This window comes from Mesoplodon densirostris, chromosome 13 (genome assembly GCF_025265405.1).
Source record: "Mesoplodon densirostris isolate mMesDen1 chromosome 13, mMesDen1 primary haplotype, whole genome shotgun sequence".
Lineage (NCBI taxonomy): Eukaryota > Metazoa > Chordata > Mammalia > Artiodactyla > Ziphiidae > Mesoplodon > Mesoplodon densirostris.
In genome coordinates this window covers 60,499,702-60,565,182 of record NC_082673.1, presented here as the reverse complement: position 1 = coordinate 60,565,182, position 65,481 = coordinate 60,499,702, and the positions used below count along the sequence as shown (strand labels likewise).

The 65,481-nt window shown below is 40.5% G+C and overlaps 1 protein-coding gene across 2 annotated transcripts; it reads right to left on the bottom strand.

Moving 5' to 3' along the window:
- Positions 1–13,705: 13,705 nt before the first annotated feature.
- On the bottom strand, positions 13,706–52,140 carry ATP6V1C1 (ATPase H+ transporting V1 subunit C1). 2 transcript variants are annotated; one of them, XM_060116104.1, is made up of 14 exons: positions 51,976–52,140; positions 50,906–51,081; positions 36,850–37,020; positions 35,498–35,565; positions 30,300–30,385; positions 27,893–27,987; positions 26,256–26,347; positions 24,756–24,854; positions 22,810–22,878; positions 19,738–19,830; positions 19,331–19,424; positions 17,600–17,697; positions 16,268–16,394; positions 13,706–14,334 (listed from the first exon to the last, which is right to left on the bottom strand). In XM_060116104.1, the coding sequence occupies exons 3-14, from the start codon at positions 36,979–36,981 to the stop codon at positions 14,239–14,241; spliced, it is 1,149 nt and encodes a 382-aa protein (XP_059972087.1). In that variant the 5' UTR covers positions 36,982–37,020; positions 50,906–51,081; positions 51,976–52,140; the 3' UTR covers positions 13,706–14,238. The 2 variants fall into 2 exon arrangements, with proteins under 2 accessions (XP_059972087.1, XP_059972086.1); XM_060116103.1 differs by lacking the exon at positions 50,906–51,081.
- Positions 52,141–65,481: the final 13,341 nt, after the last annotated feature.

The following is a 65,481-nucleotide window of genomic DNA, read 5'->3' as shown; positions in this document are numbered from 1 at the left end:
AGTAAATGATACTGTTTTCTTTCCTTCTTCTATCTGCCTCATCCTCTCCACCATCACCATCACCTTCCCCCACCCCACCCCTGCCCTCCACTACAACATATACATCCTCCTGGATGTTTCCCCACTTAAGCATCTAGACTATTTTGTAAATTGAAAAATACCATGATGGAAGGAGAAAAAAAAAGAGTCTGTTTTTAGTTTTAAAAGCCTAGGCCCTGAGAAAATTCAGAGCACAGAAAAATCATGAGTGTGGGCCAGATATTTATACCCTCAGACCAGAAAAAGATTGTCCAGGCTACTGGGGGCAGAGACTAGGAGGACAACAGGAATGAGGGGGGAAATGGAGAGGTCAGCAGAGCCCGAGACAAGGGGCCCTTATACATGAAAGGGTCTCTGGTTGAGGAGCTAAGTCAGCATCCTCAGCCTCCATCCAACCCTTTTGGTTGCAAGCAACATTATCTGCCTAAAGATAGCTTAACAACGGAGACACTTAGTCATCTTATATGAAGTCGTTATTTTTCTGGCTGCGCCGCGTGACACGTGGGATCTTAGTTCCCTGACTAGGGATCAAACCCGCATCCCCTGCAGTGGAAGTGCAGAGTCTTAACCACTGGACTGCCGAGGAAGTCCCTGAAGTCTTAAGAAAGAATTCTTAAGGTTGGTTTGGCAGCTTAATGTCATCAAGGACCCAGGCTCTCTTCTGCTATCTCAGAGGATTGGGGTTTTTCTTAGGATTGTCAACTCGTGGAGGCAATATGGCTGCCATGGCTCCAGGCATTACATCCTCATATAACTGCATCCAAAGAAGAATGAAAGGAGATGGGAGAGAAGAGTTCGTCTTGTGTGTATTTCTTTAGCAGGGAGGAAAATCTTTCCCAGACACTTTTCAGCAGTCTTCTCTTCACATCTTATTGATGAGGACTGGGTCACCTGCCCTCCCCAAGCTGCAGTGGAGGCTGGGAATGTCTGGCATATTCAGTCTCCATTGTAGGAGGTGAGTTCTTCCAACAGGGTATGAAGGGAAAAGGACTTTGAACAACTCTATAGAGAGACAACCAACAACGTAAGCCACAACCTTCCTGATACCAGGTTGTCTGTCATCCACCAGCCATCCTCCACCCCACCATTAGACAGGGGGCACCTGTCTGTGTCCAAGACTTGGTCCTTTTCTCACTTACACTTTAATGTCCCAGGACAGGCATAAAGCCTCTTCAAGGAGAGGAGGTCCCTAGACACTTGTCAAGGTGACGGAATTGGAGGAGGGAACTGTTCCACATTTGTACCTGGAGGCTAATGGGAGTACTTGCTCAGGATCCAACTCCTTGCTACCCCTTCAAGCCAGGACACAAAGGTCTCCCCGGCCCAGATCACACTAGAACATGGAAGACTCTCAGCCACTTCCGGCCCTGCTATCAGAATGATCACTAGCAAAATACCATGAGAAGAGTGAATCCAAAATTGAATGTTTTTATTTTGCAACTGGTAGTTTATACCTCTTAATCTCCCTCACCTACTTCTCCTCCCCCCTCCCTCCTCCCCTCTGGCAACCACCTGTTTTCTGTATCTATGACTGTTTACATTTTGTTATGTTTTTTGATTCATTTTGTTATTTAGATTCCACATGTAAGTGAAATCATACAGTATTTATCTTTCTCTGTCTGACTTATTTCAGTTAGGTCCATCCACCTTATCACAAATGGCAACATTGCATTCTTTTTATGGCTGGGGTGAGGCCAACAACCTGTGGTCTAACAAGCCTCCATAATTGTGTGAGCCAATTCATTATAATAAATCTCTTCATAGAGTATCTATGTGAGTATCCTATTGGCTCTGTTTCTCTGGAGAATCCCCACTACTCTACTGCCTCACTGCATGATTTTACCATTCATCCGCCTCAGCTTCAGAGAGGATCTGAAATGGCCACTTATTATCATGAAGTTTCAGGCAAGTAAGCCTTTCAACTTGCAAACTGCAGTCCTTACAGGAGAATAAAGCAGGTTCATTGGAAAGGGGTACTGAAATGGAGAAAAAAGGAAGACAATAAAAAACAGAAGAATCGGGCTTCCCTGGTGGCGCAGTGGTTGAGAATCTGCCTGCTAATGCAGGGGACACGGGTTGGAGCCCTGGTCTGGGAGGATCCCACATGCCGCGGAGCAACTAGGCCCGTGAGCCACAACGACTGAGCCTGCGCGTCTGGAGCCTGTGCTCCGCAACAAGAGAGGCCGCGATAGTGAGAGGCCCGCGCACCGCAATGAAGAGTGGCCCCCGCTTGCCACAACTAGAGAAAGCCCTTGCACAGAAACGAAGACCCAACACAGCAAAAAATAAATTAATTAATAAAGTCCTAAAAAAAAAAAAAACAGAAGAATCACCAAGGTGAAACAATCAAAAGGGATCCAGAATGTTGAAAGACTGTGACCAAACAAAATAAGACATGAAAGACAAGCAAAGGCATCAAAGAAGGGAAAAAAAAGGAAAAAAGGAGAAGTCTAATAAACGTTACTGTGCCCTTACAATTTCAATGTGGGATTTGAGGAGTTGTGGGAGACTGATTGAACAGGAGAGTTAACTTCCCCAGATAGGAGGAACTGAAGCTGTGTGCCTGAGTGTAAAGATAAGACATTTCCAAATCACTTATTTCAGAAAAGAAATTCTGACACAAGGGGCAAGCAGCCCATTAAAATCTGTAAAGCTTTGTGGAAAACTTGACACTTCCTTTCAACTTGAGTACCTAATTAGACAGGCTCCATTCCAGAACTAACACTAGCCCTTCTCAAGCAATCAATTCATATATCCCAATGGTCACACCTCTCCAAAGTTACAGTACTGCTCCTGAAAGAATGTTAGGAATTCGATAATAGCTGAGCCAAATGAAGACCTTAACTGACTTAAGAGGCAGAGGCAAGAGAGAAGTGAGAGTAGCAACAATCTATATGATAGATTTATCTAATAAATTAATGAGCGGTGATCATAGCTTCTTGTCTCCCAGCAAAAGGCCGTAACAGCTTGAAGCAAAAGGACAACCTTCCCCCGTCATGAATGTCGAAATGAGCCATACAGACATACTGGGGAAATGAGAAGAAAATCAGAGGGCCTCCCACCCCCCTCAAGACCCCTGTTGTCATCTATTGGCTATTGTCAAAGGGCTGCAGAGTGTGCTCCTTATGTATCAAATAGGATTTAAACTGCCAACTAATTTTATAAACACATGATGACTAGGATTTTGAAGAAATCAGGGCAGCTGTGAGAGACATTAGTCATAAAGTTTACAAATTACTAAATTCTGCCTGGATCTTCGTGGACTTTTGCAGGGGAGCGCCGAGTCTCTTTACTGAGCACTCTTAAAGAGTGACGGGGTGGACAGCTTTGGGGTGCACAGTCTGGCATACTTGCTGGCATAGAATGTTCTCAATAAATGCACGCGCTGGATGAACCGAGGGCTGAAGATCAATGTGCCAAACACGACGTAAGAAATGGAGGTCACAAACACAAGAGTAAGAACACTGCTGGGAGATTCTTGAGAAATTTAAGTCAGACCCCACAGCGGGTTCCCTCTGTTATTAGAACCAAATCTAAGTTCTCCACCATGGTCTGTAAGACCCTGCCTGGCTTACAATGGTGGACAGCCCCTCACTCGCTAAGCTCTTGGTCAGAAGCTGCACTGACCTTCTGCTACTCAAACCCTCTGCGCTAGTTCCCTGTAGGGGCCTTTGCACCTGCTGTTTCTTCAGCCTGGGATAGTCTTTCCCTAGTTCTTCGGGTGCCTGGCGTCTTCTAGGGAAGGTCACCACCCCCATCCAAAGCAGCTCTCCTCACCCCCTCCCAGCCCAGGTCACTATCACCTCACAAGGTCAGAGGTGAGAGATCATACTTGTTTATGATGGGTTTATTGCCTTTCCACCAGAGCAGGTCAGAGCAGGTCAGCTCCAGGTGGGGAGGGTCCTTCTTCTCATCCAACCTCTTTGCCCCAGCCATGTATTCACACCGAATAAACATTCCGACCTCAAGGAACTTGTAATGGGTGCCCTCAGTGAATGGTTGCAGAGTGAATGAATGAACTAAGGATACTCTTATCTAGAAGAGTTGTCAGTGACTTATATACTAAACCAACAGAGAGAGATCATCAGATCAGTCAAGTCTCACAGTCTATCTTCTCCTCAGAGACTGCTGGGAAGGAGTGCTGACTGTGGTCCTGACAACAGGTGATATCAGAGTTCCCTGAAACAGATGTGTGACAGCCCCAGAAATGGAGGGGGGGTCTGCTGCCTGCTGCAGCTAAGTGCAACTGGGATGATGAGTGGAACAAAGGAAAGCACAAAAGATAAAGACACTGACCTCAGAATAAATAGCAAGAGTACTGAGAGGAATAAAACCCTGAAGTGCAAAACTCCACGTCTTTCATTAAGCGGAATTCAAAGTAAGTTTTTAAACTACATTGATATAAACATATGAGCAGACAATTCAAAGAATTTGTAGAAAATTTAAGAAATCCTAGCAGGTTTTTTAAATTGAGAAATAATACCTATATCAAAAAATGTACCCTTTTAAAATGTATAATTCAGTGGGGTTTGGTATATTCACCAAGCTGTGCAACCATCACCATTATCTAATCCAGAAAAGAAATCCAAACAAAGAAACCCTATACCCGATAGCAGACAGTCCCAAACCCCTCCCTAACCCTAAACCCTAACCCCTCCCTCTCCCTAGTCCTTGCCAACCATCAATCTTTCTGTACCTTTGGCTTTGCCTATTCCTGACATTTCATATGAATGGAATCATACAACATATGACCTTTTGTGTCTGCCTTCTTTCACTTAGCATAATGTTTTCAAGTTTCATCCATGTTATGGCTTTTTGTTCCTTTTTATGGCTGAGTAATATTCCATTGGGTGGATATACGACAATTTGTTTATCCACTCATCCATCATAAGTTGAGGGGCACTTGGGTTGTGTCCACTTTCTGGCTGTTATAAATAATGCTGCTATGGACCTTCGTGTACAGGTTTTTGTGAGGATGTATGTTTTCAGTGCTCTGGGGATTGTACCTTGGAGTAGAATTGCCAGTCACATGACCCTGGTGGGTTTTTAATGGGGGAATTTGCTTCAAAATAGATGTAACAGGCTTCCCTGGTGGCGCAGTGGTTAAGAATCCGCCTGCCAATGCAGAGGACACGGGTTCGAGCCCTTATCTGGGAAGATCCCACGTGCCACAGAGCAACTAAGCCCATGTGCCACAACTACTGAGCCTGCGCTCCAGAGCTCACAAGGCACAACTACTGAGCCTGTGTGCCACAACTACTGAGCCCGCGTGCCACAACTACTGAAGCCTGCACGCCTAGAGCCCATGCTCCGCAACAAGAGAAGCCACAATGAGAAGCCCACGCACTGCAACGAAGAGTAGGCCCCGTGCACCGCAACTAGAGAAAGCCCGCATGCAGCAACAAAGACCCAACACAGCCAAAAATAAATATATAAAATAAATTTTAAAAAACATAAAAAAGAGCAATGTACTTTAAAAATAAATAGATGTAGCTAAAGAGAAACTGGCTTCAATTCACATTAGAAGAAACAAAAAGGAAACAAACATCAAATATTATTTTTTTTAAAAAAAGGATAATACTGACAATAAAAAGAGCAGTTAACTTGTTGCCATGCGCCCTCCTCTGTGCCATGTATCTCGCTAGGAAACTGGTACATACCATGAGGTTTAATCCTCACACTAAACCTACAGTGTTATAATTATCTCTCTTCTACAGATGCAGAAATGGGTTCAGACCCCAGGATGTCAGTCTCCCCAACATCACGCAAGAAGAGAGCACAGATCTGAACGTGGCAGGTGTGTCTGGCTCCGAGGGGCCAGCAGAGACAGCAGAACACTGGAACATTCCTCACCAGCAGCTGTGGTCTAAATTCCCCATCAAAGAGACTCCAGTCAAATTAAAAAACAAACACTAAATAATATTCTGCTTTTGGAAAACACGTAGAGGAGCTAAATTACAAAGAAGGAAAACATCCAATTTGCACAAAGGGACATTATTCTGTGGGTATGTGAGCTCTTCAGATCTGTGAGCGGTGAGTGGACATTCCTCTGGCAGCGGTGCTCAGGTGGACTGAGGGTGAGCAGGGCTGGGGACAAGGCCAGTTAGGAGGCTGTCAAAGCAGGCTGGGGAAAGGGAGGGCTGGGAGTGGAGGAGGAAGAGGAACTTTGAGAATGCTGCAGTGCCTGGATGCAAAGGAGGGAGAGACAAGGAGCAGAGAGTAGAGGTGTGCGCACGAGGCTGGGGCAGGGAGGAGCTTGGCTCTGGGTGTCCCCCCTACCTCCTGCGGCCAGCGGTCCTGCCACTGGGCTCAAGAATGAGGCAAGCCAAGATCCTTGCCAACACATCACTGATGAAAACCACCCACGCACAGGGTGCCCTCCCGTTCGTACACAACTTGTCTCATTCCAAGGCTGCTCTGTAAAGTGCTAGACTTCTCGCTGGAGACCTGAACTGTTCACTATTTTATGAACCTCTTAAATTCCTAAAAGAGTCAACAGAGACAGAAAGTGTCATTCAAGAACATGTACTGATCGTCCCCTTGAAGTCTCCCTGCAGAGTGTGGCATGGCGACTGCCCTGCACACAATGAACGCTAAGTGAGCACTGACTGACAGAAGAAATTACTTTCCCATTAGAGCCGCACAGCTGTGTTTTCAATTCCGCTGATTCAATATTTCCCATCAGAAACAGCTTGTGGTGTTTCAATATTGCAACTGGTTTACCCTCGTGCACATAAAGGCACAAAGTATATGTAGTTGTCTTTTGTGATCAAAGAGAAAGCTGTCTGTGCAGCAATCTGAGGCCCATCAACAATGATTCAGAAAGCAATCCTTTCCTCTCCTGGGAAATTCAATCTGGCAATCAAAGTGAAAAGAAGCTAGGCTGGCTCTGCCAGTTAAGAAACAAGGAGAGCCAAAGGATATGCGGCATACTGGAAACTCAAGGGCAGAACAGTTCATGACTCCAATGTGTCCAACCGGACACGCGCTGTCCAGTGTGGTAACCACTAGCCACCTGTAGCTATCCACATTAATCAATGTTAAGTAAGATTAAAAATGCAACCCCTTACACCAGCCACATTTCAAGTGATCTATGGCCACATGTGGCAGAGGCTACACTGGGTGGCAGAGATACAGAATATCCATCACCATAGAAAAATCTCTCAGACAGTGCTGAGCCAGACCAGCCATGTGGTCAGATCTGAAAAAAACATGGCTCTATTCTGTACCCACTGACTGATATTATAGGTTGACTTTTCTGGACAGATATCCTTAAGTATGTTTTCAGACTTTGGATTTGACAGATCAGTAAAATACTTTTTCTCATTTGGGCTTGCCAAGTTAACATTTTGTCAAGTAAGGCTGCCACCAGATTACTAGCCTGTAAGGCCCATCACGGCACACATCATGCCTTTTTACTGCCCAGCATCATATCCCCTGTACCTAAAACAATGCCTGGTTCATAGTATGTGCTCAACAATTATTTGTTAGATGAGTGATTATACATGCACACATAGACAGACATACTTATTTTTTTCATTTTATTTTTGGTGAAACTTTGTCACTGACTGGTACCAGTCACCTGAAAGGTGTTTGGGTTCTACAAACACACAACACACACACACACACACACACACACACACACACGAGGCTGGATTAAGTTAATAAACACTTGTAACAAAATATTACAAATCACAATGGGCTTCTCTAAATCGTGTATTTCATAACCAACCATGGGTGGAGTGAGGGGAAGAAACTGTTTGCTTTTCAAAGGCACCAGAGTGCCCTCTTGTGGTAAAAGAAAGTACCTGTGTGGTCACAATTTTTATTTTAAAAAACAAGTTACTGGGCATGCCACGGAGCAACTAAGCCCGTGCGCCACAACTAGTGAGCCTGCGCTCTAGAGACCGTGCGCCACAACTAGCGAGCCCCCGTGCTCCGCAACAAGAGAAGCCACCACAATGAGAAGCCCCCGCACCGCAGGTAGAGAAAAGCCCCGCGGAGCAACAAAGACCCAACACAGCCAAAAAAAAAAAAAAAAACAAGTTACTGAGGCTTCCCTGGTGGCGCAGTGGTTGAGAGTCCGCCTGCCAATGCAGGGGACACGGGTTCGTTCCCTGGTCCAGGAAGATCCCACATGCCACGGAGCGGCTGGGCCTGTGAGCCATGGCTGCTGAGCCTGCGCGTCTGGAGCCTGTGCTCTGCAACAGGAGAGGCCACAACAGTGAGAGGCCCGCGTACCGCAAAAAGAAAAAAAAAAAAAAAAAAAGTTACTTTACATTTCTAGTAACACATTAAAACCTGTATTGACCTGTAATTACTCTGAGAATCAGCCCAAGTATGTATGCCAATAGTTAACTGTAAAATCTGGCAAGTTGTGTTTGTGAAAAAGATAATTAAGAATGATTTATCACAGAACTATCCAACGGGGTCATCCACATACCTAGGAAATAGTGTCATAAGAACTGCTCTTTGGATTTTACATTCTGGAGTTTCTATTTATCCTCTGGTTTTAGAAAAACCCTACTTTCAAGTTCAAGGCAGTGTTGTACATACAGCTTATTCCTCTTTTGGCCTAACATCAACAATAATCTTTGCCACATCCAACTTATTTTCCACTTTTATATTAATATCCTTCTTCTGTTGTTTCCTCATACAAACCATTCTTTAAAACTCCGTGTTGGACAAAGGATTAATCTCCAAAATATATAAACAGCTCATGCAGCTCAATATCAAAAAAAGAAACAACCCAATCAAAAAATGGGCAGAAGACCTAAATAGATATTTCTCCAAAGAAGACATACAGATTGCCAACAAACACAGGAAAGAATGCTCAACATCACTAATCATTAGAGAAATGCAAATCAAAACTACAATGAGATATCATCTCACACCAGTCAGAATGGCCATCATCAAAAAATCTACAAACAATAAATGCTGGAGAGGGTGTGGAGAAAAGGGAACCCTCTTGCACTGTTGGTGGGAGTAAACTGATACAGCCACTATGGAGAACAGTACGGAAGTTCTTTAAAAAACTAAAAATAGAATTACCATTTGACCCAGTAATCCCACTACTGGGCATATACCCAGAGAAAACCATAATTCCAAAAGACACATGCATCCCAATGTTCATTGCAGCACTACTTACAATAGCCAGGTCATGGAAGCAACCTAAATGCCCATCGACAGATGAATGGATAAAGAAGATGTGGTACATATATACAATGGAATATTACTCAGCCATAAAAAGGAACGAAATTGGGTCATTTGTAGAGACATGGATGGACCTAGAGACTGTCATACAGAGTGAAGTAAGTCAGAAACAGAAAAACAAATACCATATATTAACACATATATGTGGAATCTAGAAAAATGGTACAGATGAACCGGTTTGCAAGGCAGAAATAGAGACACAGATGTAAGGAACAAACGTATGGACACCAAGGGAGGAAAGCGGGGGGAGGGGTGGGGGTGGGGGGATGAACTGGGAGATTGGGATTGACGTGTATACACTAATATACATAAAACAGATAATAAAAACCTGAAGAAAAAAAACCAACTCTGTGTTATGGTTGTGCCTTTACACTTTATAGGCAGTGATAAATCACACCCAAAGTGGGTTTTCAATTAAAAGATAAAAATGTGACTTTGATCATTTTAGATGGCTTTTGCAAATTTCAACTTGATATTCTATGGCCTTGCAGGGGTAAAGGACACCTACATTGGTCAGTTCCAGCCAAGGCAGAACTTTCTGGTTCTACTGATCAATGATGTAGGATGCTTCTTTCGGTGACAGGGGAGGAAAAACCGACTTATCCATGATGATCCTATTAAGTGTGGTCCGTGTGAAACAGAGAAGAATCACTATCTAAATAAGACCTCAAGATGCTCACAAATTCTAAGTCAGCAACCCCATATGGGGGCAGGAAATAGGAAGAAGGATCTTTAAAAGGCAGTCTCAGATTGCAATTGGCTGACACTAACATCTGAGCCTCCTGGGTGTTTGTTCTTATACAGTATTCCTCAGATGTACTCAAGAATGTAAACCACAGCTCTATACAGTTTAGCAATGAATTTGCATTTTTCTTAAATTCTGCAAGTAAAGAACTACTGTGGATATAACCAATTTCAATACTGAGCAACTGTCAGGAAATGTCCTGTTTGTGTTTGCTGACTGCCTTTTGCTTCAAGCAAACACAAACAGGACTTGTAAACTTTTTTCGTCTTCCATTATTTTGACCATTCTTGGTATGAAGCGTGTTGTCCTATTTCTCCTCAGTTTCATTTTCTTCTCTAGCTAAACAATCCCAGGGGGTATTCTCTACTGCTAATCACTTCCATGGTTTTATTCTGTTTCCTTTTTCTCTCACAGGTCATTGGGCTCGGATCTAAGAATATTCTAAGGATAATCCGCCAGTAAATAAAATAGTTCTGATGTGTCATATTACTTTTAAAAAAAGCTAGAATTACATTCATATATTAATCTAAAGCTATTTATGCTAGAAAAATAAAGACCATAAATAAGTTTATATTACAGAAATGGGTAAACTTCAATTTAGAGACAAGAACTAAATTAGGAAAGTTTTCAACATGTTTCCTCTAGAACATAATACTATTACAGACTTTCTAGGACAAACCATCTCTTACTGATGTTAACAGGAAACAATAACCACATTTTTTTCTAAAGGTCAGCAAGGTTTTCATTATAAGCTGTTTCATAATATTTGTGTATATGGTTTTTAACCTTGTGCATGTTACCTTAATTTCGTCTTTTTTTTTAAGAGGCAGCCAAAAATGAAGGAGAATAAGTTCGTATCTAGATCAATTTCTTTTATTTCCAACACTTGGGACTATTTAATTTTAAAATGAGAGCAAGGAAAAGTTCACATCTGCCGAGCGTTCGTTACATACAGAGTATTACTTTAAAGGTACTACTTGATATGTGCTCATTCAAAAAGCTGTATGGAGTGTGCTCTACCCAGAACACACAATGCCTGTTTAAGAGCAACTCCAGCATGTAGGAAAATCTTCCAGGTTGAATAACGTAGTCTATAGAAACTAGCACAGAATACCTGGACACATCGTCACCGCTCACTAACAAAATGTTCTGGGCCAAACGCTGACACAATTCGGTATCTGATGACCCACACCCCATGCCTTTTCTACATCACTGTCTGTCTTGGACTAAGGTTAAGGAATGTGTTTGCCTCACTTGTTCAGCGCCTAGTAAAGATGGGAGGCACAACAGGAAGGAAAGAGCCCAGCAATCGGAAATCTTAGGTTCAAATTCTGACTCCAACTCAAAATTTGTGAGTTTTAATGAAGAAATCACTTAAACTTCTTTGACCCTAAGCCTCTCCTGGTACCACGGGGACTGCTGGTCCTCCCAGCACCAACACCACGGGGAAGGGAGGAGGTAATGGGTGTGAGAGCACCAGCAGAATGGTCTCTGTCAGACACTCGATAAATGTTTAATGACTCTCAGAGTTACCTGAGCTCCATCCTAGAGGAGAACCAGCAGACTCCAGAGCAAACAAAGCAAGGCAACAACAGGAGCAGGCCCTCCCAGAAATGACAGCTGCCATCAACACGGACTGCAGCTCAGAGACTCTCAAACTGCTTTAACACTGCGCTACAGACAGACTGTATTCCTTATCCCACCACACACACACACGCACACACACACACACGCACACACACATCACTACTTCTAACCTTCAGACTCCACAATGACTCACGCCTTGAAATTCCCAGGTTAAATACAAGTGGAAAAGGAGCTACTGGCCCTCTTCTAGGACTGTCCGCCCATGAACCAAGCTCTCCTCATGCACCACTCCAAGCACTGGATGGGCCGCTGGATACTCAACCCGACAGACTACGAGGTGGGCACTCTAGCTAACCCATTCTACCAAGGAGGGCGCGAGCGCTGAGACCACAGGGCTAACTGGTAGCAGAGCTGGGGTCTGGCTGCAGAGCTACTCACGCAGCTGCTCTGCGTCCCAGAGAGAAATGATAATCAAAGTCCCATAGTTCCAAACATATGCTGGAATTTTAAACCTGAGACAATCCCCACTTACTCCTATCACAATAATACTAAAGTCTAAGAAAAACCTTCAAGTCATCGTGTGGGCCTAACAATCTTTTAATCATCAAAACACATCCCCCCATGATAGAGATTATACCTGTTTTACAAACACTAAGACTCAAAGAACACTTGCAAAAGAAGACAGAACCAGAATTTGTTGACATCAAAACCAAAACTTTTCAGCTTCCTCTTAGCCAAAGAAAAATTGAAAATAAAACTGCATTCCAATCACGTCTTGAACTGAGAATTCTGACGATATCTTGGCAGTTATGTCAAAACTTTATATATATATACCCTATGACCTACCAACCCTACTTCCAGGATCTTTCTTACAGAAATACTACTACGAATAAACAAAGACATGTATACAAGGATGCTTACCCCATCATCGCTTGTAAGAGCAAAACCAAAAACAAGGTGAATATCTCTCCAGTTAGCTACACTGTGACACAAATACATGACAGAAAACCACTGTAGCCAGTTAAAAGAATGAGGTAGCTCTAGACACACTGACAAGATGCCCTGGCTACACTAGTAAAAGCAAAAAAAGCAAGTGACAGATATGTGTGCTATGGTCCTATTTTTATTTAAAAATAAACTGTGTGTGGATACATATGTCGTAGAGATACAGCAGAAGGCCTGAAAAACTGTGTAACTTCCTTGCGAAGAAAAAACTTAGGGGGTAAGAGGGCTCGTCTCTCACGTTTTACTTCATATAAGTCTGGATTTGTTTGAAGTTAACCATTACTTTTGACATAACAGTATACAATTTTGAAATAAAACGGATTTGAGAGGCTAATTTTCTAGATGGAATACGGTAGTTTAGAAATGCCCTTAAAACGTAAATTTCTTTCTCCCATTTACAAGCCTGGGAGGGCACAGGAAAGGGAGCACTGCCACAAAATCCTCTTTTAAAAGTTCACTCAGGAATAAAGACACAGACCTACTTGAGAATGGACTTGAGGATATGGGGAGGGGGAAGGGTAAGCTGTGACAAAGCGAAAGAGCGGCATGGACATATTACACTACCAAACGTAAGGTAGATAGCTAGTGGGAAGCAGCCGCAGAGCACAGGGAGATCAGCTCGATCAGCTCGGTGCTTTGTGACCGCCTGGAGGGGTGGGATGGGGAGAGTGGGAGGGAGGGAGACGCAGGAGGGAAGGGATGTGGGAACAGATGTATATGTATGACGGATTCACTTTGTTATAAAGCAGAAACTAATAAAATAAATAAATAAATAAAATAAAATAAAATAAAAGTTCCCTCAGGATGCTAATCTAAGTTTCATTTCCGAGATTTTGTAAGGTTAGCACTGCCTCTTTTCAGACTACATCAGAAATGACATCAATGTCAAGATGAAGGCAAAATTAACAATCTTAAAAAGGAAACATGTAAAATACTTAGACAAAACAAATGACTAAAACTGCAGAGTTCTACTACACTCTATTCAAAACTTGGCCCTACCTCCTAATTGAGAGACCTGAAAGTCTAGTGTCCAAATATAAGTACCCATCACGTGTTCAAAAATAATCTTCAAACTTGAACCGTAATCTTTGGAAGTTACACACACCACAATCCACCTTTGCACAGGTAATTTTATTCTCTCCTGTGGGTGTCAAGTGCTCACAGATTGTAATTTGAAACATTCAGAAAGCACATACCTGAATATTGTCACATTTCTTTACATCATGATTCAATAACTATTAAACAATTATGTCTACTAAATACAGTGAACAAAATGGTATAACTGTTTACACCATTCCCTTGTACACAAGGCTTCTGTCACAACAGCAACAAATGGAATTAATGCATACCACAATATCGATGAAGTAAGACCTTCTTTTTAAATAAACTATTCTGTTTATAAATAAACTCTGATTTTTTTTTTTTAGTACACATTTACAGACCTGATCAATAAAAAGAAACAAGACATATAGTTTCCTTTTAAAAACAAAATGTTGACAAATGGACCACTACAAGAGAACGCGAATAGGAAAGGGGGTGAGAAGCAAGCAAGGGGTAAGAGAGAGTTAAAAGTACAGCCATACTACAACCTATGTCTGTTAGCAAACACCGACACCGACATGAGGGCAGGGCTATCTGGGGGGCTCATTTTACTTGAATTCCAGCAAGTTGCAATCGATCTTGTAGTACACATAGGGGTAATATTCCTGTTGACTCAGGTTTAAGCCTGGAATATCCATAGGAGCCTATTGAAAAATCAGATGATTATTCAACTAAGTACTTAAAGAAATTAAACAAGAAAAAAAGTATTACCATTCATAGGCATACCTTGGAGATATTGCAGGTTCTGTTCCAGACCACCACAGTAAAACGAGTGGTTTCCCAGTGCATATAAAAGTTATGTTTACACTATACTACAGTCTATTAAGTGTGCAACAGCATTATGTCTTGAAAAACAATGTACATACACCTTAATTCAAAAATACTTTATTGCTAAAAAATGCAAATCATCATCTGACAATGCAGGGTTGCCACAAACCTTCAATTTGTAAATTGAAAAGTGCATTATCTGCAAAGTTCAATAAAGAGAAGCATAGCAAAACAAGGTATGCCTGTACCTTCTTAATGAACATCTACTCTGGGCTAAGTTTATACATTTTTTGCTAATTTAATCTGAGTTTGGCATTGCTAACTCCATTTTGCAAATGAGAAAACAATCTCTGAAAGACTGACTTGAGACCTCCCTGGTGGTCCAGTGGTAAAGAATCCACCTTACAATGCAGAGGATGCAGGTTCGATCCTTGGTCAGGGAACTAAGATCCCACATGCCACGGAGCAACTAAGCCCGTGTGTCACAACTACTGAGTGCAAGGGCCCTGGAGCCTTCGCGCCACAACTAGAGAAGAAAAAATGCGTGCGCCGCAACAAAAGATCCTGTATGCCTCAAGGAAGATCCCACGTGCCACAACTAAGACCTGACGCGGCCAAAAATAATTTTTTTTTTTTTTTTTTTTGCGGTATGTGGGCCTCTCACTGCTGCGGCCTCTCCCATTGCGGAGCACAGGCTCTGGACGCGCAGGCTCAGCGGCCATGGCTCACGGGGCCAGCCACTCCGAGGCATGTGGGATCTTCCCGGACCGGGGCACGAACCCGTGTCCCCTGCATCGGCAGGCGGACTCTCAACCACTGCGCCACCAGGGAAGCCCCAAAAATAAATTTTAAAAAATTAATAAATAATAAATAAATCTTTAAAAATAAATAAATAAATAAAGGCTGACCTGAGTGAGTAGTAAAGCCAGATTGAAGCACTCTCTGCCCTCAAAGCCTGTGTGTGTTTAACCATCACCCCACCATCCTTTCTTATGCATACTGTATAAAATTACTTCCTTAATCTCAGGCTTGGTGTACTGAGTTTAGGAGACACATGGCTTACAAAATGCTGGATAAAAATAAACCAAGTGTGATTTTTAGAGATACCACTTATTACATATGCATGTTATAAGAATTTACTGGTAGGAAATTATGTATCAAACTGTTAGACTTCACATATTATCAACTCTACAAAATGCAGAGTCATTTCCTGCATTTTCTTCTATCAAAAAACCCTGATTTTTTTCATGGGTTCTAACTAATGCACATGTGAAATACTGCCATCCGAAACTAAAGAGAAAAAAAATCAGCAAGATATTTGAAATCAAAAAAAGCCTATTACAATTTTAAACAACAGCAACAACGAAAAGCACACATACTGTTTGTATCTTTCTGTTTAAAAAGAACACATAAACACATACCATTTTAGAGAAATGATAGTTCCCTTTAAAATGCTCATCTACTGACTCCACTACTTCTACCAAATAAAGTTACAATAACTACTTATTTTCTTGCTCTCTGCAATTTATAACTTTTGTAAACAACTAGTATCACTGGTTGTGTATTTCTGCAGCTATAAACATCGGATCTACAGCAAGATAACTGGCTTTTAGAAATACCAAGAAGCAACTAGTAAAATGGGGTAAACAAGGTAAATTATTTGCTAAGCTATCAGGTAAATTAATTACTAACAAATTGAGAATCTTAAAGCAACTTTCAAAAGGTTAAATAACCTCTTATCTTCTTCCAATAATTTTTTCTGAAATTCATCCAGTTCCTCTTCTACCAGGTTGTCTAATAAATACTTACATCAATAATAGCTGCTGCACTGCTATCTAGATGTTTATACAATTCATATAATACTTCTCTTAGTTTCTTCATTGTTTTCTTATTGGGCTGAAGGAGCATTGCTTGGAAGTTCACTGGCAAGCCATACCTTATAAATAAGCAGAAATACAGGATGTAACACAAGCAAACATATGCAGAGATTTTCTTTTTAAAGCAAATACTCTCACATTCTTCTTTAATCACAGTTAATGGGGAAAGGGTACCTCACTTTAATGACCATGTTTACAAGTTCAACTAATATACACAGAAACTCAAACCTTCTCTGGTCCTCAATGACCATTAGAAATCTTTCTTTAGGATGAGAGCCAACTGTCTACTAGGAATTACTTTTAATTACTCTTCAATTTTTAAGGTAATCTATGAATACCCTCAGCAGACAGGGGTAATATGTAAACTTAGTACAGTGTCTCTAGGTATCTGCAGGGAATTGGCTCCAGGACCCCTGTGGATACCAAAATCCACGGATGCTCAAGTCCCTTAAATAAAATGGTGTAGTGTTGCATATAACCTACACATATCCTCCAGTATACTTTAAAATCATCTCTAGATTACTTATAATACAATGTAAATGCTATGTAATTAGTTGTAAGTAAAATGCAAATGCTACGTAAATCGTTGCTAGTGCTCAGTAAATTCAAGTTTTGCCTTTTGGAACTTTCTGGAGTTTCTTTTTCGAATATTTTCAATCTGCAGTTGGTTGAATCCATGGATTCGTAACCCAAGAACATGGAGGGCTTTCATGATAATAAACAACATGAGATTACTACCCACATCTACTATGAAAATTCAAAGAAATTTACAAATAGTGAGCACGACTGCAGATAAGCATTTTGAAATATTTCTAATATGAGCAACATGTACAGAGGATCACAAGATGATTGAGATTTTAAGTACCTCAAAATAAAAAAAATTTTAGGTTAACTGAAATGAGGACTTCAAATAAGGCAGCATTAGGTATACTGCATACCAAACTGCATATAAAAATATTTGAATGATCTTCTTTTAAACAAACACTGGCTAATATTTCATAATCTACATTTAACTTAAGTACATAATAAGAAAAGAATCAGAGAGCACAGCAGCGTGATCTCTTCCTTCAAACCCGGTATTAAGGGACAAGACCAACATACACGTAATAAGCAGTATGACACTGACAATCTCTCCCTCACGACTGGCCCTTTGGTTTCTCCAAATCAATTTCCTATTAGTAGACTGTGTGTTTTAATAAAGAGGTCCAATGTAAAGGGATCTATAAATTCTTTAGTTCCAAGTTTCTCAATTAACTTCCTTTACCTCAAAACAGACTCAACAAAAACCCTCAACGCTTTTACATGAATCCACGCAATAAACGCCTCACTGAAATTCACTTTCAGCCACCGTACAAGTGGTCCCTAGAGAAAGAAAGAAAAAAAAAAATCACCAAAAATTTGCTCCTGAAAATGGCAGTTAGAAATTAGATAAATCAAATATTTTTAAAGGAGCAACTATCCAGTAAGAATCTTTAGGAGCATTAAATCACATTATAATTCACTTTAAAAATGTTTCATTATTCTCATTATCTTGGATACTTTACCTTAAATTAGATGAAAAGATTAAGCCATTACTCTGTAACCTCAGTAGATACAAAAATCCATTGAATCTATTCACTACACAGAAAAAGGTATATATATATATTTTTTTTTCTTTTTTTTGGCCACACCACGTGGCTTGTGGGATCTTAGTTCCCTGACCAGGGATTGAACCCATGCCCCTTGCAGTGGAAGTACAGAGTCCTAACCACTGGAGCACCAGGGAAATCCCAAAAAGGCCTATGTTTTAATGAAAGTTATTTAAAGTGACACAGAATATAGAAGTGTCCTTCTACAGGTTTGAAAACCAAAATATAAAAATCTAAATTTACTATCCAATACTCTTAAACATTTTATACATTTAAAATAGAATTCAATTACACACAACTTCTCAGGAATAACAAAAAATAGCTATGTAGTAAGTCACTTAATACCCCTAGGTGTTAGTTTTCTCATCTGTAAAATCAGGGGGTTGATCTAGATCCCTAAAACCTGTTCATCATGTTCTAAAATTTTAATGGTTCTATTAGGTAGTATATATTCTTTCTGAATTTAGTTATTCAGTACTTCTAAATAAAAACACTTCTTTAAAGAAACAAATGACAAATAACTTATTACCACCTCTCCATACTTAAAAGACACACATGATCAGTTCAGCTAATAGTTATTTAGATAACATTACTAGGCTCATTTGGATGTAACAATCCATTTACGCAAAAAGGATAATACAACAAAGTGAAAGTCTTTGGTTAAAGTATCTGTTCTTTAAAAGGGATCTGGAACTCCCCAACAAGTTGGTTTTATTTGACATTACTTGGTTAGGGTTAGTTTTCTCCCAACTGAGATGTAATGGTTTATAAAGTACTTGGAAATAATTTTAAATGGAATATGCTTTTATTTCCTCTTGCATTACAAGAGAAATACATTTTCACTCATCATGTTTCCCCTTCCATACAAGCTTCAGTCTTCACAATAATCCTGCACTTGAGATGGCAAGAAAGTCAACACCATCTTTCACTCACAATTCCATCCCTGTTCTCCATTGTGCCTAGAACATACTAACTCACCAATGGTTTAAATACAAATTCCTCCAATAAAAGACTGCATGCAGCATTAAAAAAATCTGCCTCAAAAAATGAAATTTCTTAGTGAAGAGAGAGAACTACTACTTAACTAAAATAACCCCTCACTATATGGGTATTAATCAAAACTCTGCATTTAAAATTAATTTCTGATATGGACTTAAGGGGGGTTAATTTTAAGATAATATATTTTAAGATAAGGATTCACAGATCTCAGCTTGCTTAGAGAAAACTTATTTTGATTATTTAGTAGAAAAAACAGCTAGAATCAAAAGCAAAATCAGAAAAGTTTTGTTTTCCTTTAAATTAAAGAAAAGCAGTACCACTTTTTCTTCTGCTTAACACTGATAATACTAAGTATTAAAAACACATACAAATTGCTTTTTCTTGTCGGTAGAAAGCCTGTTCATTTCTTCTTTGTCTGCTTTCATCTCCTCTTCATTATACTGGAAGTCACGAACGATGAATCTAAATTGGGGGGCGGAAAAAACCAAAATTGTCCACACCATGTTTAGGTGATCTAACAAATTAAAAAGTAAAAAATAGGGCCTCCCTGGTGGCGCAGTGGTTGAGAGTCCGCCTGCCGATGCAGGGGATACGGGTTCGTGCCCCGATCTGGGAGGATCCCATATGCCGCGGAGCGGCTGGGCCCGTGAGCCATGGCCGCTGGGCCTGCGCATCCGGAGCCTGTGCTCCGCAACGGGAGAGGCCACAACAGTGAGAGGCCCGCATACCGCAAAAAGAAAAAAAAAAAAAAAAAAGTAAAAAATAATAATCTTACTTGTTTTCCCTGGCTTTGTGTCTGAAGTCATCAACTGCCTTCCTAAACAAGGTGACATTACACAGGTAACTGTCTTGGTCCTCTGAGAGAACACTAGAGAAAGAAAGACCAAGTCCATTTAAAGCTTTATACTTATTGCTCACATTCATATTGAGGGCAGAATTCAGAAACAGGGGGAGGAAGAGGAGGAACAGACAGTGGGGTACGGCAGCCCTTCCCAAACCACTTCAGTGCTTTTCATCTGTACTGCCTCCACACTGAAGACACTCAGTGTTTATGATGTTTCTATTCACGGTGCCTTAACAGCCCCCTAGTGCATTTCTTCCTAACCAACAAAATTAAACATTAAATCAAGTAAAGCATCCAAACTCAAGAATCACGCTTTTCAATCTGTATCAGCACTAGGCCAGCCAAGGAAAAATTGTCCAGCACCTGGCTGGTTTCCAGAATCTCCTTACTTCCTTGCTAAACACCCTCTTCTCTTCTGGTGACTGAATTCTCTCTTCCTCTCTCCAGCCCAGCCCTGACCCATGAGTCCCGGCCCACCCCTTTTAACTTGTGCCCTCTCAAAACTATTATCCTGCGTTCTTGTTCCCAGTGCCCAAAGTGGACAGAACTCGATAAAAAACCTTTAATGATCCTCAGGTTTGCCAGAATTGACAGTAATGTGAACAGTAATGTGACAGTAATGTGAACTCTTTCTGAACAGTTTTTCCAACAGAAAGAAGCAGAACAGCAGCTCAGCCTCTCAGCTTCTTTGGCCTTTAACTCTGACTTGGCATTTATACACACCTCTGCACTTAACCACCCAATGGTGGCAATATTTCACATGGTCCAACCTTTCAAGATTTATGTAGAATATTTTGCAAATAGCTAGGTTTTGTGTGTTTTTTAGGTGAAATTATTTCTTTCAGGTTTAAAGATGGTTTTTTTTCAATCTATTCTTCTTCCTCAAAAGTCCACTTTCATCTTCACTGCTTCCAAGAGTAACCACTCAGGTATTGTGCCAAAAAGCAACAAGTGACAGTATTACTATTTATAATTCATTTTAAAATAAAGCACTTAGAACAATGACCAGCACATAGTAATCACTCAAAAATGTTAGTTACTATGATAAGTGAAGAATCCAACATCAAGTCATAGAGATCTTTCCTAAACAGAAGTACAAAATTCCAGACTAACCCACTACAACCTGTCTGCCCCACATGAACTAAGCATCCTCTTCAGGTGCTGGCTGAGCTACTGCATTGTTCTCAATGACTAAATTTAAATAACTTTTCAAGTCAATGATTCCAAAAGTCTTCAGACTGATAAATAGTTGAACAGATGTTTTCACTGAGTGAGGAAGGGCTGGGGACTCTCAAGGGGTCGGTGAGCACTCAGGGGTCATTCAGAAGACAGGTATTGCCTATACTGAACTGTTGGCATCTGAAATTTTTTTTCCTTTTAACTACTAAAGTGATTTTTCAAAAGATGTAAGTCTGAAGTAATATTTCTAAAGTCCTTCTTTCCAAATAAACCTGGGCCTACACACCACTCCCCTGGACTAGGCTCACACACCACAGGGTGGGAGGACATTCTGTGTGCACTGGGTCCTTGCTCTCCTCCTCTCCCTGCCCCCAAATGTAAAGACAACCTCTGTGACTTTTACAGTCTCCAGAGCACAAAGGTCTAAGAAGGTGTCATCTGTCAGGATAAACAGCTTCGGAGGAAAACCAGCATTAAGACACAACCTCAATCTTCAGTTTACCATCTGAAGGGCCAGTGTGAATGGGAAGTATTCCCCCCAAATGGGAAAAAAATTCACAATGAGCACAGGTTTGTGGTTTCATTCTCAAAAAAATCAACATCTGTGAAACTATAATAATCATATTACCTTCTACTTTATTATCTTATCAAGCCTTAAAAGAACCTCATAATGTGTACAGGGAAGGTGCGATGCTCATTTTACAAAGAAAATGAGGCCCAGAGAAGTTAAAAGACTTACCGCAGGTCACATAGCAAGTTGGTAGCAGAACCAGCAATAGAACTCAGATCCCTGGGTCCAGGACTCTTTCCATTATACTAAGCTACCTCCCATATGACACAATGAAACTGGAAAAGAAAATATTTCATGGGCCTGGCCTTACTAACACCACTTCTTTACTACCTCCCTAGACCTTTCTTTCACCATGCTGAGGGTATATATATATACACGCTGCGGGATATATATGTATACACAAAACAATTCTTTGGGGGTGCATATACACTGTACTTAATATTTTCTTGAAGAATATCTTGTGTAGAATGGCAGAATGCAGGAAAAAATGACATGCTATGTAGTGTCAAGAGTGCAGGACTTGTGGGAGTTAAAAGACCTGAGTTTTAGCCCTAACTTTGCCACTGCACACTAATACAGCCATATACGCTTTAGGCAATGACTTAACTCGTCTGCATTTTTATTTCTTCATCTATGAGAAAAAGTATAACTGCCAAAACTACTTCATGGAATTTCTGTACATATCAAATTAGACAGTGAATATTAATCCATAAGTTTAAAATTGCTTAATAAAAGATTTTTTTTTTTAAAGGAAAGGACAGATTCAGTAGAATCTATGCTTACTGGAAAGTGATGGTAAATATCTGCAGATCAAAAGAGTACCCTAGTAGCCATTTTGGTACACTTCCTTTGCAAGATAAATGAGGAAATATAGACACATAGTAGGTATACAATAAATATTGAAGGAAGAATTTTGAGAGGGTAGCACATAGAAAAAGTACCACACCAGAGATCTGGGTTCTAGTTACAGCTCTGTCACTAATGAGATGTGTGACTCTGGGCAAACCACGTCACCTCTGTGGCCTCAAACTTCTACATCTATAAACATGAGTGGGTTGATCAGACTGTACAAAGACCCTTCCAGGTCTACAGTAGCTAGAGTTAATATAACTCACTTATTTTTAAAGTGAAAATGATGGCTCCAAAACTGTAAAATTTACCACAAAGGAAAGATAAAGATATTTCCTATTCCAACATCCAAACTACCAAAGGAATTCTACGAAAGAACAGGCTTTACAAAGACTACTACTTACTTGCTAGACCTTGGAACTACCATTTCAGCTAATGTTTCATACTGCTTAATCCAGTCATTGTGGTTTAACCTGCAGAAAAGATACAATTAAGTTACTGGAAGAGAAAAACAAGCCCTACCTTCCTGCCAAGCCCAGAAAGAGAAAAAATTATGAGACAAATAGGAAATCCAACTATAATAGGTATACCTCAAATCTATTTAACAACAACAACAAAAAATCATGTTTTCTACAGAGAATGAATTTCAAATACACTGAGTGGTAAAACAGGAAATACAGCTCACCATCTCTTATATCCAGTAACTATTGCAAAAGAGGCACATTCTAGAACTAAGTTTGGAAAGGAAGCAAAGCAAAATACAGATTCTAAATTACTTTCAAACTTCAGGGTTGATATACATTATTATCTCACTAAAAAAAGAAAAAAAGGAAAGAAAGAGAGAGAGAGAGAGAAGCCATGCTGAAATCACTAACATTTCTATTCAGCGGCCATTATGAAGAGCTGGGTAAAACCACATTTACCAAAAGCACAGAGTACCAGGAAGTGCTGAGTAAACAAAGTGACAGTAAACCAAGCTGCCACAGATCACCGTGCAACAACCTTTCTAGAGACCACTGGCTTTTGTGGGTGTGGCGAGAGATGATTATATATGCAGAAATAAAGAATTGTAGTATCTATAGCCAGGATAGTGAATAATCCATTATACAAGGTATCCTAGGTCCTATCCGAGGTTTCAAGTACAGTGCACAGAAAACTATGAAAACTTCTGGTCTTAAACACAAATTTTAAATAAAGGTTGCATGAGACAAATCTTTTATCTGGACAAAGGTTATTTTCCTGCATAGTATAAAAACACAAAGACATAGAAATTTTTTAGAAATAGTGTTCTAGTATTCTGCAGTAAGGGGGAAAAAGCAGAAGTCAGGTAATACTGTAGACACTGAAATTCAATGGAGGTCCTTTCCCACCCCTTTCCAGGAGGCATCATTTTCTAATATTCCCAGTTTCCTAACCAGACAAAAATGGAGAGCACAGCAAAGAAAGATTTCATGAATAATGCTCTGAAGAGTCCCCAGATCTCCATCCCAGTTTGGATCCCCTGAAGATTCCCTGATACTGAGATTTTAGTTAAGTCAGAAGTGAAACCATTAACAGTGTCTCTTTCCCTCTCTCACTCTCCCTTTCTCCCTCTCCCTCCCTCTCTCTCTCTCTCTCTCACACCCCCCCCACACACACAGTTCTCATCTTCCAAAGGTTTCATTTTACCAAGATTACCAAATATTAATTAAAACAGAAGGCCTAATCTAAAGGAGATTTCAAAGGACAGTCTAACCCAGCAAACTACGCCCATAACCTGTACACCTGTTTTTGTAAATAAAGTTCTGCTGACACACAGCCACGTCCATTCATGTACACACTGTGTGTGACCGCTTTCAGCTACAACCACAAAGTTGAAGTGGCAGAACTGAGTAGTTGTATCAGAGACCATATGCCTTGCAAAGGGTAAAATACTTACTATCTGGCCCTTTGCAGAAAAAATATGCCAAGCTTTTATCTAATCCATCCTTTGCTTCTTAGAGGGCTTAATTCATCCTAAACAATCATCAAATATTTTTCAGAAAAACAAATAGCTCCCTGTTTTGAAAAATCTAAGAACAATATTTCTTTTAAGTCCAATAATTTAGCATTATTTAATTTTTTAATGGGCCAGCTCTACTAAGCAAATTTTGATCTGCAATATCAATTTATAATTGACAGCTCTATTACCGGGTTATGAACTCAATTCTACTGCATGTGCCTTATGAGTACATGTTGGTTGACAGAACAAATGACAAGGTGATACTCCCTTTACACTTGGGCTTATGGAAAACTTCAAATTACAATATCAGACGCTAACGTTTTTCTGGTATTTTAACAGGTAAAAACCTTCTGTAATAAAAAGACATACTTGGGAACCACGACCAGTAATGTGACGAGATACTCTGAGTCAAGAACAAAGTCATCCTTCTTCACAATTTCTGCTAGACTTCTAGTTAGCAAACTTCCTCTGAGGAATAAGAAAAAAATCATTAGGCTGATAATTATGTGCTTCCAGAACACAAGTAAAGAAACAGCAGGCTAATTATAGTCACATATACTATATATACATCTCAAGAGAGGGATTAGCCTGAGTTAACATTTTATTTTATAAGAAGTCAAGGGCCTCCCTGGTGGCGCAGTGGTTGGGAGTCCGCCTGCCGATGCAGGGAACACGGGTTCGTGCCCCCGTCCGTGAAGATCCCACATGCCGCGGAGCGGCTGGGCCCGTGAGCCATGGCCGCTGGGCCTGCGCGTCCGGAGCCTGTGCTCCGCAACGGGAGGGGCCACAACAGTGAGAGGCCCACATACCGCAAAAAGAAAAAAAAAAAAAAAAAGAAGTCAAAATTTAGCTGAATATTTCCCACACCCAAACCCGAAGAAATGTAAACATTTTATCAGAATTTGCCTCTAGCGTCTCTCTTTGTGTTTGCTTTAATTATTATAACTCAGCTCTTCTCTTGATTACATATATAGTATATTAACTGAGAAAGTATTATTCATTAGGTATCAATTAAAGTCTACCTCATCATAATTATGAAATCATATCATCTAAGCACAACCTTTGATTTTCCTCCCTCTCCCTGGGTATCAATTTTGGTTAGTTAACCCAATAATCAACTCTTTTAACACAGTCTTCATTTGGTCTCCTAGTACATTTCACAGTGAAAATGACTTGCCCTGTTTGCACCACTGACAGTATCCAGCCAACTTTCTCTCTGGGATATGAATGCGTAACTGGAAGAGTTAAGTGCTTAAAGCTACACCTGTAGTAGTCATATTACAGTGATATTAACCAAAACAAGAGTGGTCTATTTTAAGAAAACCTAATATGTAAAAAATCAAAACTTGGAAAACAGAAAAATTAAAGAATGAGTATTACATTACAAAAGGATTCTTCTATAGAGTTCTTTTAAGCAGCAGATCATTGCTATGTAATTAAACTATCATTTGATTTAAAACAATTAACTTTAGATAATTTTCAGTGAAAAACCAGATGGATAAGGGATAAACCAGGACCCAACTCATAGGTATTATGTATGAAACGAGTATAATAAATCAGCCTCACATCTGTTTTGACTAGCCTGAATTAGTGAGCTTTTCTCCATGAAGTGAAAAAAAACACCATATTGATTATAGAAACAGCACAAAGTGGAACTTACTAACCCCTGACAATAGTTCATTCAGTGTATGATAGAGTGCGTCCCCAATTCTTTTTTTTTTGGCTGTGCCGTGAGGCACGCGGAATCTTAGTTCCCCGACCAGGACTGAACCTGCACCCCCTGCAGTGGAAGCACAGATTCTTAACTACTGGACCTCCAGGGAAGTCCCTCCCAATTTTTAATTATTTACATATACTTGACATGCTTACGCATTCTTTCGTTCCAAATTCTGAAGATTCCCTTTCAGGTTGTTATATGCGGATGCTCGAGATTTCAGGTCATTGTCAATCTGAGTCACTCCCTTCAAAGAGAAAAAGGGAAACTTTTCCTAAACCTGTCTCTACTAATACAATCAAAGTAGCTGTGCTTAAACTTTAAAAAACAAAACACCACTAGTTCCTGATGTAAAAATACTCTATTATTTTAAAAGCATGGCTTTAAAGGTCATTAAAAAACAAACCTACTTCATTTTTAATAACTATGGTAATTTTCATATAATCTTTTCTATTAAAGATAATGTTTTAGTCTACATGTATTGTAATTATTGTTACTATATTACTTCTTAAACCATGTAAATGGAATCCAGGCCACTGGTTACAGAGATAACTAATTAAAAGGCTTTAAAATACAAGTTTCAAGGATTAATTTCCAAAGGAACTAAATCACATAGAGTTTTGTTATTCACAACACCACTACTCTTCCACAAAATATTTTTGCAATAAAATTAAAATTACGTTTGAATTTATTTATAAATGTTACACAAGCTGATTTTTCAAAAAGATGATTAAAACTACTAACAACTTAGGGAGAAAACACAAAGCAGTAGATTTAACATTTGAGGAACTAATTTCAACTCAGCTCTACCATCACCAGCTGTGTGGCACTGGGGTAAACTACTTGACCTCTCTGAGCCTCTTTCCTCAACTATAATAGTATCAGGAAGAAGATGACTAAATCCTTGATAAGGATCAAAAGAAAACAAGGCTCATAGTAAGAGCACCACTTTATATTATCTGACTACTCATTTTCATTCAATTATATGATGACTTGAGTTAAAATCCTTGAGATGCTATTCATTTACATTTAACCATAGAGCACAACGTACAAATAAAGCCAGTGGGAGCCAAGGAAGTCTGTCCAGGTGATTTAAACCATACTTTTCGTCCTAGCCAGGTCACAGAAATGTTGTCAGACAATTAATAGGTCCTTGTCTACTGCCTCATTATAGTTTCAGGTAAGACTTTTACATTTTTCTCTCAAGCTCAAGGACTTTGAAACATAAAAGGAGCTCCTAATTCAGTGAATTCATGGTGGGCTTTAACACCTGTGGGCTCCCTGAAACTGTACATAAAATCATGTGGTACAAGAATACGGGCAATTTTTCTGGGTAGAGAATCAAAACTGAACATCAGAAGGGAAGGTGTCAGAGAACCCATAAAGTTTAATCTGAATCAGTACTGTACATAAACATACTTAAGTGACCATTATCATACATCTGAATGATTTATAAATCTCTCATCTATTCCAACTTCCTGTTCTATGTGATCTCAATTATGCTTCAAATTTATATAAATAACTATAAAATTTTAAAGTTACTTTTCTTATTCAAACATTGTTGATGCAACATTTAACTTAACTACCTAAATAAACTACACAATTTGGAAAATGTACACATGAAAGTGTTATCCTTTTTTGACACTTTTTTTTTTTAGTAAAATTGTAGTAAGTCACATATAATTAAGCTGCCCTGTCAAAACCTAAATTAGTATTTAATAGCTAAATACTTATAAAATAAATAAAGCCACTATAAATCAATGTATCCTACCTGTATCATTTTTTATCTTACCTTGGCAATTATTTCAGAAATATTTTTCAGGGACTGCTTGATTGGATATTTAGCCATGTCCCATTGAAACCTTGTTATATAAGTAACCAAGTCAACTGAAATAAGGGAAGAAATTAATTACTGAGGAGAAACAATAGAATTTTTTATAGTTTGCTACACAGTAATAGGTTTTAGTGCTGAAATTGGCATTAAGAAAATCAGTAAAGATGTCATCGTTTGTGAAGAGTCCTGGTTAAGTAAATGTGGAACTGTATTAAGTAACATGGATTAATCAAAATTTTTACCTTGTAATCTGACTGGATCTCTTCTCCTTACTCAAAATTTAATATATATTAAAATGTTCCTTTCTAATCTGATGACTTAATAAATGGAATATGTACATACCCATGATATGCCTCATATGTAGAAGAAAGAGACACAAAAAGATTACGAATCTACTTCAGGAGATTCCCTGGTGGCACAGTGGTTAAGAATCCACCTGCCAGTGCAGGGGACACGGGTTCGAGCCCTGGTCCAGGAAGATCCCACATGCCGCGGAGCCTGTGCTCTAGAGCCCACATGCCACAACTACTGAGCCCACGCGCCTAGAGCCCGTGCTCTGCAACCAGAGAATCCACAGCAATGAGAAGCCCGTGCACCGCAATGAAGAGTAGCCCCCGCCTGCCGCAACTAGAGAAAGCCCGCGCACAGCAACAAAGACCCAACACAGCCAAAAATAAACAGAATAAAATAACTAAAAAAATAATATATTAAAAAAAAACCCTACTTCAAACTGTCTCAATAAGTAGAATTTGACAAAAGTATGTTCTTTCTTTGCAACTTACCCAAACAAACTGAAAATGAACTTGTCTGTTAAAACCTTGTGATGACTGTTTCTAGTAGTCTATATTTCAGTAATCTTCAAAACATGGACCTTTTCACTTTCAAATGACAAGAATAAGAAATGCAGGGCTTCCCTGGTGGCGCAGTGGTTGAGAGTCCGCCTGCCGATGCAGGGGACACGGGTCCGTGCCCCGGTCTGGGAAGATCCCACATGCCGCGGAGCAGCTGGGCCCGTGAGCCATGGCCGCTGAGCCTGCGCGTCCGGAGCCTGCGCTCCGCAACGGAAGAGGCCACAGCAGTGAGAGGCCCGCGTACCGCAAAAAAAAAAAAAAAAAAAACTACAGAGACTGTTGAGAGTTTAGCCAAATCTCCATACCTGCTGCCTCAGCATCCACCTCTGTGTGGCCAAGTGGCCTACAGGGGCTTCGAAGTTATACTAGACGACAGTCTGCAATCACAAGTAGATGTAAGCTCCTGACACGATTTTCCTGACATGACCCTATGATAAGTGCTCTCCGCTGCTGCCCAGGGCCTCCCCTGCTACTGTACCCTTTAGATAAGACCCCCCTCGCAGTTAACCGAAACCCTCCTTTTTGGTTTGAATCGACCAACCTGGACTTGGCTTGGGAACCCCAAAGCACTCCACCCACGGACCCTAATAAAGGCATGTGCCCCAGGTCCCTCCGCTCTCCCTCTGCCGGCACCGCCTTGACCTCCCTGCCTTGCCCCCCTCCTCCAGGACCTGTGAGTAATAAACTTCTCTATTTCTCTTTCCCTTGTGGTCTTTTGCTGAACCGTGGCTCACCAACCCATGACACCCCAGGGCTTTACTTAACAAACGTTAATTTAACCAAGTCACATCAGTGACCTTTATTTATCACAGTAGGCAATGTAGGACAGAAAGAAAGGAAAGGGTTGTTTCCTATTATAATGACATATCACTAAAGATCAGCCTAATTAAAAATGAAGCAAGTGCTAAAATGATATTTCAGGAGAAAACAACAAATGCAAGTACAAATGACAATAGTGTGGTTGAAACCATCTTTATAAAGCCATTATTACATAGAGCAAACTCTACATAAATACTAGTTTCTAGCTATGGAGAGGTCGGTGGTAGACTATTCTATGGATACTAAAGAAATGTCACATTCAAATCTGAAGGGAGGAGGCATTACTCTGCAAGAAAATTAATAATTTTTATTGTAAGGCTTTAGCAGTTGGACGCTATTAAATACAAAAAGCTAGAGAAAACAACTATTCAACTGGGACAATGCTGAGAGAGACCTAACTTGGAAACACAGTTGTTAATGGGAGTTGACAAATAGATTCTGGAAAGAACTAAGGTAAATCTTTATAATATTGCTTTTGGAAGGATCCGTATCATAAACTATATTATATACTATGTAGGACTGTCTTATGAGAGGCTGTGTTTCAGAGGAAAGAATGTATCTGGCAATATCACCAAATTCAGTAGTAATCATTCTATTTTATGGCTTTCTATTGCACTTAATATCCTTACCTATAAACCTTTTTTAAGTCATTCACTTTATAGAAATTAATTGCAAATCATGAAACATTAGCTTACCTCCATTGGCCAACAGATTCTCCTGAACTTTATCTTTACTATCCTCCAATACGTCAGCCATATACTGAGCCACTTTCTTAACCACCCTTGGGAGGAAAAAAAAAAATCAACAATCACTTTCAGGAAAACAACATAAATTCCATGCTATACAATGAACACATTACATAAAGACACGAATTTGACTCTATTTGTTCCAATTACACTATCTGTATAATACAGAACAAAAGAGTCCTAACTTCTAAAATAATGTTTTAAGGACAAAAAGCACCAAGATCTTATTATATACGTCAAACTCAACTGAGTAACTGTAGTTTTAAGGAGACCACATGCAATATGTTTACCAAGTCTGGAAAGAAAGTAGTGGAAAGCTAGCGAGAATAAGCTGAAAAACTGGGCAACAGATCTCACCGCACTGCAAAAACAAAGGGGGAAGCAGGAGCTTTCATTCACCAGTTATGTGCTTCCCCTTAGGACAAAAGGGATCCCAAAGGCAATAGAATACAAGCAATGGTAACAATGAAGAATGCAGTCCTACACTATTTATTCATTAACCATTTATTGAGCAACTACTATTTGAGAGAAACAATGCTAAAGGGGAAACCATGGTGTCAAAACTACGGAGGCACCTGCATATCACCTTGTCGATCCCTTCACTTTATAAATAAAGACATCCCCAGGTATAAAGAGAGTAAGTGACTTAGCCCCAAAACTCACAAAACCAGTTCCCAGCAGAGCTGTGACTAAAAACGTGGTGTCTTGACTCTGGAGTCTGGTGTTCTTTCCCCCATTCCTTGTCTGCCTCTGGGCCGTGGGTGGGATACAAAAGTATACCAGACAAAAATCTAGCTTCCCATTGCTTAAAATCAAAATGCAGAGACACCAAAAAAGACGGATGATTAAATACAAAGCCATCTGTGGTGAGCGCCAGCTGAGATGACCAGGCTACAGACAGAAATGCATAAAGGAAAAAGACTTCACTTCCGGCTACTGTAATCAAAAAAGCATAACGGATCAGGAGCAGGGCAATGAAGGACAGGAATGGTTTTGAAAGGCTGATTAGGTGGGAAGAATGTGTATTCTTGCCACAGGGCATCATATGAGTCAAGATCCAGAGAGATAAGAAAAGCAACGAATGATGAGGGGTCCAGACTGCTGGGAGTGTCGTGCTCAGGAGAAAGGAGGTTGTGCTAGGACGGCCGGCTGGGGCCAGACTGCAGGTAGACTGCCTCTGATGTCAGCCTTTAGGGAGAGGGGTAATAGTCAAAACAGGACTTTGGACAATTTCTCCAATGACTTTGTGCTCAACAGCAGGGAGTGTAAACTGGAAGGCAAATTAAGAATCTCCTGCAACATGAACCAATAAGGGACAGAAAAAAGCAACAGAGGCCAAAATGTGAATGACAATCCTATGCGGAATGACCTCAAACCTAAGAAAGTAGAACAACTTCAGAAAAAAATGATGTAAGCCTTAAGTCTTCAACATGTTTAACTTGGGATTTGTCCATACACTTGGCTGTGTCTCCAAAATTCACCCATTCCTTCAAAGAAGACAAACCATTACTCCTATATAAGTTGACGAGCATCTTGTAAACAGAACCATATGCTATGAACATTCAAAAATGTGCATGTTCACAACATTGTAAATCAACTATACTTCAATTTTTTTAAAAAATGTGCATGTTTACCACAGAAATGGTTCAGAGTGTAGAACTGCCTGGTGTCAAATTTACCAACTTAACATCGCATAACTCAGACCTTGACAATCTCCCTATGCATCTCTACAGGAGTATCCATGACACATGGTCACCTTAAAAAAAAAAACTGCTCTAATGATTAGATTACTGAAAAAGTATAAACTATAATTTACTCCACCACAATGTTCAGAGTTTAAAAACTGGAACACTCAGTCATTAAGCTAGCATCTGTCAATTCTACCTAGGTCTAACAACCATATGATTTTTAAATTCCTCATATCTTTCAGGAAGACTGATAAAGTCAAGATTGAGTAACAGTGCAGAAAAGAATAGCTGACAAACTGCATAGGCAACTTGCAATGCTTCTGACCAAATGAACTGCATTTGCCCTAAATACTTACTTCCCTAAAAAATGTGCACAAACCTTAAAGTATACTCAGGACATCCCACTGATGATTTAAGGAAAGACCTAGAGAGCTACTGAGGTGATTAATAAGGATCCAAGTAAGTGTTAATAATTATATTCTCAGGAACCTCCCTTCTCACTGTCCTCTTTGTTGTCATGACCTAACATTGCAATGAGGCTGGTGGTACTGCAGAAAGGACAGTCACCTCAGCGGGGGCAACCACGAAAAGTTTACTTAATTAAAAACCTATAATCAAGAAACCAAGAGACAAAAAACTGACTGTAAGAACTGAGACTATCATCAAAAATTATTTTCACATTTGCTCTACTGAATGCATGGAATTATTAACCCTAAAAGCAGTTTGTTACTTTTGCTTTCATCCTCTCTTTTCCATTTTTATTGCCTAGTGTCTGCCCTTAGCTGACGTTTTCAATATCTCTTGCATAATCTACTGTAAAAGTGGCCCCCAACTGGCCTTTTGCCTCATGAATACATCTTTAGGTCTATTTATTTACTTACCACATGTTGTTATGTCAAAAGATCTCTCTGCAACACCTCAGCCTCTACTACCAGAGTACTGCATTATGGTGGTTCTATCAATTCAGAAAAGCATAACAGCATAAACAAGAAAAACCTTCTACACAGATTTTGAGAATAAGTTCCCCTCTATTCAGGTCTGTTCCCTTAAAGCTTTAATCAGATGTACATTTCTAAGATTCTCCAAAATTCTGTTTTTTTACAAATTATACCTATTTACCTAAGCCCTAAGTATTTAGAAAGCTCTGTATGTCAAGAGTCAAAGGGATTGTAGACTGAGTCTGTCAATTAATCAAAATTCAGAAAGTTATTAAGGATCCCATACCCATCATCTTCAGCTAAAATACACAGTAACTGAATTTCAAGTGACTAAACCTGTAGCCTAGAAAAATCTTTTAATGTAACTGAATTTTGAAGACAAAAGCATCACCAAATAAATCTTCAAATAAATGGCATAACAGCCCATGTTCATGAATCAAAGACTTAATATGTCAGGATGGCAATACTGCCCAAATTATCTACAGATTCTACACAATCCCCATCAAAATTCCAGCTGACTTTTAGCAGATATTTGACATGGTGTTCCTAAAATTCAAATGGAAATGAAAGGAACCAAACAGCCAAAGTAATCTTGAAAAAGACAAAGTTAAATTGGAGAGCTCACATTTCCTAATTTCAAAACTTACTACAAAGCTGCAGTAAAGAGGGCAATGTGGTACTGGCATAAGGACAGGAATATGGAATACAAATGAGAGTCCAGAAATAAACCCTTACATTTACATTCCATGGATTTTTGCAAGGGTGTCAGGACAGTTCAATGGAGAGAGAATAGTCTTTTCAACAAATGGACAACTGGATATCCACATGCAAAAGAATGAAGATGGACTTCTCCCTCACACCATATACAAAATTCACTCAAAATGGATCAAAGACCTAAATGTAAAAACTAAAACTATAAAACTCTTAGAGAAAATACAGACATAAAACTGTGTGACCTTGGATTAGGCAATGTCTTCTTCCATACAACCTCAAAAACACAAGCAACAACAAAAAAGAGATAAATTGGACATGAAAATTAAATGTTTTGTGCTTCAAAGGACACTATCTAGAAAGTGAAGACGACCAACAGAATGGGAGAAAATATTTGCAAGTCATATCTGATAAGACAGTTGTATCTCGAATATATAAAGAACTCTTACAAGTCAATAATCAAATGACCAATAAGCCAATTAAAAAACAGGCAAAGGATCCAAACAGACATTTCTCCAAAGAAGAAACACAAATGGCTAACAAACACATGAAAAGACGCTTAACACATTATTAGCTATCAGGGAAATGCAAATCAAAAACACAATGAAATTCTCTTTAATATCCACTAGGATGGCTATAATCAAAAAGATGGAGCTTCCCTGGTGGCGCAGTGGTTGAGAGTCCGCCTGCCGAGGCAGGGGACGTGGGTTCGTGCCCCGGTCCGGGAGGATCCCACATGCCGCGGAGCGGCTGGGCCCGTGAGCCACGGCCGCTGAGCCTGCGCGTCCGGAGCCTGTGCTCCACAACGGGAGAGGCCACAACAGTGAGAGGCCTGCGTACAGCAAAAAAAAACCAAAACCAAAACCAAAAACAAAACAAAAAACCCCAAAAAGATGGATAGTAACAAGTATTGTCAACAATGTGGAGAAATTAGAACCTTCGTACACTGCTGGTGAGACTGTAAAATGGTACAACCGGAAAACAGTCTGGCAGTTCTTCAAAATGTTAAAAGTACAGTTACATTGACCTAGCAATTCCACTCCTAGGTACATACCCAAGAGAAATGAAAACACATGAGCTCACAAATACTTGTACACAAATATTCATAGGTAGCATTATTCATATGAGCCAAAAAATGGAAACAACCTTAATATCCATCAACTGATGGATTAACAAAATGCAGTATATCCACACAATGTAATATTATTTGGTAATAAAAAGAAATTAAATGTTGATACATGCTACAACACGGATGAACCTTGAAAACATTATACTAAGGAAAAGAAGCCAGTCACAAGAGACCACATATTGTATGATTCCTTTTATATGAAATGTCCACAAAAAGCAAATGTATAGTGTCAGAGAGTAGGTTAGTGGGCAGTGGGGGTGAGGGAGTAACTACTAATGGAAACAGGATGTTTATGATAGTGGCAGGGTACTATGTACTACATGTACTATATACATTTCTGCTAGGCAGAAGTACTAAAATTGATTGTAGTGATGGCTGCACAACTCTGTGAATATATGAAAAAATCACTGAATTGTACACTTGAAGTAGGCGAACTGCCTAGCATGTAAATTATATCTCAAAAAAAATATTAAAAGGAGTCACCGTTTTCACACATCAAACAGGTGTATTTTATTGTACGTTAATTGTATCTTCATAAAGTTGATTTACAAAGAAAAAAAAAGCCACTGTTTCCTAAAACCATTCCAATAAGCAGAATACACATGTGATAATAAACCCAATGCCCAGGTAGCCTAATAGCGACTCTCATTTTGCTCTAGCCTATGCATATAAATACATTACCCTTCTACAAATGCATCCAGTTTAGCCAGTTCATCCGACAAACCAACCAAGACGTCCAGTGTGCCAACCTAGAAGGGAAAAACAACATTTCATTACTGAGATTTCATCCTGTTTTTTTTTTAAACAAGGTAATACAACATCTTGATTTGAAGGGCCTGCAAATCTTAAGTTCTCCATATTTTATTTCATAATATGCAAGTGTGGTTAAAAAATGTTTGCTAGACACTGCAAGGTTATTTATATGTACAAGATAATCCTCTAATTCATGGGCACAACCATCACTTAGATGTGAAGATTCCACAATAGCAGGCCTGTGCCTCTGCTGGTCCTGCCCAGTGGCAGTGGATCATTTGAAGTCATGGTTTACAAGAGCAGCTCTTGAACAGGGGTCCAGAGCTGTGCATCAGAGTGTCTGTAACTGAAATTGTGGTGTTTTTTTTAAAGGAAACTTTATGATTATTATTATTTTTGGCCATGCCACATGGCACACAGGATTTTAGTTCCCTGACCAGGGACTAAACCCGTGCCCCTGCAGTGAAAGCACACAGTCCTAACCACTGGACCACCAGGGAATTCCCTGTAATTGAATTTGTACTCAAAACTGTGTACGTGTAAATGAGCATGTTTTGGAAGAAATGTAAACAGTCTATATCAGTGTATCAAAGGAATCCGTAAGTCCCAAAATACTAAGAACCAGTGGCTTTAAGTATTTCTTAAATGAGTGTTGTATGTAACTGCCTCATTTGGTTAACCAGAAAAATATAATTAAGTATCATGATCTTTTCCATTCTTTACAAAAGTTCAGTCAACCAATTACTGGCAGCCTGCTTCACTTAGAGGCTGCTAGATTACTGATGTTTAATAAATGTTAAGTAGATAAACTAGATTAAATAACTAGGATAGATTTGCCAAGTATAATTAAAGAGGTGCAATGGTAAAACATTTACAACATCAGTGAGTATTACATGAATTTAATAACAGAAAAATGGATTCACTGTGATATTTAAGAATACATAGTCCCAAGATTTTTCACTTCTAAAAATCATATTTAAGTAATACATAGAGTATTTTCATAAGATTTCTCATTAAAATTTAAATTATAATTTAGAAAAGCACAAAAGTTTAGGAAAAATGTTATTTTGTTTTGGTAGTTTCCTTCAAGAGATCTCAATTTCCTTATTATCTAAAATTTAAAGATGAGAAAGAACAAGATAAGTTTTAAATTATGCCAATCCCTAGAGATGAGAGAGTTTTCTTTTGAAGGAACCTGGATATCTCATTTCTACCAAAAGGTAAGCAGAGACAACTGTCCTCTCCTTCATGATGAACCATTTTGCACAGCACAGTTTTACCTTTAAGTCAGGAATGTTGAACTTTGAAGTAACTGCAAGATTGTTGTTCTTCGTAGTTGCCGCATGCAATTTCTCCCATGTTTGCTGACATGTTTTCTCCCCAGGAGCTGATATAAGCCAGAACTCAGTCATGTTGGTTACCAGATATTTCTTCCAAAATCAAGAGAGACTCTGAAACGTAAAACAAAACAAACCAGAAGTACATTTAATATCACTTGTTTCTAAATTATTTCAGAGTGATAAGCATAGCCTGTTGCAAAACTATCAATAATTCAACACTGGCATACAATCCTAAGCAAAGTCAAATCTACTTACCTAGATGTAAGTCCATATAAATGGTAAATGGTGATTTATTTATGATACTAGGAAAAAGAGATGATAAAGACCTAATACATGAAGTACATAATTTTTTTAAATTACAAAACATCCTAAAATGGGAATTAGTCAAGAAGTGAGACTACCCAAAATATCAGCCACCAATAGTTTCATTCCACAAAAGAAGGTGGGAGAGTCACAAATTTATACATTTATCTTAAGTTTTTTAAACATAAAACCAAAATAGGAAGTAAAAAAACACGCGTAACTCTTACCTTTGAAAAAGAATTGAATCAATGCATTTGAACAGTAGCCACCAAATAAATTTGCCACACCTGGCTTAGCAAATCCTACAAGGTCAGCCAAATTGGTGGTTAATTTTCATCCATATTCAAGCTAAGGGAATCTCCTCAATCCCTAGTGTATACTTAGTGGCCATCAAACGCTTACAAATTTGCAAAAAAAAAAAACCTTGCCAATCAACCCTGTAAAACAGTCTCCTATTTAAAATATGACTTGGGGCGGGGAGGGATGCATAACACAACACTATTGGATCTGAATTAAGAGGCTGTGGATCTCCCTTTCCAGAGTTCCATTAAGACACAACCAACTCTCTTCCACAATCTTTCTCCCTTTTCCCTCTCTCCCTGACACACACACACACGCGCGCATAAACACGCATGCACACACATACACGCACGCGCACGTGCAGAGAAAAAGAAAGTCCAAAACCAAATCTCAGAATCTAAGTAGGTAAAGCACACAAACACAGAAGAATTCATAATATAATAGTGTCATTATTTCTACTTTAATATGCTTTCATTAGAACCACCATAAACTTTCTACTACCACTGCTTGTTTAACCTTTCCTGAAATTTGGAGTCTTAGGTAGAAGATAACGATCTTACAAAGTTGTCCTGATAATCAATCAAATAATGAATGTGAAAGAACTTTGTAAATTTAAATTTCCTTTAAAATGTAAAGTATTATAGTTAATCGCAATGGACTTTCATAATTTCAAAAGGCAACTGAAATTAAAGTAATCCTAACGGGCCTCCCTGGTGGCACAGTGGTTAAGAATCTGCCTGCCAATGCAGGACACACGGGTGCGAGCCCTGGTCCGGGAAGATCTCACATGCCATGGAGCAACTAAGCCTGTGGGCCACAACTACTGAGCCTGCACTCTAGAGCCCGCAAGCCACAGCTACGGAGCCCACGTGCCACAACTACTGAAGCCCGTGCTCCTAGAGCCCATGCTCCGCAACAAGAGAAGCCACTGCAATGAGAAGCCCGCACACCACAACGAAGAATAGCCCCCGCTCGTCACGACTAGAGAAAAGCCCGCGCGTAGCACTGAAGACCCGACGCAGCCAAACATAAATAAATAAATAAATAATCTCTAAAAAAATGTTTAAAAATAAATAAAGTAATCCTACCAGGTCATTACACAATTGTAGGTGACCTGAACATATGTGCCATTCAATATTCTTATTTCTTTCTAACTTCCATTTCAAGAGCATCTACCACATACTAGGTACTGCTTTAAATGTTTTATATGTTATTATTTCAATTAATCTTCCTAACACCTCTACTAGATACATATCATCCTCCCCACTTATAGATTTTTTTGTGTGTGTGGTACGCGGGCCTCTCACTGTTGTGGCCTCTTCCGTTGCGGAGCACAGGCTCCGGACGCGTAGGCTCAGCGGCAATGGCTCACGGGCCTAGCCACTCCGCTGCATGTGGGATCTTCCCGGACCGGGTCACAAACCCCTGTCCCCTGCATCAGCAGGCAGACTCTCAACCACCGAGCCACCAGGGAAGCCCTAGATTTTTTTTAAAATAAATTTGTTTATTTATTTATTTTTGGCTGCATTGGGTCTTCATTGCTGCACGCGGGCTTTCTCTAGTTGCAGCAAGCGGGCTTCTCACTGCGGTGGCTTCTCTCGTTGCAGAGCACGAGCTCTAGGTGCGCGGGCTTCAGTTGCTGTGGCACACGGTCTCAGTAGCTGTGGTGCACGGGCTTAGTTGCTCCGTGGCATGTGGGACCTTCCCAGACCAGGGCTCAAACCCGTGTCCCCTGTATTGGCAGGCAGATTCTTAACCAGTGCATCACCAGGGAAGTCTCCACTTACAGATTTAAAAACATACTCAGAAGGGTTAAACTGGTGAAAATACAGATGGTGGTATTAAATGAATCTGAAGAATTGTACTCTAAGATGATTTTTTCCAACATTACTAAAAAGGCTGCGCTAAGAGCTGCACTCTCTCAAATGGCCAACAAACTAAACACAGGATTAATACTGATGGTAAGCCCAGACAAAGCGCTCAGCCTGGCCAGGAAAACAGTATCTGATGACCTGCAGATCACCTCCTCTCCCTGCAAAATGGCAGGTGACAGAATCAATTGTTAAGGTCTTCCTTATGATACTGTTAAATTATCTAAACTGCAGCTTCTTCAAAGACTGTAACCATATGAGCTATTACAGTAGATGTCACTATCATACCACTCAGAGTTCTAGAAAATCTTTTCCAGCCAGCGGGTTTCCAAAGGATTTCAAGAAATATAGAAAGAGGACCATATTTCCTCATTTATAAATACCTGCCTGACTCTACTGAGCTTTCATCAGGATCAAATGAAATAATGTCATGGTAATTCTAAACAAAACTAGAGTCCCATCCTGCCTCTAAAGGCTGTTCCCAGTGTCCCAACTAGGAAATATCTTGTTTACTTACTATCTTGTAAATGCCATTATTATGCATTTATCACACTATTCTGCTTCATTTTTTTCATAACATCTTTTCCTCTCCACCTGACTGGGAAATCCTGAAGGGCCAGAATCATACCTTCTTTTCTGATGCTCTAAAAACCCAGCATATACAATTCCTGCCAACAGCAGGGACTTTATGAATAAATAAGACTTTATGAATAGGCCCTTGCTTGTTTTATGAATAAATGAAATATAACAATGACTCTGAACCAATCAAAAAGTCTGATTAGAGAAAAAAAATAAGGGCCAAGAAAAATATTTAAATGTTTTTAAAGCTTTTAAAAAAAATTTAGTCTTTCAGAAAACAAATCCTAACCTTAGAGTAGTATATAAATTAAAAATCAGTAAAGCTGCAGATTAGTAAGCCTTTGTCTTTCGTTATTTTACAGGTGAATATAGAAATATAAAAGAGAGGGATTGAGAAAGAACCTGTTGGTACTTTTGGCAAAGCCATGGCCTCAATTCTTCTATCCTCTAGTCAAAGCAAACTATATAAGAGGAATCTGATGGGAAAGACAAGTGACTTAAGTTATCTAAGGATAAATGTAAGAACTGCCTATGAGAAGAGCATCAATAAGTCTTCGGCAAAATCCCTGTTTTTTTGTCCATTGTTATCCTGTCACTTAAACAAGTCACATAAAAAAATTTCTCTTTGAAATTGAAGTACAATTTACGTTCAGTTCCAAAAAAACCCTATCTTTGCAGATGAACATATCTGGGGGGGGGGAGGTCAAAAAATGAAATCCCTCTTGCTAAACACATTTCCCTTTCTGAGCTACACAGACAGTCAAAACTGGTGTCCACTGGTTAACATCTCACCAAACGTCTGGACACCTCCACTTCCGCTGACTGCTTCAACTGACTTGTATTTTTTTTTTTTGCGCGGGCCTCTCACCGTCGCGGCCTCTCCTGTTGCGGAGCACAGGCTCCGGACGCGCAGGCTCAGTGGCCATGGCTCACGGGCCCAGCCTCTCCGCGGCACGTGGGATCTTCCCGGACCGGGGCACGAACCCGCGTCCCCTGCATTGGCAGGCGGATTCCCAACCACTGCGCCACCAGGGAAGCCCAACTGACTTGTTTTTATGCCTAATTATTTCCCTTTGTTTCATCTTGTATATTGGAAGTCAGGCAAAAATACAGGCAAATCATATGTTAAGCAAAAGAGAAAATGATTTAAAAGGCATTCCTCAAGACTCAGATCAAGGTTTAAGTCCCTCTGTTATATGTGTGTATACAGTTGCTCTCTTTTTTTTTTTTTTGCGGTACGCGGGCCTCTCTCTGCTGTGGCCTCTCCCGTTGTGGAGCACAGGGTCCGGATGCGCAGGCTCAGCGGCCATGGCTCACGGGCCCAGCCGCTCTGCAGCATGTGGGATCTTCCTGGACCGGGGCATGAACCCGTGTCGCCTGCATCGGCAGGCGGACTCTCAACCACTGCGCCACCAGGGAAGCCCTACAGTTGCTCTCTTGATGATCTTATTTATACTCAAGGCAATTCCAGTCTAGATCCTGAACGCTATTCCAAATTGTACCTCCAGCCTAGGCTCCTCTGCTGTATCTAGAGCTGTACCCAACAAGTCTCCACAGCTGACTACAAGACATCTCCATCTGGATGTCTCAAAAAAAACCCAACATTTCTAGTCAAACTCCTAATGGCTTCCCCCAAACCTGGTCCTACTCCAGTGTTCCCTGAGTTAGCATAGTTATTACCCCTGCAACATTAGACAACTATCAATAGAACTGTCAAATGTCATCAAGATAGCAGCCAATACTTATTGTGTACTTCCTATCTACCAGCTCCAGTCAAAACACTTTACATGGATTAACTCATGTGGTATATCGCATGGATAGTAGTTACAAATGAAGAAACCAAGGCACAGAAAATGCCTCATACATTATATGAAATATATATTACAATATGTATCATGTCATATATCATATGAGTGCATATATTACATGCTAAGGATGAATGTATTATATGCTCTCACAGCACCTTTTAAGTATTTCCCTGAGCAACACTTTTTTTTTTGCGGTACGCGGGCCTCCAACTGTTGTGGCCTCTCCCGTTGCGGAGCACAGGCTCCGGACGCGCAGGCTCAGCAGCCATGGCTCATGGGCCCAGCCGCTCCGCGGCATGTGGGATCTTCCCGGACCGGGGCATGAACCCATGTCCCCTGCATTGGCAGGTGGACTTTCAACCACTGCGCCACCAGGGAAGCCCTAAGCAACACTTTTTATTGATGTCTTTCTACCAAATAAACTGTGCATTAGAGTAGGTGGAAACCATGATAGCTTTTGCTCACAACCGTACTCTCAGTACCTGGTACAGAGGCTGGTACGTAGAACCTCAAAAAGTATTTGTTGAATATTCTTGAATGAATAAGTAACTGTGAAGATTAAGTAAGATAATAAAGTTAAAACACCTGGCTTATAATTGGTTCCTCCCTTTACTTCCTCCCTATTTTTAAAAAAGTCAATTTCATTGAAATATAATTTATATACAATAAAATGCACCCATTACAAGAGTACAGTTTGGGCCTCCCTGGTGGCGCAGTGGTTGAGAGTCCGCCTGCCGATGCAGGGGATACGGGTTCGTGCCCCGATCTGGGAGGATCCCATATGCCGCGGAGCGGCTGGGCCCGTGAGCCATGGCCGCTGGGCCTGCGCGTCCGGAGCCTGTGCTCCGCAACGGGAGAGGCCACGACAGTGAGAGGCCCGCGTACAGCAAAAAGAAAAAAAAGAAAAAAAAAAAAAAAGAGTACAGTTTGATGAGTTTTTGACAAACATACACACCTGTATAACCACCACCAAAATCAAGATTAAGAACATTTCTGTCTTCCCAAAGCCTTCCCTCACACCAAGGCCCAGTCAACCCCTACCCTACTGCTGGCCCTGGGCAGATGCCAATCTGCTTTCTGTCACACTATAGATTCATTTGGCCCGATCTAGAATTTCATTGTAAATGGAAGTGCACACTGCGTACTCTTTTGTATCTGGCTTCTTTTGCTCAGCATGTCTGTGATATTTGTCTATGGCCTGTGTATCAGTAGCAGTTCATTCTGTTTTATTGCTTAGTGTTCCATGACATGAATGTACAATGGTTTGCTTATCCATTCACCTGTTGATAGACATTTGGATGGTTACTGGTTTGGGGCCATTAACAACAAAGGTGCTATGAATATTCCTCTACAAAGCTTTTGTGAAAATACACATTCATTTCTCTTGGATAACCATCTAGAAGTAGAATTTCTGAGTTGAATGATTAGCATATATTTAACTTTGTAAGAAGCCACCAAACTGTTTTCCAAAGTAGATGTAATATTTTATATTCTCATTAGCAAGATACACAGTTCCAGTTGTTTAACATGCCCACCAACACTTAGTGCTGTCAGCCTTTTTATTTTCAGCCATTCCAGGGGGTTGCAGGGGAATCTCACATTTCCACAATGACTACAAAGTTCAGGATCTTTTCATGTTCTCATCAACCATTTGTATATCTTCTTTTGTGAAGTTTCTATTCAAATCTTTCGTGAAATTTCTATTCAAATCTTGTGCCCAATTTTTTAAAAAGCTGCATTGATCTTACTGAGTTGTAGGAATTTTTTGTATGATCCTGATACAATTTGAGAGGGGTGTGTGTGTGTGTATTCCTTACGTATTTTCTCTTGTCTTGCCCTTTCTTAATGGTGCTTTTGAGTAGAAGTTTTCAATTCTAATGTCCAGTTTATTGACTTTTTCTTTTATAATATATGAGTTCTGACATAAGAAAAATCTGCCTACCCCAGAGTCACAAGGATTTATCCTGTTTGGAGTTCAGAGAGATTCTTGAATCTGTGTTTATAGTTTTCAACATTCATCCATTATTTTCTTCAAATTTCTTTCCTGCTTCTCTTTCCCCTTTTTTGAGACAAAAATGGCATGTATATTAAACCACCTGATATTGTCCCACAGGTCACTGAGCTTCCATTCACTTTTTTAAATTGTTTTCCTCTCTGGGCTTCAGTTTGGATACTTTCTTGCTACATCTTCTAGCTGGCTGACTTTTTCTTTAAAGTAATCTATTTGTCTCATGAAGTGAATTTTTCGCTTTAGATGTATTTTTCACCTTTATAAGTTCCACCTTTTAAAACTTCTCTTTCCTCATTACATTCATGTTTTCTGTTAAATCACTGAGCATATTTACAATTCACAACATTAAACTGCTGATCACTGGATTTTGTTTTCTTCCTTTTAAGAATGTTGTGCTTTGTTCTGACAGCTACCTTACTTGAGCTTTAGTATGCTTCATTTCAAGGCTTGTTTTTATACTTTGTCAGGCTAAGTCTAAAGCTTTACTCTAGGGCTAATGTAGCCTTTCTACTAAGATCTGACGGTCTGGGGATTCCATGGGATGCCCCAGGGATTCAATAAGGTCTTCATACGCCTTCCAGCCCCATGAGCTCTGGCAACTGTCTAAAACTCTCTAGTCATTCTTTGCCGGGCCTCCTACAGAGAAAGACTCCTTTACAGATGGTGGGTTTTCTGTCTAGCTCCCTCCTATCAGCCTATCCAACCCACGAATTCTAGACAGATAAGCCTTCCCCAACTCCAAGTCTCCTCAACTCAGCAAGACCAACATGCTCTGCTTGGTCTCCTCTAAACCATGGTCCAGAGAGTGACTCCAGGCAGAAAGCCAGAGGGATTATAGAGTTCATTTCATTTGTTTCCTGTCTCTTGGTTCCTGTATTACCTCTGTTGTCCAATAACTGGAAGCAGTTTTTTCATGTATTTTATCCAATTTTCTAGCTGTTTATGGTGGGAAAGCAAGTATGGTACCAGTTATTCCACGGTGGCCAGAAGCTGAAGTCTCTAGTTTTGCTGTATGTATTGTTCCTGAGTTTTTGGTTTTGCTAGGGATTCGACCACAACCTCCCAGCCCCTCAGCCCCATGCTTTAACATTTAATAGAAAACAGGATTAACAACAATGAACATGAGAAATATAATAAGTCTAGGCTGAAAGACGGTAATAATACTATGTGTGGGAAGAATGGAGCACTGCTTTGGCAGTAAAGTGGAGAAATGTTCAGTTCCGTTTAAAAAAAAAAAGGACAGATGTAGCTTGAATAAATGTCCCACACATATGTGTCATTAATTTTGCAAATGTATAGCATGCTCTCATGATTGATAAAATATAAATTCATTTAAAAGCATTAATAAAGATATAATAACTTGCCATCATTAATATTTCCTCAATCTAAAATAATTATATATCACAGGATAACCCAAAAAAGTTCTGTAACTTTTTTAAAAAGGGACAATTTCTAGAAGGCAGTTTGTTAATGTTAATCAAAAGCCATAAAAACGTTGACACAGCTTTAAGAAAGAAGACTATATATAGGTATAAACATTGAATTGTTAAAAAAAAAAACTATTAAAGATTATCTCTTGGGAGTGGATTATGAATGTTCATTTTCATTCTTTCTGTGTATTCCTGTTTCCTAATTTTTTATTAATGAATTACTACATGTAAATGCCAGAAAAACCCCACACACTTCATTAAAAAAGGGGGGGGGGCAATATCCTCACACATGAAAACACTGAAAAGTTTAGAGACCGTTAAATGGCATGGCAACAAAGAACCCTGGATATAAATACAAAAGTTAAAGGCAAAGCTGGGTAGTAAAGCTGGGTAGTAGTAGCTGTGTCTGAAGCACGAGATCAAGGTTAGTAAACAGCCTTTTTATCTCACTGGGAATTTCAGTCAGAAAGAACCTAAATGCCAACTTCAGGAAGCGTAGTGTAACGGCCACAGCACTGCACTGAGAATATGAAGACTTGGAATCTAATCTCAATTCTGCATATCACTGTCTGCATAAATTTCATTTGTAAAATGAGAGGACTGGATTACTATATCCAGGATCCTTTTTTGCTCCTATATTCCATGAATCCGTACTGGCTAAGACCCAGGACTCTTTTTTTTTTTTTTTTCTATTTTCTTGTTAAGTCCCTCAAGTAAATCAGATGATCAGACAGGTTTCAGAACCACTATAGTAAAACAGGAATTTCCATGATTATATAGTGAGTTACATAGTAAATGTGACAAGAAATGGCAAATATTCCTTAAGACGGCTAAATGTCATACCATCATTATCAAGAATCACTCAGTACTGTTAGTTCTATAATACAGGAATGATTTTTGTTCTATGGAGTTCAGAAACCTTAAATACATGAACCCACTTTTTGCATGCTTTCTATGGCAGCTTACAAACTTAAAAAGTGAAAAGCAATATGATATATGAAATCAAGTACAGAAGAATACGAAATCTGGGTAAACTACTGCTTTGCTCAAGAAATACACAATTTTGGGCTTCCCTGGTGGCGCAGTGGTTGAGGGTCCGCCTGCCGTTGCAGGGGACGCGGGTTCGTGCCCTGGGTCTGGGAGGATCCCACATGCCGCGGAGCGGCTGGGCCCGTGAGCCATGGCCGCTGAGCCTGCGCGTCCGGAGCCTGCGCTCCGCAACGGGAGAGGCCACAACGAGAGGCCCGCGTACCACAAAAAAACAAACAAACAAACAAACAAACAAAAAAACTGATGGGGGGCTTCCCTGGTGGCGCAGTGGTTGAGAGTCTGCCTGCCGATGCAGGGGACATGGGTTCATGCCCCGGTCCGGGAAGATCCCACATGCCGCGGAGCGGCTGGGCCCGTGAGCCATGGCCGCTGAGCCTGCGCGTCCGGAGCCTGTGCTCCACGACGGGAGAGGCCACAACAGTGAGAGGCACGCGTACAGCAAAAAAAAAAAAAAAAAAAAAGAAAGAAAAAAAGAAACACACAATTTTATTTCATTTATGAAGGACAGAACATAGAGGATTTTAATGCCCTTCGTACAAATAGGTGGTTTTGTGACCACAGTGTTAGAATCTGGATTCATTCCCAAAACATCTTGAAAAACTTTTCCAGCACTAAAAACATTGCTCTAGGTGATGGGAGGCTGAGTTACTCACAAAAACATATGCCCCTAGTCCTGCTTCTGCTCAGAAATAAAATTCAAATCTCCCATTCCTCACAGTCATCACTACTAATGTCCTCTGTCTGAGTTTTTCTGCCTTATCTTCACAATGTTCTGACCTCCCTTTATCTGTCTTTACCTCAGGCCTGCCTGTAGTCTCTTTCTTACTTGCCTCTGCTCAACAGTCCATTTTGCAGAAAGCAATCTCTCTCCTCCTATTTCAACCAACTCAAAATTCTCTTAACAAAAAGATTTCCCCAACCAAGTCCAACCATACACCAAATCCATTCATATAACCCCAAACCATTTCTCCCTCAACCCGCATGTCCACTGAAATCCATGTAATAGACTGCATTAAAGCAGACATCTATTTTACGTTTTTTTCCACGCAAATATCTGTTTGACTGTAATTGCTTCCAAGTTAGGGTCATATCATTCATCAAATGTTTTAGGTGCTTAAATCCCCAGAACTGTGGTAAGCTCCCAGAACTGTGGTAAGAAGCAAAACAAAATGTACTCCCTGTCTTGAAGGAGTTTATACTTGTGTGGCGGTGTGTGTGTATGTGTGTGTAGGTCTCTACGAGTAGGTAGGTCTGTGTGTGCAGGGAAAGGTAAGAGGAAAACAATGCAGATGACAAGATAAAAAAAAAAATCAAGGCAGAATACACTGGAGGCACAAGAGAAACACTAGTCAAAATTTTTAAACACTTGTATCTTGTCTGACTGCGATAAGTATTTTTTTGTTTTTAAAGCAGTAACAACTCTTTTTCAAAATGGAAGGAAGGAAAAGAGAGAAGAAAGGAAATCCTGGGTCCAAAGCTCTGAGACTGTTTATTTCATTACTGTATCACCCACTTATGAGAATTTAAACGCGGTGGATTATTTTCCTACCGCAAGGATTTGAATGTAAAATAAAAAGAGTAAAGTAGTAACTATCACAACAACACAAAAGGTGGGGATAATAAACCCAAACAGCTACTAGCATTTCTTTTGTAAATGAAGGTATGAGCCTGACCCAGGATAGGGGCAACCACAGAAAACAGTACAGCACCCCCTGTAAGTGCTCCAATACTTAAGTCCTTTTAATGCTTTCAAGGAACCAATATTTTAGTCTCTGAAATGCAACCACCTTTCACAGTAAATTAGATTTCTCAATAAAGGCTGAAGGTGATCTAAATGCAAAACAACTTCCTTTTTCAGTCCTTGAAAATACCAAGTTGTTTACTAAAATGACTAATTTCAACAAGCACAAGAAGGCATACCTCAGATATCAGTGAAATATCACATAGCCTTCCAATTGTGACACATCAACTTTTAACAGAATTGATCAGTGCAAAACATTTACCACAATCCATTCATCTTAAAAAGTTGCTACATCCTTCCCCTAGAAATTTTTAACACCATACAAATAAAGAGTAAGAATAACTATTTCCTCTCTGAATGTTAAAATTCTAGCCTTCAAAACAGAAGCATCTTAACTGGGATTGTGGGAGGGACTTGCTCACAATAAAACTTGTTTTAAAAGTTTCCAACAACAATGGGGGATTTTACCTTCCAAGAGAGACTTTCGTGATTCATACAGAAGGAAATTTTTAAATTATCAGGACACACACCTTCTTTAAATAAATCTTAACTTTTGTGTTGTTTTGTTTTCAACTGAAACAGTACCTATGAATGTTCTATAATCCTTTTAAGAATTACCTGAATTTCATGCCATAAATATACTGAAATATGAAAGACAACTTAATCTTTAATGTATTTTATAAACAACTGCCATCTTTTTATTTTACAGGTGGCTAGAAATAAATAAGAACCAAGCCTTACTTAGGCATAGATGCTGATCATAAAAACTGAAACCAGCTAGAAAGGTAACAACTCATAACACCATGCTAAAAATCTCTTGCAATTTCTGCTAAAGCAAGCTGAATCGATTGGCAAGGAGGGCACTGTACCCCCATTACTAAAGGAATCATCAGAACCTTCTGAGGGCCCAGAGACTTTCTCTCTGCCACAGGCAACTCAGCACTGACCCAGGGAGCAAACAATTCCTTCCATGCCAGGCAACTCCCTGATTCTATACTCATGGTTCCCAAAACGTCACTTCCCTTCTCTTTCAGGCTGTTATTTTATAACAGTGACTGGACCACAGCACCATGTTTTCCACTAGAAGGTGCTGATATCTCTAAGACAATGTATTCTAGCCTGAAATTCAACAAGCCAAAGACCTAAAACAAGCTTGTCGCCCCCAATTCATCACTCAAGTAAGCTTGAGATCCTGTTTCCTGGTAATGACAACCACTTACTGAATATGTGCTATGTGATTAGCACTTCAATATGCTAAGCAATTTTGTAGTTGATTCCTTCAAAGAAGATGGTATCACCAACCCCACTTGCAGATGAGAGAACAGTTAATGAAATCCCTTGCCCAAGGCCACAGAGCTAGTGACTACATACATTTTACTTGCTAGTTTATTAAAACACTGCTCTTAACCTCTATATCCCCAACATCTAGTAGAGGGCCTGTCACTAACAAGCACTCAGATATGTGTCCAATAAATAAAGGATGGCACCACATGGGGTGTTTCACAACCAAATGATACCTCTCTCCACCAAGAGGAGTTTGGAAATGTCTGGGAGCATTTTAGGTTGTCCCAACGTGGGGGCCACTACCACCATTTAGCAGATGGGGACCAAACAAGGGACAGTCCTGTCCAAAATGCCAACAGCACCCACTGAGAAACACTAAACTATAGGCTGGTTCACAAAGAAAACCGTTCATGGTAAAGTCAATCCACATGTTAACCAGCTTAATTTATAAATAACTTCCTATTCATGGATAGTTTGCTTAAAATATCTTAAAAGATACATCAATCTCTTTCTATAAAACACCATTTTTGCATTTACCTGCATTTTATTTTCAAGTACAGAGCTAAGGCTCCATCTTCTATCCTATGATGTAACCAAAGCACACCTCCTCCACTGCCCACAGGGCTCCTCTTGGAACTCAATCAATGTATAGCAGATTTGCTATACATTTGGAACAGGATTTTGCTTCATTATCAAGAATACAGTTTGAATTGTCTAGTTCCAAGGTTCACTCTTGTCAAAGGGAAATTTTAGACTGCCCTGCTTCACTGCCTGAGCTATCTTTCCAAGGCCACCATGCTAATGGTTTCTACTATGTCTTCAAAACATCAGTGAAATGTGAACCGAACATGAATTCGTCTATAACTAAAATGGTATAAAAGTCCACATCCAAAGGGTGAAAAAGGTTTACTCCAGCACATAGATCAGAATATGTACAAGAATAAAATTTAACTAGGAGGTATGTGGTCAAAACTGCAGCAACGCCTAAGCAGGCTCAAGTGCAAAAGGAAGACTGACCGCTTGGGGACTGGACCACAAGAAGATCCTTTGGCAAAGGTTTATTTTGGCATACCAGCTTTGCTCTTTAGCCAATGCAACTATTTCGCAAGCTGTGGAAATAATTACAGAATCAAATTTTTGAAGCCCAAACGTTTCTTTTTCGGTAGAGAAAACTAATGTAAATAAGGCTCTTAAGACTAATATGCCAAAAAATAAAAATGATCATTTCCTGCCCAGTTCTAAAAGCAGTATTACACTAACCACCTAGCTCTCAGCATTTACTTTAGTCAGATCCCGAGTACTGTTTCTTTAGATTTTATCTAGTCCCTGCAAGATACACCAAAAGAGTCTGAGACACGAACCCGAGGCTCCGTCTGCAGCACAATTTGAGACTTGCTTGTTGCCAAAGAACCGTGATTGACAAGCTGAGCACCTTTTGCCCACCTTGTTGCTCACTATCTCCTCCAGCTGAACTGTAAACTGAACCGCTTCAGCCAAGCTAACAGAAAAAGTTTGTAAAGCACTGACCACCGCTGCCAAATCCCTTTGAAGCTGTCCTACTCAAAAAAGTTCACCGAAAGTGCTGAATCAAAGATTACAGTGCACTACGAAAAACTCACCCTTCTCTCTAGATGTGATTGTGGTTAAGTACTGTGCAGGTAATCGGCAATCAGAAGACGATGGAAGTTATGCTAGACTTAAACACATCACTTGATGTCCATTTCTAGGTCCAAGGGTCTAGATAGGTCCCTAACTATACAATGAATGGCATTTTCATCTACTTTCTCTCAAAGACCTGTGAGAACAAAATAAACACGAAAGGTAATTCCTGTGACTATTGTTCAATAAAAGATGTTCCGGAGTAGATGACAGTACCAAAGGATAAGTTTGGAAGGCCAAAGCAGATCTTTGCAAAGGAGTCTCCCCTCATCTTTGCAAAGGAGTCTCCCCATCATCCCCCAAAGGATCCAGTCTCCCCCGTGTACTTCAGGACTGCTTTGGGGGTAGCTATAACTACCCTCAGTGAAAGGTGCAAACACAATCTAACCAAACTTTCCCTCCCCTTACTCCTCTGTTTCTCAGGTGATTCAATTTGCCCGTGTGATTCTCCCCTCAAGCTCCTTTTCAGGGGGTTCTTGCCTACCCTTCCCCCATTCTAATAAAAAATGGTTTGAGTTCTCTGGATTCTCGTTCTTTCCCCTGCCCACAAGGACCCTGCGTCCTCTCTGAGGGGCTCCTAGACCCTTTAAACTGCCACCCCCATACTCGCAAGCGCGTACACCCAGTGGAGGCTCTCGCGGTCGCTGTGACCTCACACACACCACCCCGGATCCTCATCTGGGCCACTCAGTCACCTTTCACCCCCCTCAATCAAGGGGACGAGCATTCGCTGTGACCCTCACCCCAATTCAAGGAGAAGTGTCCCAGACCGGAATTTTTATTTCTGCCTCTGCCACTGAGTACCTCCTGGGGCCCTTTCTCTTTTTCCCTCCTTCCCCTTCCCTAGAGACAGAACCTAGGCCCAAGGCGGCGACGAACCCGCGCCGAGAAACCAGACACAGCCGCCCAACCAGCTCCAACGCCTCAGCCTCGGCCCCCGCGCCCGCCCCCATCCCTCCTCGGCGGCGACCGCAGCGCAAGCTTCGGCCTGGCCGGGGCTCCCCATCCGGTGTAGCCATCGCTCACTGACCCAGGGAAGTGTCAAACGAGGAAGTGGCAGCAGTAACAGGTACAGAGGTGTACAGGCTGGCAGACGTTAACGGCTCAGCGATCCATCCCTAACCGACCTAAGCTCCGGCCTCACGACTTCCTCGACCCCAGAGCCCACGAAGCAAGTCACGTGCCAGCCGGAGCAGTCAGCTGACCGCGGCGCGCGCCGCTCCGCCTACGCGCGCGCCACTGCGCAGCCGCCGCAGCCGAGCCCTCGGAAGAGAGGCGGGGCGGGGCGGGGCGGGGCGGGGCGGGCCTGGGAGGCTCCCGGGGGAACCAAGGAGACCCAGGAGTCACGGCTGGCGGCCGCTGTTCCGCGATTGGGTAGGGTTTCTGCTTCTCTCTGTGTCCGGCCCGAGTCTCGTGCGCCACTTGTGAATTTCACCGCCACCATCCCTAAGGTTATCCCACTTCTTCAGGTTTCTGCAGTTTGGAATTTGTTTCCAGCCCCTACACGGGCTTCTCCACTCGGGGTTTTCTTCGGACAGCCCGGTTTTCTGAGTAATAGTTCACTTCGGCCGCTGATTCACCTTTTCCTTACAGTCCACTTCAGGTTAATTCCGTAAATGCTCATGGAGCATTTACTGTGCGATAGTCACTGTGCGAATTTTCTTAGGATTATCTGCTGGCGTGAATCACTCCTTGCAGGAGAGAGACTGTTATCTAGTTCAGGGGTATGTGAGGCGTGTGATAAACATTATAAATAGTTGGCACCACATTAGACAGTGGGAAACCAAGGAGGGTTACACGGCAAAGGCATGGACAGGAGAAATCATGTCCTTTGGGGGGAAAAAAGGTAGCAAGCCGCTCTGTTGAGCCCTGCATATTTCATTGGCTGGGGAAGGTAGGTGGTATTATTCTAATTTAGAACATAGTTTTAGAAATGGTAAAGAACTTTGTGATTTTCTAATTCAGTACTTTTATATTTACAAATGGGGGAGGTGAAGAGCCAGAGGTCACAGAGCTGTTTAGCACAAGAGAATAGACGTATCTGGCTTTAAATCCTGGCTCCACTGCTGACCAGCTGTGTGACCTCAGGCCTGGAAACTTCAGCTTCTTCACCTGTAAAATGGTGGTAATAATACATCCCTTACAGGGGTGTTGTGAAGATTAAATGATGTGTACGTTTGGCATAGTGCCTGGCACATATGAAACACCCAGTAAATGGTTGCCATCATTACTATATATTATAGGACCCAGGTTTTCTGACCTATCTTACGCCTTTTCTGCTGTTGTGTCCCTGCAGAAATTCACCACAGAATTTCTTAGAGCCTTAGTAATACATTGGACAAAAAGTAACAACCAACCAACCTATCCCCAACCTGATGCTTTTCACCAGTTTTGGGTGATGTTCAGGCAATTCCAACAACCAGTTCTGTAACACAACTTTGGAAACTTGTCAGGAATTCCAAGGGCTTTATCTGGCATCACAAAAGGTGGGCCTAAAGGCAATGTTTTGTTAGGTCTGTACTGTCCAATACAACTTTCTTCAGTGGTGGAAATGGTACTCTGTGCTGTCCATATCGTATCCACTAGACTTACATGGCTCTTGAGCAGCTGAAATGTGGCTAGTGTGACTGAAGGACTGAATTTTAAAATTTATTTCACTTTAATTAATTAAAATTTAAATACCTAGAGGAGGCTAGTGACAACTGCTTTGGGCAGTGCAATATTAGGGCCTGCATTTAAAAGCTTTGGTTTCTTTATGTTTGCATGTGGCCCTGAAGCAGAATTCTCATGTCCATTTCTTAATTTTTGAACTCGAGTACATCTACTTCTGATGTCCAGACACTTTCCAATGTTTTAAACACCATGTTATACTTGAGAGGCAGTATAATGTAGTGCTCGATAAATGTTAGCTCTAATTATCATTAGACTTAGCATATCTCATTTAAAAATCTAGCAAACATGTTTAGAATAAGCAGGGCATGATTGCTTTCTAATGGCTTCTAATAGTAAGGGAAGGTATTTTACAAAGAGTGGGGAAGCTTGCTTTTTGACACAATGCATAGGAGCATCCTAGGTATCTAAGTATGTGTAATAGGCATGACACACCTTTTCCTCCATTTCCAAGTGTCTAAATATTTCCCATCTGGAAGCACCTTCTAAGGCTTAAAGCACTGAAAAAATGCGTAGAGAAGATTTTGTTTTCTCATAATTTTGTCAAGGGAAAAAGATAAATGTTTTAATGAAACAAAGTGGGGAAAGTATTTGAAACTACTAGCACAATAGGAATCAAAATAATTTTTCACCCCCCTATAATATTAAAAATATCTTGGAAGTTGGTACTGATATTCCTCTTAGAAAAGGAAATGTCCTTGTTGAGGAAAATACTTTGATAAACTAGCGGAGTGGAAGATAAACTGAGAGTTTGGGTAAATGGAGACAAAGAAACAAAAGACATAAGTAAACTAGTTTCCAATAGAGATTGGAAAGGAACAGAAATGGGGTGGGGGTGGTGTTGGAATGTAAGGAAGGCATAAGGTGTAGAGAGCAAAGAAGAAAGCAACACGATAAAGAACTTGAAAAAAACACGACTGTTTAGAACCCCGTTTGAGATCCCTTCAATTGCTATGATGTAAACCCATTGCCATCTGCCCAGACGTTTAATGAACTCAGATGCTTTAATGAGCTATTTTTTTTTTGGTAAAAATTTGTGGTATCCAGGTGACATTATATAAAAATCTCAGACAAATTAATCAGAACAATACTAAGACCCCAACATGCAAATGAACAAAAAGCACAAAAAATTGAGAAAAAAAGAAATACCACTGGCTAAAACATATAGGGAAATGTAACTCTTACTAGTGCTCAAAAATATAAATAAGGGGCTTCCCTGGTGGCGCAGTGGTTGAGAGTCCGCCTGCCGATGCAGGGGACACAGGTTCGTGCCCCGGTCCGGGAAGATCCCACATGCCGCGGAGCAGCTGGGCCCGTGAGCCATGGCCTCTGAGCCTGCACATCCAGAGCCTGTGCTCTGCAAGGGGAGAGGCCACAACAGTGAGAGGCCCACGTACCGCAAAAAAAAAAAAAATATATATATATATATATATATAAATAAGATAGCAAATATAAATATTTATCAAAGTAAGTAAATAATATATAAAAATAAATATGAATAAGAACCTGTATTAGCAAAGATAGAAATATGTACATAATAGCCAGTGCTGATGATGGTGTGATGAGACAGTCTGCTAGTGGAAATGTAAACTGGTACAACTTTTATGGTCAGCAATTTGACAGTATGGATGAGAAGCCTTAAAAATGCTTATTCCATTTTGATCCATATTAGGATGGAAATAATGAAAAAGGTAGGAAAATATTGATGCAAAATATATTCATTACAGGGCCTCCCTGGTGGCGCAGTGGTTAAGAGTCCGCCTGCCGATGCAGGGGATACGGGTTCGTGCCCCGGTCTGGGAGGATCCCATATGCCGCGGAGCGGCTGGGCCCGTGAGCCATGGCCGCTGGGCCTGCGCATCCGGAGCCTGTGCTCCGCAACGGGAGAGGCCACAACAGTGAGAGGCCCACATACCGCAAAAAGAAAAAAAAAATATATATATATATATATATATATATTCATTACAATATAATGTCTGTTTTCATCATCAACAACATTAAAGATTTAGTTGAAGAACTAAGCCCCAATGAAGATGAAGCATTGAAAATGATTTGATGTATATATCTGGAATTTTTAGAGTATAATGTTCAGGGTTAATGAATAGGAGACACTAGGGAATTCCCTGGTGCTCCAGTGGTTAAGACTCCGTGCTTTCACTGCTGAGGGCCTGGGTTTAATCCCTGGTCAGGGAACTAAGATCCCAAAAGCCATGCGGCACAGCCAAAAAAAAATAAAAAAGAGTAGGATACAGTAGACCAGTGGGTCTCAGCTAGAGGACATTTGGTGATGTCTGGAGACATTTTTGCTTGTCACAACCTGTGGGGAGAGAGATGCTACTGGTATCTACTGAAATGAGGGTAGAAATCAAGGACGCTGCTAAACATCCTACAATGCACAGGACAGCTCCACAACAAGGAATTATCTGATCCAAAAAGTCAGTAGTGCTGAGGCTGAGAACCCTAGTACTAGACCCACAGGTTCTCAGAGTCCCAAATTCTTTTTTTTTTTTTATTTTTTTATTTGCAGTACGCGGGCCTCTCACTGCTGTGGCCTCTCCCGTTGTGGAGCACAGGCTCCGGATGCGCAGGCCCAGTGGCCATGGCTCAGCCACTCTGCGGCATGTGGGATCTTCCCGGACCGGGGCACAAACCCGCGTCCCCTGCATCGGCAGGCGGACTCTCAACCACTGCGCCACCAGGGAAGCCCAAGTCCCAAATTCTTGACGAATAACATAATATATAATACTCTCAGTTTTTTATCTGTGAAACTGAGACAATATTAACCTCTGTTGTAAGAATTACATGGAATCATATATTAAGTTATGGTCACACCTTGAGATATCAGCTAGGCTCACTCACTAGCTAGGAGGTTGGCCCCTGTATGCCAGCCTCTCAGTGAATTCCTAGCTCGTCACAATCACAAATTTCTATGTATCATGTCCCTTGCTTGGGAAGAATAGAAAAAGAAAAATGCTTTTCAATACATGCCAAATATTTACAGAATCATGGCTTTTTAAAACATGTTTTCATTTATTTCTGTTATAACGATGAATACATATTAATTATTTAATAATTAGGTAGCATAGATAAGCAAAAAGATGAAAAACGTCACCCCCCATTCTCTGGCTCAAGATCACGAGGGTACATCCTTCGAGAATATTTCTATTCGGTTGCATGCACGTATGCTACCTGTGCTACAGGCTCAGGGCAGCAGGTGGAGAGGGTCTGTGTCTAACCTTCCCCAGAGCCGGAGTCAAGGACATCTGTCCTCCTGGTGCCCCAGTTACCTGCCGGTGACCAGGCTCACCACTAATGCCTCCCCATCCATGAAGCCGTTCTGAGCCCCAGAATCACACAGGACAACAATAACAACAGCTGGACTTCAAAAGCACTTAGCTTTGTGCCCAACACTCTTCTGTGCTTTGCATATAATAACTCATTTAATCCTCACAACAACTCTTTGAGACATGTATTACTATTATCCCCATTTTACATATGAGAAAACTGGGGCACAGGGTGATTATAATTTGACCAGTTAGGAAGCAGCAGATCGGAGTTCTGAACCCAGGCTGTCTGGTTCCTGGGTCCATGCTCTTAACCTTGTAGCGTAAAGCCTCTCTTTGCACTGTTTCTTAACCACACTCTTTTTATACTCTGAATTCTCATGGCACTTTTATGGCATTTAGCTAATTTCACTTACACTTTATCAACTTTACCAAGACTACCTTTTGCTCCGAGAGTCTTGAGTGTGCATTGTACATAGTAAGCGTTCAATAGGTGATAATGAAATAGATTTCACAACTAAAGGAAAGGCCAGATTTTCAAACATTTTATGTCAGAGGGGAAGGAAAGAGGTTATCTGAGTAATTAAACCTATCAGTTCCTTTCTTCTGTTCCCTGTATTCTTGGTCCCTGAATTAATAGAAATTATCATCTTTGTCATTATCTCCTTGGAAATGTTATGAAAACTTCTTGCGAGCAGGAAATGGTTACAGAAGTAGGAAGATAAAATATTTTTTTAAGTAGTTCTGCCCTGTCACCTTCATTTCAAGATTTTGCTCCCTTTACTACGACCTTCTAATTTTCTCAACCCAGCTCTAAATGACACAGTGGGAAAGATTTTGAAGAACTACTGTTCTGTACTGAGAAGTAGTTGCCTATGGACTAAATCTATTTAATTTTCATCTTATTTACAAGTAATAGCACAGGAAGTTATTATTCAGTAGTTATAATGAACCAATCAGTTAAGGGTGAAAAAATGCAAAAAACATGCCCCCATGCAGTGGTTAAGAATCCGCCTGCCAATGCAGCGGACATGGGTTTGAGCCCTGGTCCAGAAAGATCCCACATGCTGTGGAGCAACTAAGCCTGTGCACCACAACTACTAAGCCTGTGCTCTAGAGCCCGTGAGCCACACTACTGAGCCCACGTGCCACAACTACTGAAGCCCATGCTCCTAGAGCCCATGCTCCACAACAAGAGAAGCCACTGCAATGAGAAGCCCACACACCACAACGAAGAGTAGCCCCCGCTAACCACAACTAGAGAAAGCCTGTGTGCAGCAACAAAGACCCAGTGCAGCCAAAAAAATTAATTAATTAAATAAATAAATTTATTTTTAAAAATGCCCCCAAAACTGATGTATTTAATAATTATAAAATTTTTATCATTATTCTATTTATTGTTATACCTAGTTCCTCAATTTACATCTTTAAAAATAGTTAATAATACATAGGGCAACTGATTTACTGAGGGGAGAGTATGTTTAAAAAATTATCAACAGAAATAATGAACACATTTTCAGGCCAGGCTAACTTGTCAGGTAAAATCTCAAACCCTTCCAGTTCCTGATAGTGCTGGTGACAAGGATGGAATATATCAGAGATATAGTTTTCTGGAAGAGAAAGCATGAGCACCTCATAAGTCAATTAATGGAATTTGCAAGAAGTCCATGGAAATTGATAGTAAGTCAAATTGTATGGTTCCTGGGAATCAGTTGTAGGCTAGATAGTATGGTCTGCTGAGCAATAAATGGTCCTCTGCTTTATTGGCTGTTAATGAGGAAAACTGGAGAGATGGTTGCAGTCCACGTAGTCTCAAAGACTCCAAACAGGGCCATGGTTACTACGCTACTAACTCTCTTCCCACCATTCTGGCAGTCAGCCTCAGGTCTGCCCCTTATAATGACTGGTACTGATACTTGTCCAGGGTAGGCAGAAGGTCCCACAGCCTGTCAAACAACAGTTATAAAGATCATAAGTATAGTTAATGACCACTTGGTTGAGCACACTGCTCACCAAGTCTCCCTTCAGTGGCCCATGGGCCAAAGTGGGGGCATCATAAGTCACTGTAAGTTTATAAAATGCCTTATCTCTCATGCGTGACTCTTAGAGATGAAAGGTCTGGGTGAGAGGAGGAAATGATTGGGGAAAGGAGCTACTGGAAAAGGACGCACTGAATTTGGGACGATCGAAGGAGAACAACAACCCACCACCTGGGCAAGTAACACCTTAGACCTCAACATGCCATCCAGTGTCGGGGAGCAAGGACCTTAAGGACCTTTGCCCTTTGCAGTTGTCCCTGGAGCCTTCCTCATGAAGGAAAACATCTTAGTGTGATTCTCCTAAACTGTTGCAAGCACCATGATTTAACTCACTGCTGGGTCTGCCATCCCCTGCCAGATGGCTCTGAGCACGGTTTGAGGTTTGATCCCCCTTCCCCTTAAGCTAACCAAGACGTCTATCTGAAATAACAAGGGAGGGCCCAGCTCCTGCACCTCACACACAAAACCCTGTCCATACCTCTGGATGTCTTCCCCACCCCCATTCCTACAGCCATTGCTCAGTCATTCCTTGGGGTGGAAAAATGCCACCCACTTGGTGACATGGACAAACAGGAGAGTTTAGTCTGACTGCGCTAGGCAGCTCCTCCATAAACAAGGACTAGACTTGATTATTCAAAGCAACCCGAGAACCCCAAGATTTAACAGCTGATGGAGAGGCCATGTTGGTGATACTGCCAACCTGTGTCCACTGAACAGTGTAGGTCTGACTTGAGTGGCACAGACAATTGTAAGTAACACTTTCTTTCCAGGGCTACCATGTGCATTCCCAATAATTCCCATGTATTCTTGCATGGAAGCCAAGCATTATCTTGACTTACTTATTCTCCCAAACATGGTGACTTGCACCTTATAGGTGATCATAAGAGACCTTCAAGTATTTAAGGAAATGCCACTAATAGATCACATAGCTCTTACATAACTGTGAGCCCCAAATGAAGCATCCTTTGATTACCTGGAAGAGCTTCCCAAAGAGATAACAGACTCATCATTTATGCACAATCTGTGGCTAGTTATTGCTCCAGTGGAAGCGATCTAACTAGAAAAAAAGAGTACAAAATTTGTCCCTAACTTTAGCTAAAGTGATCAATAACATCACCTTGGCCCTGGAAGGCATTCAGGCCAGCCTCAAATTACTGGTCAGGGATATTATAGATGGTAGAATTGCTTTAAACTTCTTCCTCGTGGGCCACAGCAGAGTCTATAGGATTGCTTATAGGATTGCTAATAAATCCTGCTGTGTCTGCATTAATGCCCTGGGCCAAGGGGAAAGATCAATAGAGAAACTTAAGGAGAGAGCCCCATGACTTTTCTTAAGTTAGACCCTGGTAGTTTATGGGGATTTATTCAATGGGTTGGTTCTAAGACCCTGGGCGGCACAGCTGAGGTCATTGCTGCAGGACGGCCTACTCCTGTTGCTAAATTCCTGATCATAGTAGCCTTAATAAGATGAGACAAATTGAACAGATTTGATCCTAGCCTCTGTCAGTTATATTAATCAGAGTAGCCAGTGGAGTGGCATATTTATGGGAAAATTCACCAGAAAAAACAGGTGGATATTGCTGAGAGACAGTGCTTCATGGGTTTCTTGCATTTCTGCTATTGTTCTGGATTCTTCTTCCAAGGATGTTTATATAACAAACAGTGCTGGAAGGTAGAAATACTACCTCCCCCTAGAGCGAAGGTCAAGTGAGCATTTTTTTTAAAACAAATGTTTATTTTAGAATAGTTTTAGATTTACTGAAAGGTTGTGTAGATAGCAGAGAATTCCCATAAGCCCTACATTCAGTTTCCACTATTATCATCATCTTATATTAGTATGGTACATTTGTCTAGGTAAGCTTTTATGCTGTTTAGTCTGAAAGATGTGGGTTCGCTAAACTCAGGATCCTCTCCTGTGATGCAACCCACTGTGTGTCCAGGCATCCAGCTTGGTCTGTCCACATCACTCAACGCTGTGGGACTCAGAGGCAAGGGGAGCTGACGTAAATATGAGTATGCTCATGCTGCTTACTGTGTGGGGAGTAATAAAGACCCTTTTCTCTGACCCAAAAGATTTTTGTCTTATATCAACGTCCATTAAAATATGGCAGGCTACCTTTTTAGCTTGCAAGTGGGGTAAAATCCCAAACCCCTCACATTTTTGACAATCCCCCTCTCCCTCCACGAACTCAACTCCTTGAAGACATGGAACAAGTTCCTGTTTGATAAATATATATTGAACTGAACTAAAATGAGCTAATGATTTATTTTAACAATTGTGTAGGATAAATTTGAGGTCAGAGGTCAGGCTGGTATCTGCATAGAACTTGGTCAAATCAGTCAGTCTTTGCCTATTAACTGAAGGACAATGGAAGACACTCTACCGGCCCATGGGAGTAAAGCAATCCTAAGGGTAAAGGGGAGAGAAAGCGGACCGTTGGGAGAATTGGACAGGTAAGAGCTAAGGAATGAGAGAAGCATAAGCCAATTGATGAAACCTGGTGTCTAGAGAAGTCAGGAACCACCTTCAGGTATTGCTGTCATGGGGTCATGAGGGCACATGAGGAGGGCTGTAATGCTCAGTAAGCCACCTCAGTAGAGCACGGTGACAGGCAGCCCCAGCAGACGTCCAGTGAGGCCTATGAGCCTTTGGAAGGACCTTGATCTTTTTTTTCAAATTATTTATTTATTTTTATTGGAGTATAGTTGATTTACGATGTTGTGTTAGTTTCAGGTGTACAGCAAAGTGATTCAGTTATACATAATATACATAATATATTTTTTTCAGATTCTTTTCCCTTATAGGTTATTATAAAATATTGAGTATAGTGCCCTGTGCTATACAGTAGGTCCTTGTTGGTTATCTATTTTATATATAGTAGCGTGTATATGTTAATCCTAAATTCCTAATTTATCGCCCCCCCACCCCGTTCCCCTTTGGTAACCATAAGTTTGTTTTCTATGTCTGTCACTCTATTTCTCTTTTGTATATAAGTTCATTTGTATCCTTTTTTTTTTTTTAAGATTCCACATATAAGTGGTATCATATGGTATTTGTCTTTCTCTGTCTGATTTACTTCACTTAGTATGATAATCTCTAGGTCCATCCAACCTAGAGATTTGTAACAATCTCTAGGTTGTTGCAAATGGCATTATTTCATTCTTTTTTATGGCTGAGTAATATTCCATTGTATAAATATATCACATCTTTGGGACTTCCCTGGTGGTCCAGTGGTGAAGAATCCACGCTCCCACTGCAGGGGGCACAGGTTCAATCCCTGATTGGGGAACTAAGATCCCGTATGCCTTGTAGCGTGGCCAAAAAAAAAGAAATCACATCTTCTTTATCCATTCATCTGTCAGTGGACATTTAGGTTGCTTCCATGTCTTGGCTCTTGGCCTGGAGTTCAGCAGTAGGATTTCAGTCCTGAACTGAATAGCTCCCAAAGGCATGAATGATATGGGACCTGGATTCCAAAATAGGAATCCTCAGACCGGGTGGGGATGGACCTTGAAAAGTACCATTAATATCATAATGTCAGTTTATTGGGGTGGGAGGCACAATGCTTTTAATACGAATTGACATCTGACAAAATATTCTTGGCATAACTGATCCTCTGGGGGCCATGAAAGTTCTGTCACTATCAGGAGAGAATGTGGGCTGGATAAAGGGAAGGAGCATTGTAAAGCACAATCTCAGGGGGACTGGATATTAGGCAGGGACTCGATGGGACGATTAAGTTGGACCAGGCTCTGCCACTTGCTTCTGTGTATGATTCTGGGTTTTCTCATCTATAAACCCCAATGGGCTTATTAGGAGGATTAACTGAGATAATGCATTTAAGCAAGTACCTAGCACTCAATGACTCCCCTACAATGGTCATTATCATTTATGAATAGAATTGGAACATAAGGAAGGGGATTGAGTCTCAAAAAGGCTGTAGCCAAGTTGCTGGAACAGTAACCAGTTAGGCACAGGGTGGTGGTCATGAATCTCAGCATGGGGAGCTGGAGGGCCTCGCATCGTTCCCTACGCATTGGTCTCATAGAAGAGAACAGAACCTTGAGACTCCAGAAAAAACCTGCCTCAGAAGCTGAACACAAGCAGTGTCTAAAGAAGCAAATGAATGACCATAACCTATTTTCTATACACACACACTTACAACTTTTAAAACTTTCACTTTTAAAAGTTAAAGTATCAAAAAGAAAGGTTAAAGTATCACTAAACACCAGTTTGAACCAAAACAATCCCTGACATGAATAACACCCCCAAAGCATCAGTTTACTTACACGGCACCTAGCTGTAGCTAATACTGTATAAATGCGTATGAGGTGATCTTTCAGGTTCAAAAAAAATCCTATAAAATTAAATCCAGTTTATATAATACCACCAAATCCACCATGGCATACTAAAAAAAAATTTTTTTTCCTGGCTCTACTACCTGCATGATCCTGGAAAAAATATCAAATTCCTAACCTGTTAAATGAGATTAATTTTAGCACCTCATAAGTTTTGAGGTTTGAGATAATGAAAGGGAGAGTGCTTTGAAATCAGACTTGCTATATCATTTTTGTTATGGTTATGATCATTATATACATTTTCCAACTAGGTTTTACAAGTATCCAATCTAATGGTGTATCGATACTAGTGTTTTCATTGAGAAAATAAGATACATATATGCACACATACACACCCCAAGCAAAGGGAGTGATTACACCTCAGAAGTAAGAGGGTGAATTAATAGAGGGAGATAAATACTAATGGGATATAAATGGAAATGACATTGGCAATATGAAAGCAAGCATGAGTGAAGCTGCTGGGTGGAATTTAGATTCTCTCTTTACTTTAGACAGTTAAATAAGGGCTGTAGCAAACTAAGGGTTTTTTTTCAATAAACATACATTTTGCGATCAAGGAGGAAATAACAGTCTCTCCATACACCTGTAAGTTCGCTGGATACAATAAATTATAAAGAAATCTAGGGTGGAAAAATTGGTGTTAAGGAAGGAGAAACATGAGCCAATGTTTTCCATTCATTATTAAAAAGTAACCTGATCATTTTATGTGATTGTATTCTAAAATAAACAAATATCTTCAAGCTTGGAAACCCTGTTTAACTGTTAAGACATAATTCACCTTTTCTTCATCAGTCAGCCAGTTTAGGCCCAGAAGGGAAACGCTACACAAGTTCCCTTTGTACATATGGTTCTTTGATATGAACTATAGATCCTAGCAACCACTTTACAAATATCAGAAGGTAAACTGCTAGTTCTTTAATCTGATAATTCAGTAAATGATTTTTTTTTTTTTTTTTTTTTTTTTTTTGCGGTACACGGGCCTCTCACTGTTGTGGCCTCTCCCGTTGCGGAGCACAGGCTCCGGACGCGCAGGCTCAGCGGCCATGGCTCACGGGCCCAGCCGCTCCGCGGCATGTGGGATCTTCCCGGAACGGGGCACGAACCTGTGTCCCCTGCATCGGCAGGCGGACTCTCAACCACTGCGCCACCAGGGAAGCCCTCAGTAAATGACTTTTAAAAAATTTTACCCACCTACCTCAACCACAGCCTAGAGCTACACTCCCTACCACCACCAGAGCTTGTCCTGGAGCCCCCTGAGGTTCTCGTGAAAAATGCAAATAACTGGGGCCCATGAAAAACACTCAATCTGAATTCTGGGAGTTGTGGCCTGAGTATCTGCACTTTAATAGAACCTCACTAAATTTGATCAGTCATTGCACTAGAACCTGCTAGCAGTCCTTCTTCTGAACCTCTGCGGCATGATGATGTTATTTATTTAGCATTTAGGGTGTATTAGTATGTATGTATTCATTTATCCAACAAATATTTTTAGGTTCCTAGTGTGTGCCCAACACCGTACTAAGTAAACACTGCCTTTTAATCCCAGAGGCTGACAACATACCCTCCATTCAAGAGTTGCCCACCCAGCCTCCATTTCCTACTTCTTCCTTTCTAAGAGAATCCAGTTTTGTTTAGGGACCCATTCATATAGCCAAATATTTCAGAGGAAATTGTGAAAAATGGGTCTGATGCCTCTGAAGGCAATGCCATTTCACTCGCCAATGACTGCATCATGTATTTGCATGTGACCTAATTCTGGCCAGTGAGGCATGAGGAGAAGTCAGCTGGGGGCTTCTGTGAGGTTTCCTCACTCTTAGGAGAAAGTGACAGGAAAAGGTAGTCTCTCTTTTCCTCCAAATAGTTACATGTACTTCTGTTGTGATATCTAGAACTGCTACAGCCATTTGTTACTTCCCTGAAGAAGAAGCCTCCACTGGGGACGGGGATAGCAGGGAAAAGAAATGGAAAAAACCTGGGTCCTTAATAAATTTGTTGAGCCACTAATCAACCAGTTGCAATGTTCACTCTGCCTCAGGACTTCCAATGTATCGTTAACACCAGTTTGAGTCTGTGTTTCTGTACTCGCAGCCAAAACATCCTCACTGATGCTCAGTAAATGTCAGTTCACGATGATGTTGACAGTGATGTGAAAAAACAAAATGGTAGACTTGCCGTATTCCTAGG

Coding starts and splice junctions, on each gene's coding strand:
- ATP6V1C1 (XM_060116104.1), bottom strand. CDS start 36,981: ATGACTGAGTTCTGGCTTATATCAGCTCCTGGGGAGAAAACATGTCAG. Junction 22,879..24,755: donor TTACTGGTCGTGGTTCCCAA/GTATGTCTTTTT, acceptor TCTTTTCTGCAG/GTTAAACCACAATGACTGGA. Junction 19,425..19,737: donor CACAAAGCCAGGGAAAACAA/GTAAGATTATTA, acceptor CCCCCAATTTAG/ATTCATCGTTCGTGACTTCC.